A 60,948-nucleotide genomic window follows, 5' to 3' on the forward strand; every position below is an offset into this window, starting at 1 on the left:
AGGGAAGAGGGACAGAAATGCACACACATATACACACAAACGTACACACAGACATTCCTTGTGTGGTCTGGCACCCAGGCCCCTCCATGTCCTAGAAAAACTCATGAATAAGTGAAAATGTGGGGCCAAAGGACTGACAGAGCATGCAAAGCTGTGACCAGGAGACCAGGCTAGAGGGGAGGGAGGCAGCAAGCCAGGGCTGGACAGGACTAGACTGAAGGTCTGAGGTCTCAGTGGGGTCAGGGGGTCACTAAAAAAACTAAAGTTAGCATAGTGAAGAAAGTGTGCTGGAGAGCTAAAAGGGTGGTCAGGGGCTCAGTGCCAGGCCCACAATTACGAGGGTCTCCAGTCTTGGTAAGAGAGGGGTCTTCAGCCGAGAAGCACCATTCGACAGCCATGTGCACACAAGAGTAGCCTCTTGGTGCAGCTCTGGGGGCCCGGCCTCTCAGGGGACCCGGGAAGTGAGAATCCCTGGGGCACGGAAGACACACACAACCTCCAGGGGCTCCCCACACAGGGTGTGGCCAGAGCCAGCCAGGGGCTGGGCTGCACCCCCTCCGCAGCTGCAGGGCCCCCCAGGGCACCATCTGAGAAGAGAACCAACATTGTAAAGGCTTAAGATGGTCAGAAACCCAAAAGCACCGCCCCTCCGTGCCTCCACAGGTTATCTCATCAGCAGATGTCCAGCTCCGCAGACGACCGGCAGAGACCTGCGTGGTGGGAGATGCTCCAGAGGCACTGTGGATTCACGTTGAGATCACAGCCTCTGTTCCTCGGCAGAAGCTGCCCCAGGAAACAGAAGTGCCAGGAGATTCCCATCCTGTCCCTGCACCTGTGGGCATCTACACCTGTGAGCACCTGCAGGGAACCAGCAAGCTCAGGGGACCCCCTGCACCTCTGGGCAGGAAGAGGAGCAGGGCCTCTGAAGGACATAGGGACTGCCCTGCTAGGTTCTCTCCACATCCACTCACAGCCACGGCCGCACTTCTGGGCCCCAGCAAGAGGGTGCTGAATTCAACCGCCCACATTCGAAAGCATCAGCTGCAGAACTGGACCGCCACCAGCGAGAGGCTTGCAGACAAAGCGCCTCCACCAGCTGCTCCCAGGTGAAGTCTCCCCTCCATCCTCAAAGCACAGGGAGCCAGTGGGAAGCACAAAACCTCTGAGAGCTGGATAGCAGATCCCTCCCACCTGCCCACACTCCCCTGGTGGGAGGCTCTCTTTGCTGCTCTGACCTCTGACCTCCTGGAGCCTCAATCACTCCCTGTCTGTAAAATGGGCCTGGAGGACTTGCCATTTCTACGAGGCCGGGCAGGGTCTCTGGGAATTCCCTGAAATAAAACTGGAAACCCCAGAAGTAGCAGGACTCTTTACTCACAGAAAGCACATTACAGCAGACAGAGCTCAACCAGGAGAGCGCACAAGGCCCCTGCTCATAGAGGCTCATTGCTCACAGAGGGGCCCGTTACCGAGGCCCACACCAGCTGCGGCCACGGACAGCAGGTCGCAAGCTGTCCTGCGGCAGCTTGGAACCCCCAGTTCAATTCTGTCTTCCAGATTCTCTCTAGGTGGGCTCCCCATCAAGAGGACCCAAGGCCTGCAAAGCGAGGACCCACAAAAGCCCCCTCCCACACTCTTTACCGCCCCATCCCCAGCCAGATGGGAATAGGCACACCTTTTCAGAGCGGGGCCACTGCGGTAGGGCCAGGGCCCGGGGGTGGCGTCAGAGGGAGGTAGAGCCAGAATAGAGGCGGGGTCAGGGTGGGGGTGGGGTCAGGGCCGGGGGTGGAGTCAGAGAGGGAGGTGAAGTCAGAATAGGAGGTGGGGTCAGGGCTGGGGGTGGGGTCAGGGCCGGGGGTGGAGTCAGGGCCGGGGGTGGAGTCAGAGTGGGAGGTGGGGTCAGGGCCGGGGTGGAGTCAGAGTGGGAGGTGGAGCCAGAATAGGAGGTGGGGTCAAGGCTGGGGTGGGTCAGGGCTGGGGTGGGGTCAGGGCTGGGGGTGGGTGGTGTCAGAGTGGTAGGTGGGGTCAGGGCCGGGGGTGGAGTCAGAGAGGGAGGTGAAGTCAGAATAGGAGGTGGGGCCAGGGCTGGGCATGAAGTCAGAGTAGGAGGTGGGGCCAAGACCAGGGGTGGGACCAGGACTAGGGGTGGAGTCAGAGTGGGAGGTGGGGTCAGGGCCAGGGGTGGAGTCAGAGTGGGAGGTGGAGCCAGAATAGGAGGTGGGGTCAAGGCTGGGGTGGGTCAGGGCTGGGGTGGGGTCAGGGCTGGGGGTGGGTGGTGTCAGAGTGGTAGGTGGGGTCAGGGCCGGGGGTGGAGTCAGAGAGGGAGGTGAAGTCAGAATAGGAGGTGGGGCCAGGGCTGGGCATGAAGTCAGAGTAGGAGGTGGGGCCAAGACCAGGGGTGGGACCAGGACTAGGGGTGGAGTCAGAGCAGGAGGTGGGGCCAGGGCCAGGGGTGGGGTCAGAGTGGGAAATGGGGTCGGGGTAGAGTCAGTTGTGAGGCGGGGTCAAGGTCAGGCCAGGGCAGGGCCCTAAGGGACTTGGTACTGGGAACACCAGAGGCCCCAGCCCAGTCTGGGACAGCGCAGGCAAAGCAGCGGTGATCTGTGCCCAGCACACAAGCTTCAGCCGCAGGACGTTTTCTCTACCACCAGCTCAAGACCGCCGGGGCAGTGTTCGGGGGCAGCTGAAGCACCAGCTCAATCAGCCCTGCAGAACTTTCTTCCATCTCTCCGGGCATGGCCCCTCGGGCTCACCAGGCCCTCACAACACCTGGTCGGTGTGTTTGCTGCGCCACACCACCACACCAGTCATGGCGATGGTCAGCAGGACCGGCACGGTGATCAGCGGGATGAGAATTTCGTCTGGGGGATCCTCCCAGTCTTGCCTGTCCACCGAGCAGTTTTGGAAGAACTGCCTATGGACGCCGGCGATGAAGCTCTCAGTCAAGGGGTTGGGCCAGTAGCAACCCACCATGTTGGTCTCCACCTCCGTGCAGTTGGTGAAGCTCTCGTAGTACCTATGAAGGCAGAGGGTTTGACCATTCAGTTCCCCCACCCCTTCTCACTTTGGCCCTGACTTACAGGAAAGTGGGGGGGCAGTGCTATGTGGCCACCGGTTCTCAGCATGGCCCCAGGCCACATGGGAAGAGTAGCCTCCTGCTACAACCTCTCTTGGGCCTGCTGGTCTGGCGATATCCATCCCCCTGGCGTCCTTGCCCTGAGGTTCTCTCACGTGGTGGCCCCATACCCTGCAAGAAACTCTGAGGCCATGAGCTCCCCAAAATATACCCCATGCCCCCGTCTGCATCTCGTACATCATCCCTGCCCTCATCGTGGTCATCCACACTGTCACCTCCTCCCTACAAGGAAAGGAACTCCCAACACCCCAGGTCTGGACTCAGCCCCCAGGGTGCCAGTACCCCCAGGTCTTTCCAGAGGACACTCTGAACCTGGGCTCTTTCTCCAAGACCAAAGGCCACAGCCCCTTGGCCTGCAGGGCCCTTCTCACCTAGGACCACTATATGGGCCTCCCAGGGGAGGAGATCTCTCTGAGACCAAGGGCCAGCTGTCGCCCAGTCAAGTTAACCTGGCTTCATTTACCTGACTGGGTGCGGGGAGGTGGCGGGGGCCGGGGGGGGCGCGTCCCACCTGTGAGCTCAGCCCCAACCTGTCCTCCTCTCCGAAGTCACCTTCCTCAGCCCCCACCTGACTGGACACAAGGGACCCCCTCTGCCCAGGGTCTTCCTGTCTGTGTTGACCAAACCTGGAAAGGCACTTATCAAGCCACAAATGAGGAGCCACGTCCATCAAACAGGCAGGCTCCTGATGGTCTGTGCGACCAACCAAGGGTTACTACTAGCCGTCCCTAGAATTCAACCCAAAAGCCCACTGACCGAGGTTTACTGGCCTCTGGGGCTGCTGACCTAGACTGGCAGCCATTGTTCAAGATGCTCTGGTCAGAGGGCTGATTGAATATCTGCCTCAGTGTGCCAGCTCCGACCACTGCCCGCCTGGCAAAGTGCTTCACACAGGACAGGTATGGGGCAGGAAGGGGTTCCTGCCTCAGCTCCCCACGGGAACTAGGCTTTGCACCCACCCTCCTCCTTCTGGTACTGACCCAGGAAGGGTGGTCTGAGAGACAGGAAGGAACTGCTTCCTGCAAGGAGCTTCCTGTCCACAACCTCATCTCTGCCTGGAAAGGCAGTGGGAAACAGGGCAGCGGATCCACTCAGCCAGACCCTTCGCCATTCCTCCTGGTGGCCCCGGAGCAACCGGTTTCCCAGCCCAAATATTTGGCTGGTTGGTCAGGCACACATCTGCCCACACCCCTCTTATAACACAGGCAAGGAAGAGCCACACAAGGCAAAAGAGAGCAGGAAACAAAGGCTACAGCCTGGAATCCACGTGCAGAGCTGTGATGTGGTCCTTGGGATGGGTCTAGGCTCTGGGTCACCTCACTAACCAGGTAAGCAAACCGTCACCCCCAAGACCCACCCTTCCCACTGGGCCCCATCGGCGGCCTGCCACCCAACACCCTGCAGAGCCCCCACCTGCCCCAGAGCTCACTGCAGCTGAGACAAGGTACAAGGAGCTGAGGGAGCTGCTCTGTGGACAAGCTAGCAGGAGGTGGAGGGTGATTTGAGGCCCGTGTGACCCCCATGCACAGAAAACAGCACAAGATAGCAGCTTAGGGCTCAGGACGCGGAACCGATATCGTCCAACCTCAGCTTGGCCGAGCATCTTCCTGACTTTGCCCACATTGCCTAGCCTCCCTGAGCCTCAGTTTCTCCACCTGTAAATGGGGTTCATAATTCTCAGCCAATAAGGTAATGGACTTTATTAGGTGAAAGCTCCCACCTTGGTGAAAAGACCACATTAGGTGCCGTGAATACACTTCTGGTAAGTGCCTGGCACATAGTAGGTTCTCAGTGAGGTCATGGGTGAGTCCCAAAGACTAGGGCTTGGGCAGAGCTGAGACCTACAGGGCCATGTGCAGACTGCCCACGCTTGCTGCTTCTCAAGATCACTGGGAACTAACTGTATTGTGACAGAAAATGTTGTTACGATAAAAGACAGCAAAGGCCAGGCACTCAGGCACAAGGCAAGAGTTGCAGAAGTCAACACCCACATCCCAGCACCCTGCCCTTCCCAGGGCTGAGGAGGCAGATGAGGCAGGGATGCACACCTTTCCACACACAGGTCCCAGGTGCTGTTAACTCATCAGCCTGCATTCAAACTGGAGATAAGATTAAGGTCTTCTTCCCAAGGAAGCTGCCATTTGTGTGGCATCATGGAACCAGGGTCACAACAAGCTCTGTTCTTCCCAAGCGACTCTGGTCACCCCGGGGCCTTTCCAAGCCCTCTCTTCAGTCTGTCTCCCAGGGCACCCTCCCTCCAGCCCCTGGGGTGCTCTCACAATGAGCGAGAAAACAGCCATGGTCCAGAGGGGAAAGTTGGGCTGTGGAGCCCAGAAGCCAGGCAAACTGCCCCTGGCAGATTCCCTCTTCTGCCAGCAAACATTTCCCTAGTCCAGTAGACATCGGCCCCTCTCTCAACTCCAAGACCCCCTCCTGGCTGACCCCTCTACTGTCCTCTGGCCCTGGGGCTGGATGTCTGTTTGATCTCACTGAGGCTTTAGCAGGTGACAGAGGCCCAGGACAGGAAACTCACACCTCTTCCCTAAACCTCCACCCCTGTGTGTCCACTCCAGGCTTGGCGTTCAGATCAGGTTCCAAGGAAAATAAGAAGCCTGGCTAAGGCCTTCCTGAACCCCATGTCCCCTTTCCCAGCAGATACAGAAATTTTGTTCCATTTGGTTCAGTGAACAGCTATGTGTGGAGTCCATGAGGGGGCTGTGGATGTGCCCACAAGGAGCCACTGTCCTCTAGGGAGATGGCCATGGAAGCCCGCAGAACAGCCTCTGGGAACAGAGAACACAGGGGCCAGAGTCTTGCAGTGGAAACAGCTGATGCAGCTGACAGAAACCCAGGGGTCCCAGCAGGCATGGCCCGCAGGACATGAATGCAGCAGCCACCAGCAGTGTGCCAGGCAGAGACTTCTAAGTGGGAAGTGGGGGAAGGCAGACACAGGCCATCGGTGATTTCCGAGGAGGTGAAAGGTGTACCTAGGTGTACCTAGACACTTGATGCTGGGTGTGATCACAGGAGACGAAAAATATCTCAGAAGCTTCCAGAAAGTGGGGCCCTCTGTGGTGGGGCACTGCCCCCACCACACCAGGTAGAAACCAGTGGGACTCAGTTTCTCTGGGGTCCGATGATCCTGACTACCAACCCAGCCCTGGCTGGTGCTGTGAGGAAAACCCAAAATGACAAGTCCCCCCAGCACGGACCATGAAGAGAGGCAGGCACCCCAGGGCAGGGCACCAACCACAATCAGAAAGGGGAGTGGGGTGTCAGTGGTTCCCAGAGAAATGACCACCCTCAGAAGAGTGGGGGATGCACAACCTGGAGTGTCCAGTTTGGAGCAGCGAGTGTGGTCAGTGAGGGGCTGGGAGGCTTGGAATGAACCTCGGAACTTGGGGAGCACAGGCGCTGTGGGCAGGGCGCGGGCAGGGACACTCACACGATGAACTCCGAGAGGTTGCACCACTTCCAGACCTCTACCTTCTTCATCTTTTCGGCGAAGGTCTTGCTGCAGTGGGGCAGCATGGCCAACATACGCTTCTCATTGCAGCCACCCACCGGAGGAGACTCCCCTAGAGAGGAGAGAGTTGTGAGCATCACTAGGAAGGCTAGGTGCCATCATGACCCTAAAGGCACGTGCTGATGCCCCTCAAGGTCAGCTGGGGGTCTTCTGCCATCACCTTGGCCTCCATGTAACTCAAGAAGGTTGAAGCCAGTGCAGAAAGAGGAACCCATGTTGAGGTGTCACCGAGACAGGACCCAGAGGGGTCACAGAAAGAAGTCCTCTACTGAGGCATGAAAAGAAGCAGGCAAGGTGAAGGCAGCATGCAGAGAGATGGGGGTCTTGGGAGTGGAGAGGCTGAGGGAAGATGGGTTCCAGTGGGATAAAATATAGGAGAGGACTTCCCTGGTGGTCCAGTGGTTAAGACTCTACCTGCCAATGCAGGGGACATGGGTTCAATCTCTGGTCTGGGAAGGTCCACGTGCCATGGGGGCAAATAAGTCCGTACACCACAACTACTGAAGCCCAAGCACCTAGAGCCCATGGTCTGCAACAAGAGAAGCCACTTGAAAAATGGCAATGAGAAGCCCCCGTGTCACAGCTAGAGAGTAGCTCTCATTGCTCTCTGCAGCTAGAGAAAGCCTGCATGAAGCAACAAAGACCCAACATAGCCAAAAATGAATAAATAAAATATTTAAATAAAATAAATATATAGGAGAAAGTCACTGTGTCCTTGTGTAAGATGAAGTCTTCTCATATGACACTAAAAATACAAACAAAAGAAAAATATAGAAATTGAACTATATCAAATTTTTAGACTTTTGTGCTTCAAAAGATACCATCGAAAGAGTGAAGACATCCCAGAGAATGAAAGCAAATATATGAAAATCATATCTCTGATACAGGGTTTGTATCTAAAATATATAAAGAACTCCTATGACTATTAAACAAGAGCAATGACTCATTTAAGAATTGGCAAAAGGAGAATTCCCTGGTGGTCCAGTGGTTAGGACTCAGTGCCTTCCCTGTCAGGACCCGGGTTCAATCCCTGGTTGGGGAACTAAGATCCCACAAATCATGTGGCACAGCCAAGGGGGGGAAAAAAAGGAATGAAAGGTTTGGAAGGTTCTTGTTCTATGTATAAATTGATATAATATCACTTAGACTGTGATAAGTTAAAGATACATACTACAAATCCTAAGTCAACCACTACAGTAACCAAAAAATAATAATTACTGCCAATTAGTAAAGGGGAGGAAGAAGGAGAAAAAGTGGAAAAAAGTACAAAGTCTAAAAGAAGACAGAAAAAGAGAGAAGTGGGGGCAAGAACTGATGGTACCATGGTAGATTTAAAACTAACCATATAAATAAATTATCACATTGAAAGTAAATGGTCTTAGCACCTCAATAAAGAAATAAAAATTGTTAGGACATTCTTGGTGGTCCAGGGGTTAAGACTCCAAGCTTCCCCTGCAGGGGGCGCAGGTTCGACCCCTAGTCAGGGAGCTAAGATCCTACATGTCACATGGCATAGCCAAAATTCAAAAAATGAAACAAGGATTGTTAGATGAAATCAAAAGGCAAAATCCAATCACAGACTGTATGTACCTGACCTTAAAATGACTCAAACAGATTCAGAGCAAAAAGTGGGAAACAATATGCCATGCCACCACTAATCAAAAGAAAGGTGTAATGGCTACATTAATACTGGACAAAGTATATTTCAGAACCAAGAGTATCACCAGAGATGAGGCTTTCCATAATAATTAAAGACTCAATTCATTAACAGTAGTTGGGTGAAAGGGGAAGAAGTGACGTTGGAGGCTGGACCCAAAGGCAGACTAGTCCAGGTGTGCAGGCCTTCCCAGTGCATTTAAAGCCTACCAGAAGGCAGAGGTGGGTTTCCAAACTCCACACTCCCCCACTGAACCCGCCCTGAGCCTCAGAACCTTCACATCATGCAGTCCCAGGCAAGCAGCAGCCAAGCCAGAAGCTGACACCCCTCAAAGAGGAGCCTTGCCACCTCTGCAGGAAGGGAGAGAGAGCCCTTCTGAAGTTAACCACAGCCACTAGATGCCCAGCCCCAACCCCTTGGAGTCACTAGTTTGCTGCGTGACTCTGGACAGACCCTTCACCTTGCTGGGCCTATGTCTCCTCCTTTATAAAAGAGAGTGGTACTGATTCTGGATGTTTTCACTAGTTAATAGTCATGCATCTCTTTCAACTTGTCGCCATCTGGCCACAACTGCCCCACCCACACACCACTCTGCCTGGACCCCCAGCCACCCAGCCCCCTTCCCAGGCTGCGGCAGGTCTGGCTTATGTGCTCCCAGGCTGTCGATCCAGTTCTATTTTAACACAGCTCTCAATTCTGAAGTCCTTGATGGAAACAATCTATTGTAATACAATTCTTCCGAAGGCAGAACAAAGCCATTCCCCTCTAAGGCTGGTGCAGACCACCATACCAGAGCCCACCTGGAGATCTCTGGGGCTAGGGGCCTCCCTCCCAGCCCCTCTCAGCACTGAGTCTCTCAGGATGACCACATGAAGTGGAACAAGGGTGTCTGACTTGGCTGCGCGCCCACACTCCCTGAGGCCACAGCCTTGGCCCATGACAAGGGTGACTCTGAGATTGGGACCAAACATTCACATTTGTTTAAAAAAAAAAAAGCCCACCCCTGCGTGATTCCAATGTGCTGCCAGAGCTGCAAACAAGTAGGGAAAGCAATGCTTGCTCACAATGACGTGCACACAGGCACGGAGATCTTGTGCAATGAAGATTCTGAGCCAGTAGGCTTGCAGCACCAAGATGCTAATCTCTGACAAGTTCCAGGTGCTGAGAGGCCCTGCCCACACTCTGCAGAGTTAAGAGACAGACAATGGGAGAGCTGAGGAGTCAGAGGTGGTTGAAAAGCCCTGCATGTTCTCCATGACTCTATTCCCAGCCCAGATGCACTCACTCTCCTCTCTGAGCCTCAGTTTCCCCTTCTGGAAATGAACACTGGCCTGGCTGCCCCTTGCCAGGCTTCCCTCAGTTTCAGTACTGACCAATGTCCACTGAATGCCCTGTCCTAAGTGTGGTCCAACTCACTGAGCCCTGCAACAGCCCAACAAGACAAGGTCCCTGTGACCACTCGCTCAGTAACAGGGTGGGGGGCCAAACCCACATGCAGCCCTGGGTCCAGGCCGTGCAGGCCTAGAGTTAGTGGCTCTGGGGGGCACAGGCTCTCGGGCTGTGTGGAGGCAGCTGAGAAGGCCACCTGTGCTCCATTCCCCTCCGGCCACCCTGTTGCACAGGCATCTTTTCCTACAGCTCATTGACAGGCACCCCAACATAGGCTCCAGTCCACTTAATGTCCTCCACATCCAGCCATGTGCCCATTCCTGGGTCTGACTGACAGTCTCTGCAGGGTATCCTACTTGGGTCTCCTGAGTGCCGCCCTCCACCCACGGGCACGAGCCAGGCAGATCTCACACCGTGGTGTGCCCCTACTGATACTGCCTCTCCTCCCAGGTGCAGCCCAACTGGACCTGGCCATCTAGACCCTCTGGACCACCATCAAAATCCAACTGGACCTGGATCCATGGACCTGGATGATCTGGACTTTAATTTTCTGGGCCTGGACCCCTAGACCTGGAACATCTGGACATCCTCAGCCTAACCCAGCCACACCTGTCAGATCACTGAGACCCAGTTCAGTGCTTCCTCCTCCTCCATCTAATTCTCCTCCTTCCCCCTGCACATCCTCCCTCTTGGAACTCCTTCCTCCTCTCCCTTCATCCTTCCTCATAGACAAGAATCTCCATATATCCCAGAATTGCCACACACCAACATGGCAGGGGCCTGGCCATAGCAGGTTGAGGATGTGCCATCAAGGACCACATGACATCCTGAGGCGAGTTTCCTGAAATAACTTCTCCTGCCCGTGGGGGGAGTGGGCAGTGTGCTATGAGGATGCACAGGACAGGCACCATGGGACACCTGTCAAGTGACCTCCATGAGGGTATGGAGGGACAGTTAAGGAGAGCACCATTTCTGACACACAGGCTTAAGGAACTCCCAGCAAAACCCAACAATCCATCCAGTGTTATAAGAGTGAGGTAAAGTTTCTGGTACTGGAATGGGAGGTGGCGAGGTATCTGTCTAAAGTCCAGCACCAAGGAGAGAAGAGGATGTGGGGCTGGGCTCAGTGGTACCAAGACTGAGACTTGGAAATAAAACTTTCCTCTCTGGTGAGCTTGAGGTTTGCCTTTGAGAAGATAAGTGAGATTTACAAGTCCTTGGATGAAATACTTGGAAAGTCTTTAAATGCCAGAATTGACTGCCGTTTCAAAGAAAATAAGATAGTTGGTTTTGGAAAGTTCATGCTGTTTCTTCATTGAGTTTTAGAGATCAAGTCCTGAGCCTTTAGAATGGAAGCACTAACTCCAAGACCCTAGACTACCAGAGAACTAACCCTAGGGAGTATCAAATAGTGAGAACTCACACAAAGGAAACCACTTGAATACAAGACCCACATCACCCAACCACCAGTAGCACCCAGTGCAGGATGCCTCATCTAAACAAACAAAGCAAAAATACAAACCCAGTCATCAGCAGACAGGATTACCACTTCACTCAGCCTTGCCCATCAGAGGAAAAACAAACAAACGAAAACTCAGCACAAATCTCACCCTATACAAGCTCACACAAACCACTGGACCAACCTTAGGAGGGCAGAAACCAGAAGGAAGAACGAATTCAACCATGACGCCTGGGAAAAGGAGGCCTCAAACACAATAAATTTTTTTTTTAATAATGAAAAGGCAGAGAAATACTACACAAATGAAGGAACAAACTAGAAACACTGAAGTCCAAATAAATGAAGAGGAAATAGGCAAACTCCCTGAAAAAGAATTCAGAATAATGATAGTAAAGATGATCAAAAACCTTGAAAACAAAATGGAGGAAATGCAAGAATCAATTAACAAAGACCTAGAAGAATTAAAGAATAAATACACAAAGACAATACAATTACTGAAATTAAAAATACTCTAGAAGGAATTAATAGCAGAATATCTGAAGCAGAAGAACAAATCAGAGAGCTGGAAGATAAAATGGTGGAAATAACTTCTGCAGAGCAGAATAAAGTAAAAAGAATGAAAAGAACTGAGGCTAGTCTCAAAGATATCTGGGACAATATCAAAAGCACCAACATTCGAATTATAGGGGTCCCAGAAGAAGAAGAGAAAAAGAAAGGGTAAGAGAAATTTTTTTAAGAGATTATAGTTGAAAATTTCCCAACATGGAAAAGGAAATAGTCAATCAAGTCCAAGAGGCACAAAGAGTCCCATACAGGATAAACCCAAAGAGACACATGCCAAGACACATACTAATCAAGCTAACAAAGACTAAACACAAAGAAAGAATATTAAAACAGCAAGGAGGAAGCAACAAGTAACATACAAGGGAAATCCCATATGCTTAACAGCTGATCTTTCAGCAGAAACTCTGCAGGCCAGAAGGGAATGGCAGGATATATTTAAAGTACTGAAAGGGAAAATCTACAACCAAGATTACTGTACCTGGCAAGGATCTCATTTAAAATTGATGGAGAAATAAAAGCTTTTCAGACAAGCAACAGTGAAGAGAATTCAGTACCAACAAACCAGCTTTACAACAAATGTTAAAGGGACAACAAACTTCTTATATAGTCAAGAAATACAAGAGAAGAAAAAAGATCTACAAAATCAATCCCAAACAATTAAGAAAGCGGTGATAGGAACATATCTATCAATAATTACTTTAAATGTAAATAGATTAAATGATCCAACCAAAAGACACAGACTGGCTGAATGTATGCAAAAACAAGACCCATATATATGATGCCTACAAGAAACCCACTTCAGACCTAAAGACACATATAGACTGAAAGTGAAAGGATGGAAAAATATATTCCATGAAAATGGGAAGCAAAAGAAAGCTGAAGTAGCAATCCTTATATCAGACAAAATAGACCTTAAAATAAAGAATATTACAAGAGATAAGGAAGGACACTACATAATGATCAAGGGATCAATCCAAGAGGAAGACATAACAACTGTAAATATCTATGCACCCAACATAGGAGCACCTCAATAAGACAAACACCAACAGACATAAAAGGAGAAATTGACAATAACACAATAATAGTAGGAGACTTTAACACCCCCACTCACACCAATGGACAAATCATCAAAACAGAAAATTAATAAGGAAACACAAGTCTTAAATGATGCATTAGATGAGATGGATCTTATTGATAGCTTCAGGACATTCCATCCAAATGCAGAAGAATACACCTTCTTCTCAAGTGCACATGGAACATTCTCCAGGATAGACCACATTTTGGGTCACAAATCAAACCTCAGTAAATTTAATAAAATTGAAATCGTATTAAGAATCTGACCACAATGCTATGAGACTAGATATCAATTAAAAGAAAAAAACTGTAAGAAACACAAACACATGGAGATTAAACAACATGTTTCTAAATAACCAACAGGTTACTGAAGAAATCAAAAGATAAATCAAAAAACTCTAGAAATAAATGACAATTGAAACATGACAACTCAAAACCTATGGGATGCAGCAAAAGCAGTTCTAAGAGGGAAGTTTAGAGCAATATAATCCTACCTCAAGAAACACAGAAAACATCGACTAGACAATCTAACTTTACACCTAAAACAACTGGAAAAGGAAGAACAAAAAAACCCCAAACTTAGTAGAAGGAAAGAAGTCATAAAGATCTGATCAGAAATAAATGAAAAAGAAAGAAGCAATAGTAAATACCAATAAAACTAAAAGCTGGCTCTTTGAGAAGATAAACAAAATTGACAAACCTTTAGCCAGACCCATCAAGAAAAAAAGAGAGAAGAATCAAATCAACAAAATTAGAAATGAAAAAGGAGAGGTTACAATAGACAATGCAGAAATACAAAGGATTATAAGAGACTATTATGAACAACTATATGACAATAAAATGGATAACCTGGAAGAAATAAACAGATTCTTAGAAAAGTTCAATCTTCCAAGACTGAACCAGGAAGAAATAGAAATTATTAACAACCCAATTACAACCACTGAAATTGAAGCTGTGATCAAAAATCTCTCAAAAAACAAAAGCCCAGGACCAGATGGCTTCACAGGAGAATTCTATCAAACATTTAGAGATGAGCTAATACCTATCCTTGTAAAACTCTTTCAAAAAATTGCAGAGGAAGGAAAACTTCCAAACTCATTCTACGAGGCCACCATCACCCTGATACCAAAACCAGACAAAGACAACACAAAAAAAGAAAACTATGGGCCAATATCACTGATGAATGTAAATGCAAAAATCATCAACAAAATTTTAGCAAAGAGAATTCAGCAACACATCAAAAAGCTCATGCACCATGATCAAGTTGGGTTTATTCCAAGAATGCAAGGGTTCTTCAGTATATGAAAATCAATGTGATACACCATATTAACAAATTGAAAGATAAAAATCATATGATAATCATATGATAATAGATGCATAAAAAGCCTTTGACAAAATTCAGCACCCATTTATGATTAAAACTCTTCAAAAAAAGGGCATAGAAGGAATCTACCTCAACATAGTAAAGGCCATATATGATAAGCCTATAGCAAACATTATTCTCAATGGTGAAAAACTGAAAGCATTCCCCCTAAGATCAGGAACAAGACAAGGGTGTCCACTTTCACCACTATTATTCAACATAGTTCTGGAAGTCCTAGCTATAGCAATTGGAGAAGAAAGAGAAATAAAAGAAATCCAGATCAGAAAAGAAGAAGTAAAGCTCTCACTATTTGCAGATGACATGATACCGTACATAGAAAACCCTAAAGACAGTATCAGAAAATTACTAGAGCTAATCAGTGAATTTAGCAAAGTTACAGGATACAAAATCAATACACAGAAATCACTTGCATTTCTATATACTAATAATGAAAAATCAGAAAGAGAAATTAAGGAATCAATCCCATTCACCACTGCAACAAGAAGAATTAAATATCTAGGAATAAACTTACCTAAGGAGACAAAAGAACTATACACAGAAAATTATGACACTAGGGAAAGAAATCAAAGATAACATAAACAGATGGAGATATATTCCATGTTCCTGGGTAGGAAGAATCAATATTGTGAAAATGACTATACTACCAAATGCAATCTACCAGATTCAGTGCAATTCCTATCAAATTACCAATGGCATTTTTCACAGAAATAGAACAATAAATTTCACAATTCACATGGAAACACAAAGATCCCAAATGGCCAAAGCAGTCTTGAGAAAGAAGAATGGATCTGGAGGAATCAACCCTCCTGACTTCAGATTATACTACAAAGGTACAGTCATCAACACAGTATGGTACTGGCACAAAAACAGAAATATAGATCAACAGAACAAGATAGAAAGCCCAGAGATAAACCCATGCACCTATGGTTACCTGATTTCTAACAAAGGAGGCAAGAATATACAGCGGGGCAAAGACAGCCTCTTCAATAAATGACGCTGGGAAAACTGGACAGCTACATGTAAAAGAATGAAATCAGAACACTTCCTCACACCATACACAAAGATAAACTAAAAATGGATTAAAGACCTAAATGTAAGACCAGAAACTATAAAACTCTTAGAGGAAAACATAGGCAGAACACTCGATGACATAAATCAAAGCAAGATCCTCTATGACCCACCTCCTAGAGTAACAGAAATAAAAACAAAAGCAAACAAGTGGGACCTGATTAAACTTAAAAGCTTTTGCACAGCAAAGGAAACTACAAGCAAGGTGAAAAGACAACCCTCAGAATGGGAGAAAATAATAGCAAATGAAACAATTGACAAAGGATTAATTTCCAAAATATACAAGCAGCTGATACAACTCAATGCAAGAAAAACAAACAACCCAATCAAAAAGTGGGAAAAAGACCTAAACAGACACTTATCCAAAGAGGACATACAGATGGCTAACAAACACATGAAAAGATGCTCAACATCGCTCATTATTAGAGAAATGAGAATCAAAATCACAATGAGATATCACCTCACACCAGGCAGAATGGCCATCATCAAAAAGTCTACAAACAACAAATGCTGGAGAGGGTGTGGAGAAAAGGGAAGCTCTTGCACTGTTGGTGGAATATAAATTGATACAGCCACTATGAAAGACAGTATGGAGATTCCTTAAAAAAACTAGGAATAAAATCACCATATGACCCAGCAATCCCACTCCTAGGCATATACCCTGAGGAAACCAAAATTGAAAAAGGCACACGTATCCCATTGTTCATTGCAGCACTATTTACAATAGCTAGAACATGGAAGCAACCTAGATGTTCATCGACAGATGAATGAATAAAGAAGTTGTGGTACATATACACAATGGAATGTTACTCAGTCATAAAAAGGAATGCATTTGAGTCAGTTCGGATGAGGTGGATGAAGCTAGAATCTATTATACAGAGTGAAGTGAGTCAGAAAGAGAAAGATAAATATTGTATTCTAACACATATATACGGAATCTAGAAGAATGGTACTGAAGAACTTATTTACAGGGCAGCAGTGGAGAAGCAGACATAGAGAATGGACTTATGGACATGGGGAGAGGGGAGGAGAGGGTGAGATGTATGGAAAGAGTAACATGGAAACATACACTACCATATGTAAAATAGATAGCAAATGGGAATTTACTGTCTGGCTCAGGAAACTCAAACAGGGACTCTGCGTCAACCTAGAGGGGTGGGATGGGGAGGGAGATGGGAGGGAGGTTCAAAAGGGAGAGGATATATGTATACCTATGGCTGATTCATGTTTGACAGAAAACAACAAAATTGTATAAAGCAATTTTCCTTCAATAAAACTATAAATTAAAAATAAAAACAAAAAAAGAATGAGGTAAAGATGCAGATTCCTGACAACACCAAGAAGGTAGATGGCTGCCATCCACTCAAGCTACCAGCTGCATTAGTAAAGGTCTCAGGAATTAACTCGGAATAGAAAACCATTTCAGTGGTTCCATCAGCGAAACAAAGAAAAGGCAGGACTGTGTTTCTTTTGTCTAGGGGACTTTCATACTCTGGGAGATGATAAACAGCCAAACAGATGCATTTCCGAGAGAAAAGGCTTTTATGGCCAGTCACTTGGAAATGAAAAACAGGAGCTCTCATTCTCCTCCCGTGCAAGCAAGCAGCAAGCCGACCATGGCCTCGGTGGGCTCAGCAGTGATGGGCCATGGCCAGTACGGCTCTGGGACACTGCAGTTCTGGAAGGTTCTGCCCTCAGCCCTTGTGGTCTGGCGAGTTCCCTCCCCATCCTGGACCCCATATAGTGACGTCAGAGGATCTCCAAGGCACCTCTGAACCAAGCACCTCCTTGCAGCCACTGGGGTACCTGATATCCAGCACTGCTCCTGGGCCCGCTTGAGTGCACAGAATCCAATGTGACAGGAGATGGCTCGACAGCAAGACATTACTCCACCAGTAACAAAAACAGTGACAGAGCCATGCGCATACACAGACACACCAGCATAGGTACTCCGTCTGGTGGTGCTGTAAGTGAGCCCCCAGGGGCCAGAGATGCTAGCAAACTCAAGTGCTCACAGAATGTGTGCCAGGCGCTGGCAGGAGCTTCCCATACATGCAGTCCTCCACTCCACACTCCTAGGCCCCCACACAGGGCTATGGGGACTGAACTGACTGAATCCCACCGGCAGTCACGTGCATGCGTGCATGCTCAGCTGCTTCAGTCGTGTCTGACTCTCTGGGACCCCGTGGAATGCAGTCCTCCAGGCTCCTCTGTCCATGGGATTTCCCAAGCAAGAACACTGGAGTGGGTTGCCATGCCCTCCTCCAGGGGATCTTCCCAACTCAGGGATTGAACTCACATCTCTTGTAGCTCCTGCATTGCAGGCGGATTCTTTACTGCTAATTCACCAGGGAAGCCCAACTGGCAGTCACAACAGCCCTTTCTAGGTTGCTAGAGTGGGAAAACCTGAGACTAAGTGCCACTAAATGTTTTATGATCATGGGGATGAGCTGCTGCCAAGAGAGGCATCCCGGGAGTAATATCCAAACCCAACGGTTTGGTCAAGGGCAAGGCGTGAAACTGAGCCAGCAGGTCTTGGGTTAATTAGTAGAACTTCAAGCCAAAAGGAAAAAAAAAAGGTGGGGGGCAGGGGAAGGCTTTTTAAATGCAAGTAAGTTTAGGACCCCATGGACTGTAGCCCGCCAGGCTCCTCTGTCCATGAAATTCTCCAGACGAGAATACTGGAGTGGGTTGCCATTCTCTTCTCCAGGGGATCTTCCCAACCCAGGGATTGAACCCTGGTCTCCTGCACTTCAGGCAGACTCCTTACTGTCTGAGCCACCAGGAAGCCACATCATAATTGTGTCTTTATCTTTGGATAATATTACCAAAATTAATCTATAAATGACCAAAATTAATCTATGATCTCTATTTAACTGTCTTAAAGAAAAGTGAGCACTTACAAATCAAACATTTCTAAATACAACAAAAAACTAACCAAAACGAATTTCAGGTTCATGTGATCTGCAGAATATTAAGTATTAAATTAATATCCAGTATTAAGATTTGTTAATTAGTGCAGATATGTCTTCAGAGTCATCAGTACTACATATGATACTTCTCTTATACAAAGGTTTACTGAAAGTCAGTAAATTCATGTTATGTCTATTTAAAAAATTATCAACAAAAAAATTGATTTGCCATGATGATATTGTCATAAGTAGTAAAATACAGATAAATGGTATAGAAGTTTTTAGACGAACTCTTTAGAAATTATTATGTTTTAATTTTTTCAGATTCTCAGTAACCTGAAACTTTAGAGTTTTGCTAAATTAAGCTAAATGATAAAAATTCATTGAAGGTCTAGGTCATTTTTTTAAGATAAAATACTGGAACACTGATTGTAATACAAGTCTAGCAATCTTTTGTCTTCTTAGGAGAGAAAAAACTAAAGATGTTTGTACCACTTTAAACAGAGAAATTATGCTATAAAAATGTATGTTTTTAGAGGTTATAAAACATGTTTATAAGTTTGTCAATTAGAAAATGTTAGTATAACAAACAGTTCAATTACTTGCCTTTTGGGTTTTGCTAGAGATTGGGGTTTTTAAGGATGAAAATTATAATAAATATGTAATTAAAACTACTAAAAATAATAGTCAGTTGTGTCCAACTCTGTGCGACCCCATGGACTGTAGCCTGCCAGGCTCCTCCATCCATGGAATTCTTCAGGCAAGAATACTAAAGTCAGGTAGCCAGTGGCTAAGACTCTGCAGTCCCAGTGCAGGGGGCCCAGGTTCAAACCCTGGTCAGCAAACTAGATCCCATATGCTGAAACCAAGCATATACAGGCTAGAACAAAGATCCCACAGGCCACAACTAAGAGTTTTCGTGTCTGATGAAGATCAAAGATCAAAGATCCTGTGTCGCAACTAAGACCTGGCACAGCTATTTAGCTTTTTAAAAAAAAAGAATGGAGATAGTTTTGTTAAAGAGAAAAGAAAAACAATTTTGCCCCAGAGCTCATTGTTTCTAGATGGGGAAAAGATAAGGGACAAACTTACATGAATACAGAAGTCGGGGAGGTTTATGTAAAAGGAATCTTAAGAAAAGTTTTATGCATGGTCAAGATTGAATAAGATTAGATTGAAGTTAATAAAATAAATGAATTTTATTATCAAAAGTAAACTAATACAAGACTGGAGTTTGGTTTTCTTTTTTTTTTTTTTTTTTTGGAGTTTGGTTTTCTAACTCTGTTAAAAGAGCAATGTTTCCTGGAATATTGAGCTGTTTTTGATAAGAGATTTTAGGTCTTCTCTAGCTAACTTTGAGGTCTCCAAATGGCCCCAGAAGCATCTCTGACAGAAATATTAAACTAATCAAATTACTTGGTTTATTAAACTTCATGGAGAGCATTAAACGAAAAATTGACCTAGTAAAGTTGTCAGAGTATAACTACTCATGACATGTATCCTGCTTGCTTTAAGTCTACAGCCTGAAGTGCATGTACAACATTTGTGTGACATCTTGATATAACTGGTAAGATGTGTAACCTATAAAGGGCTTCCCAGGTGGTGCTAGTGGCAAAGAACTAGCAAGTTCTGTCAATGGAGAAGACATAAAAGACATGGGCTCAATCCCTGTGTGTGAAGATCCCCTGGAGTACAGCACAGTAACCCACTCCAATATTCTTGCCTGGAGAATCCCATGGACAGAGAGCCTGGCAGGCAACAGTCCGCAGGGTTGCAAAGAGTCAGACATGACTGAAGCAACTTAGCACACACATATAACCTGTAAAATGTCCCACTGTCAACATACCTTTGTAGTCCTTTGTTATGTCTGATTAGTTTTCCTCCAACATGGATAACTAGGCAAACATATAAATGAAAAGTAGGACTAGCACCAAGGCAGAGGATAGACGCAGGGCAAGCAGCAAACATGATCAAGGGACAAATATTTTTATCATCAATGCTTTCTACTGCAAGACTTGCAATCAAAAGGGGAAAATGATAGAAGAAATTTTCATGTATTAAGGTATGTGGAAGTCATTCTGACTTACATGATTTAACTCAAATTTTATGCTAACTTAAAACAGCTTGTTTGTGGCCTATTTCACACACACTGTAGGGCTTCCCTGGTGGTCCAGTGGCTAAGACTCCATGCTCCCAATGCAAGGGACCTGGGTTCCATCCCTCGTCAGGGAACTAGATCCCACAAGTTGAAACTAAAAGTTCACATGCCACAACTAAAAGACTGCAAGCTGCAACTAAGACCCAGCACTGCTGAATAAATAAATAAAAGAAATAAATATTCTTAAAAGAATTAATGACTGAAAGGTTGTAGACATGGAGTGACAAAAATAGCAGTTAGGCCTATGGCAGTCTCAGAATCTTTAGCTCTTCCCTGAAGAACTTAGATAACACCGTGCAATACACATTCCCGAGTTGTCTTACAGATACTAAAACCACCAGGGAGAAAGAGCTAACTGCCTAATGATCAAACTGCAGCCACAATATAAGCTGCTCCAATTTGAGCAGGGTTGTTCTGCACATAGCCCCCATCTGCACATCCTTGAAGCTTTCCCTTAAAAGCTCTTGCCCTGGGACTTCCCTGGCAGTTCAGTGGTTAAGACCTTGCTTTCCAGGGCAGGGGGTACAAGTTGGGTCCCTGGTCAGGGAGCTAAGATCCCACATGCTTTGAGGCCAAACAACCAAAACATAAAACAGAAGCAATATTGTAATAAATTCAATTAGTTCAGTTCAGTCTCTCAGTTGTATCCAACTCTTTGCGACCCCATGGACTACAGCATGCCAGGCTTCCCGGTCTATCACCAACTCCCAGGGCTTGCTCAAACTCATGTCCATAGCGTCAGTGATGCCATTCAACCATCTCATCCTCTGTTGTCCCCTTCTCCTCCTGCCTTCAATCTTCCCCAGCATCAGGGTCTTTTCTAATGAGTCAGCTCTTCACATCAGGTGGCCAAAGTACTGGAGCTTCAGCTTCAGTATCAGTCCTTCCAATGAATATTCAGGACTGATTTCCTTTAGGATTGACTGGTTTGATCTCCTTGCAGTCCAAGGGACTCTCAGGAGTCTTCTCCAACACCACAGTTCAAAAGTCTCAGTTCTTCTGCACTCAGCTTTCTTTATGGTCCAACTCTTACATCCATACAAGACTACTGGAAAAACCATAGCTTTGACTAGATGGACCTTTGTTGGCAAAGTAATGTCTCTGCTTTTTAATATGCTGTCTAGGTTGGTCAACAAATTCAATAAAGACTTTATAAATGGTCCACATTAAAAAAACATAAAATTATTATAAAAAAGTTGTAAAAGCTCTTGCCCTCTGGTTGGCAACTTGGAGTTGATTTGGGTAGGCAGCCATCTTCCTAGGTTTCTGGCTTCCTGAACAGAGCATTTTTTCCCCCACTAACCCTTGTGTCTTGAAAACTGATTTTTGAGCATTGAGCAGTCAAACCTGAGTTCAGTTTCAGCCCCGGTCAGTAACAGGCACAGAGGCAGAGCCCTGGCTGAGTGGACTACTGCTGGACCTCACGACCCCAGGGCCCTGCACAGCAGCACCTGCTTCTGAATTAGGGTTTGTAATTCTCAAAGCACCTTCCCTGATGGGCCCTTCAGAGCCTGTCCTCAATGGGCCTTATGATCACTAGGAACAGCCCCATTGCTAGCCCAGCTCCCTGTACCCACTTTGTACCGCCCAGAGGCAGCTCAGGGATGGCGGGGTGTCAGCATCCAGAGCAGCCCTGGGACCCTCCTTCAAGATGCAGCAGCCTCCGGGGCTGATATGGCCCCCGCCCCATGTATGACAACGCAGTACGTGCCCATGAGCAGGTCTGCCCTCTGTGCATCTCCTTGACTCAGTCAGGAGCCAGTTCCTGAGGTCCTCACTCTGATGCGGCCAGCACTGGACTGCATCTGCTGAGGGGCTGACCTGGACCCTGATCCTGGCTGGGGAGCCTGAGCCCAGGTTCTGTGGGCGAGGGACACCGGGTCCAATGAGACAAGATGAGGTGGCTCCCAGAACCACGCCAACATGAGCCCAAGGCTATTAACATGGAAGGTTTCTCCACAGGGCCTGCCTTTGGTCCTTCTCAATTCCATGCTGTAGGCGGGCGAGGAGAGGCTCAGTGTCCGTCATAATGAATCAGAGTCTTCTCCCATTACAAGAACCAAAATCTCCATCCAGACGTAGAAAACGGACTTGTGTACACAGCAGAGGAAGAAGAGGGGAGGATGAATTAAGAAAGTAGCACTGACATATATACAACAGATAATAAGTGGGAAGCTGCTCTGTAACAGAGGGAGCCCAGGCTGGTGCTCTGTGATGACCTGGAGGGGTGGAATGGGAAGGGGGAGAGGGAGGGGATATATATGTAATTATGATTGATTCACGTTGTTGTATGGCAGAAACCAGCACATTTTAAAGTAATTATCCTCCAATAAAAAATTAAAATTAAAAAAAAATCTTCATCCAAGGGCTTTGCATTTGAAGCTTGCTGAAATCCTGTATCAGTGTGCTCCTGATCTCCTGATTTCTGGAAGCCACCAATCACTCTTTCCTCTAACACAAAAATCCAGCCAACCCTAGGGCTCTAACCCCTGAACGTGAAATGAAGTTATACTTTATCCACCCCAGACATCACCAGTGGAAAGATAACCTGGAGTTCAAGATGCCAATGGGCCTAAGCAGCTTTTTCCAAATTCCAGGTCATGGAAGCTGACAGTGGCAATGCAAACAAGCCCAACTTTACATCTTACAGTCAGGGAAACTGAGGCCAGTGAGAACAAGAGAGCATCCCAAAGGACCCAGGGGACAGTGGTCCCCCAAGGCCAGGGCTTCCCCTTCTCAGAATTGGCCAGGCTCTCCCACGAAAGCCCTCCCAAAACATGGATACCCTCTCACTGGTTCTTGGATGATTTCCTTAGAAGGATTTTTCAAAACAAGCATTTCATTCAATCCATTCCCAGTTTGTGAGCAACGTGTCTTCCCAGGATCTGGGAGGGGAAACCTCAGAAAGCCGCCCTCTGCTCCCTCCAGCCAGTTGCTCCAGACACAGGGATACACACTCACACTGAAACACTGTCCTCGGAGGACAGACACAGGAGGGAAGATCTAGCACTCCCACTTCTGGTCGTCTCATCCACACCGCTGCGCCGGCTGTGCACGCAGGAGCCCCGGACGTGGAGCACACTGCCTCACAGGGAGGAGGGTGATGGACACGCCCGCCCATCCCCAGCCCCAGAACTGCGAGGCCGGGGACATCGCAGCAGGGAGGAGCGGGCTCTGGTTGAGCCCGCTGGCGAAGCACAGCCAGCAGGAGACCCCTCGCCTTCCTTCCAAGCCCGGTCCGTCACCATGAGCTGGAGCATCCTGGGGACAGTTCCTCCAGAGCCCGGCGCGCCGGGCTGGCCCAGGTCGGTGCTGAGGAGGAGGAGCAGCCAGGTGTAGAGGCAGGATGCCAAAGGCCGCGGGGATCCCACGACCCGCGAGGAGGTTGGGGCGCCCCGGCGCCGGACCCAGCGTCCCCTTACCGCAGAGCAGCAGCAGCAGCACTAGTGGGAAAAAGTAGGGGCACCGCAGCGCTCTTGTCCCCATGGCTGGCCAGCTGTCGCGCGCGGTCCAGCTGTGACGCAACGTCCAGCGGCGCGCGGTGCAGCTGCGTCTCGGCTGGGGGCGCCAGGGGACGGAGCCCAGGCGGGGAGGGGCCGCCGAGAGCCCGCCCCCAGCAGGTGCCTGCCCCTAGGCTGTGCTCTCCGCCCTCTGGGAAGCGCCTCCCTCCCCCCAGCAGGTACCTCCATCGGGTCGCGCTCCCCCGGGACGCGCTGCCCCTCAGGACGCTCCCATCCCTATGACGAGCCCCGCAAGGACGCGTCCTATCCCTCAGGACGTGTTCTCCCCTCACTGACCGGTCCTTCCCCCAGGACGCATCCCCTCCCCAGCGCAAGCCCCTTTCCTTCTGCCCTAAGGGTGCGGTCCTAGAAGACCTGACATCCAGCTGGGCTGGGGAGCAGGCTGGGAGGCGGGTGGGAGGCTGGCAGGGAGTGGGTGGGACCCGGCAGGTGCACCCACCCTCACCCCTGCTTACGAAGGAGCCCAGGAACGTGTCTGGAGGAAGATGGCTGTGTGACTCGCTGTCGTGGGAGACCAGGGAAGGAGCAAGTGGGTGCCGGGGCAGCCCCATGGGGAGAAAGTTGGCCATGGGTGGAGGCATCTCTGTGAGGAGGTGCCAGGTGGGGACTTCAGGGTGGATCCCCAAGTTCTCATGGGCCTCAGGCCCTAGGATACCTTCCTGGGGCTTCCCTCTGCCAAGAACCTTTGCACCCCTCTGGACCAGAGAGAGGGGGGCATGCACACATCTACACTGACACACACACCCCACTGCCCACGGCTAGAACCGAGGCCCTCTGGAGGCCTCAGGGGACAAAATGAGGGCCAAGAGAGTGACTGGGTACCCCTCAGGGCCTGCTTCGTGAAGTGTCATGGGCTCCCAGGGGAAGGAGCGAGGGCCTCAGGGTACTTCAACCACAGATCACCTCCCTTGGTTTGGTCACCTCTGTCCCCCTCAGCCCCTAGCACAGACCCTGGCCCCACGGACACCTGGTCACATTGTGATTGATAGAGACCCCCTGCCCTTTGAGGCCCATAGTCCACCCCCCCCGCCCCCCCCCCCGCCACCAGCAGTGCCTCATCTGAGGGGTCAGGAAAGCAGGATTAGGAAGGCCTAGGGATTAATTACTCTCAGCCTGTGCCTTTCCCACGTCAGAGGAATGGAGCAAGTGAACTCCCCACCTGGACAAGACTTCTGCCCTCTGAGCAGTATCAGGCAGGTAATGAGCCTGCCCTGAAGACAGATGGTGCTGGAGGATTCTAGTGCAAGCATCCAAAACAGAGGAGCCTAACTGACCTTTCCTGCATTACTGCTACTGCTGCTGCTGCTAAGTCGCTTCAGTCGTGTCCGACTCTGTGCGACCCCATAGACGGCAGCCCACCAGGCTCCCCCTTCCCTGGGATTCTCCAGGCAAGAATCCTGGAGTGGGCTGCCATTTCCTTCTCCAATGCATGAAAGTGAAAAATGAAAGTGAAGTCGCTCAGTCATGTCCGACTCTTAGCAACCCCATGGACTGCAGCCTACCAGGCTCCTCCATCCATGGGATTTTCCAGGCAAGAGTACTGGAGTGGGGTGCCATTGCCTTCTCCTCCTGCATTACAAAGCCCCCTTAATACAGGACCAAAGTTTTCTGTGCTTTTTCTAATTAGAACTGGAATTATTTCCAGGGAGACTTAAAGCTAGTTAAAATTGACCACTCTTCCTGCTTGCCTTCTGCCCAAGGTGGTGGGGGACACAGATGTAGGGGCTACCCCCAGTTCAGTGCTTCCCACCAGCCACCACTTCTCAGATGCCCCGCACCAAGGGAGACGAGCCAAGAGCACAGTCCTGGTGTCCACCAGTGTCCCCAGGAGACTGCAGACTCACTGAGGGCAACACCACTCCCCGGGAGAGGCTAGGTCAGACCCCGCAGGCAACTGCACGCAGCTAGCAGGCTGGAACGGGGGACGGGTCATCAGATGGGGGACAGACCAGACAGTACCCTGAAGCCCATTCCAGCCTGGGGCTGTGACTTGCTGACCAGTACTTACTTGCCCAGCATCCTGGGAGGCAGGGCCCTGGATGAAGCTGCTTCCCGGTCTGGGATGCCCTTCCCTCCCCCATCCTGCAGACTCAGGACCTCGCACCTCACCCCCACGGAGCTCCTCTGTGCCCCACGGCAAACTCCCGAGGCCCACAGTCCCCATTAGAGGGAGTCCATGAGAGACAGGGCCCTGGCTTCTGCTCCCTACGCCCCGTGCCACGGCCCTGAGAGAGCACGTGTCTTCTGGGCAAAGGGGGTTTCACGCAGGTAGTGAGAAGGGGGTTGGGGAAGGCCCAGAGGGGCCTTTCTGCTGTGGCCCCGCCCTGCTGCTTCTTCCCATTGGCCTCCTCCACCCCCTCACCCCCCACACTCCCATTCCAATGCAGAACTGTCTCCTCTGCCCCAAGTCAGCTGGTCCTCCCCACTCCAGAGAGATGGTTCAAAGGTCATCAGAGACTCTAGACTGCCCCCCACCATCCAATCCACTGGCATTAGCGGTTGCTGGGGCCTCTGGACGGCAGAAGAGGAGACATTGTGGAAATTCCAGGGCTAGGACTTGAGGCTGTGGCTCATTGCTACTCGAAGCTGCTGCCTGTTGGACAAGGAGCTGCCATGTGGGCGGCCCTGGGGTGAGAGCTCACCCCAACATTCCTCTGGCTTCCCCGAGGTCCTGGATGAGTCAGAGCCGATCACCCCAGGATAGTAGGAAGGACATGAGTGTGCTGTGTATACCACTAGGTCTGGGAGCAGGAGTGTGAGCGTGGGAACCTTCCCAGGCAAACAGGAGGGGCTGTCCCTGTGGAAAGATGAGCTTGAGAAGGGAACGTGGGGCAGTGGAGGCTGGGTAATGGGACACCCTGGGCAGGTGGGTGAGGGTCAGCGCTCATGACAATGGATGCTGACCGACCCTGGGGGCTGCCTGAGGATGACGCTGTTTGATCCACAAGCAATCTGCCCTTAAGGGGAGGACAGGATGTAGCCTGGATTCCTGAAAGGACAGAAGCCCCCACTCATAAGACAGCCAACTCCTCTGGGCCAAGCTGACGAGGTCTGGAAGGCCAGTGGCGGCCTGTAGGCCTCAGGGCAGAGAGGACAGGACAGGCCCAGGGGCTGTGTTGCTGTCTGGCTCCTTCCCTGAGCTCACAGGCTTCGCTTTTGGAAGAGTCAGTCACCCTGCCCACAGAGAGGACTCCACACCTGCCTGGCCCCCAGCTCATCCTCCAGGCCACCTCTTTGGCCTGGCCCTCCACCTCTGTCCTCCCCTGTCCTGCAGCCCCTCCTCAGGGGCAATCAGGGTCCTTTCTGCCAAGCCGCAGCCCAGTCTCTGAAATCCCCGCTAACTGTCTGCTCCTCCTTCTTCTCTGGCACCTCTCCTCTACCTCAGAATCCCAAACAGCATGGGACTCAGCCCAGGTGGTCAGCGGGCATCCAAAGAAGGGCTCCTCTAGCTCCTCCCAGGGCTGCCTCCGCCCTGGAAGGTGGCCTCCCTGCAACCCAACTCTCCATTGCCAAGCATGGAATCCCAGAGTTGCTCCTTGGATCTGGAAACACATCTGGGGTCTCCGCCAGCCCTCCTCTTGCTCCCCTGTTGTCCCAGATGCCCTTGGTTAAACACACACACCCTTGAGAACAGGTCAAATCAGCTCTTACAGGAATTTGCCCCAAGCTTGAAAACTTCCCCTTGAAATGACAAATCTGGTCCAAGTCCTGATGTTGGCCCCTCCATTCAACACTGCTGGCCTGGCCCCCTCCCCACATGGTGGCCCAGATCAGCAGCTCTGATCTGGGTCTCAGAGCAGGGAAGTATGGGATGTGAACAGACATAGGTCCAGCCAAGCTCCATTGTCTCCTCAACATATGACACTTAGGGAGCCTCGAATTTTCCATCTGAAACTGAGAAGAATAACCGCCTCGTCCTCAGATCAGAGGTGAGGACTGACGCCAAAGGAGCTTCTCTGGGCTGAGATCCACAGGCCCTGGGCGATGGAGGAATTGAAGATGGTAGAGACACCAGATGGCCAAGACAGTCCCAGTGTAGTCATCATGCCTGGCGGCCTTGTCCGACTCCTCCTTGCAGTCCCGCCACTCTCAGCAGGTGACTTCCTCACCGGGAAGGCAAGGCCATCAGGCTCCTCCTTCTGTAGCAGGCCCGCAGGACCCCTGAGGGTACTCTCCCCACCCCGCCTGGCCACCAGATGGGAGACGGAGCAGATGTGTTCATTAACCAGCGGCCCCTGCAGGCTGCTGGGACTGTGCCAGGTCTTCTGGGAAACACGGGGACTGGATGATCATGAGACCCCCCACCCTCCCACCCCTGACCTCACTGCAAGGCAGGCCCCTCCCCTGTGACTCTCAGTAGGCTCGGGGCCCCTAGAGTAAGTGGGGCCCTGAAGGAGGAACCCGAGGGGTCGGTCTTGCCCCTCTGTGAGTGGCCTGGGAGCCAGTGACACCCAGAGACCAGTTCAGAGGGTATCATGGGGTGGAGAGGACCCCCTGCCCCAAGAGGAGAGGACAGGGCCCACTGCTGCATCCCACAGGGGTCTGCTGGTCTATCCTGCTGGACCGCAGGGTTTGAAGCCCCAGAGAGGATGCAGCTGCCCCATCACCTGGGATTCAGGGTTGCTCGGTTACCACCCCCATGTATAATGTGCCCAGGCGGTGCATGACCCTGACCTGCCCCTTTCAAGGGTGCACCTCCCCTCCCCTGCCCCCGCAGGGGTCTGCTAACCAGGCGCCCCTACATATGCGTCCTCTGTTCCTTGGTAGGCCACCCCCGTCTCTGTATCAAGCTTTCCGGTGCTAATGGTAAAGAACCCCCCTGCCAGTTCTGGAGACATAAGAGGCTTGGGTTTGATCTCTGGATTGGGAAGATCCCCTGGAGGAGGGCATGGCAGCCCACACCAGTATACTTGCCTGGAAAATCTCATGGACAGAGGAGCCCAGTGGGCTACAATCCATAGGGTTGCAAAGAGTCAGACAGGACTGAAACAAGTTAGCACGCACCAGTGCCAATTACCATGTGGCTTCTCTCTCCTCATCCAGCCCTGATGGAGGCAGTATTACCAAGATATTTATTTGGTAATTTTTCTTGTAATGGTTTTCAGAGCAAGTTCTCTCGACAGTAAAGGAGCCTCTTTTCTAAGTGCAGGGTTTTGTGAGCAAATGCGATCAGAGAAACACGGCTCGGCTCCACGCATCTAAGTCTAGGAGCCAGCATGAGAGGAGCCGAAGCTTAGGGCAAGCGGAATGTGAAATTAACCTGCAAAGCCTTGGGAGACTAGGCTGCAATCTGCGTGGCGGGGCCGGGACGCGGGTGCCTGGCGCCCCCATCCGGTAAAACATTGTCCCTCCATCCTCAGTGAAGCTCGGGGCCTGAGACTTGCATGTAAGGAGTCAGAGGGTCTGTCTAGGAAGGGGCGGCAGGGAGACAACCCTCTGCGAGAGTGGGACTCTGCCCCTCCGCTGTTTCCCAGTGTCCAGATCTCAACTCTCTACGTAGTTGTTGTTGATGTTGTTGTAAAACACACACCACATAAAATCTACCACTCTAACCACTTTTCAATGCATGGTTCGGGGGCGGTAAGCAAACTCACATGCTGTGTAGCCATGAGGAGCATCCATCTCTAGAACTTAATTCTGCCTCCATTAAACACTAGCTCCTCTTGCCCCCTCCCCCAGCCCCTGGCACTCACCGTTTTACTTTCTGTCTCTATGAACCTGACCACCTCACAAGAGAATTCGCAACATCTGTCCTTCCTGTCTGGCTTATTTCACCTCACATAATGTTTTTCAGGTTCATCCACATTGCAACAGGTGTCAGAATTCCTTCCTTTTTGAGGCTAAATAATACTGTGTTTTGTGTATATACACATTTTGTTTATCTATCCATTGTCACCCATTTCCTCTTTAAGTGAACAAAACAAGTTAACTTTCATTTGATTTCATTTTTGTAAAATCTGTCAGAAAATGTTTTGAGGAAAACACACTTCAGAAGTTGAGAGCCATCGAGGAAGAAGGACCTTGGTCCTACCGCCTCAAGGAAGCTAATTCTGCCAGTGACATGACCAAACAAGGAAACGGAGCCTCCCCTGGAGTCTCCGGGAAGAGGGGGGCCCTGTGGCACCCCAACTGTAGCCCAGGGGACCTGAACTGAACTTCTGACCTACAGAACTGTGAGATGATATATGTGTGCTTTCAAGCTGCTGCATTTGTAGTCAATGTCATGGCAGCCCCAGAAACCCATACAGAGGTAGATCCTAATGCTGTAACTAAGAGTTCACATGTTGCAAAAGATACAAATACAGAGCTAAAACAAATACAGAGGACCCTAAAGCAAACGCAGAGCTCACGTCACCGCTTGGGCTCCCCAAAGGAGATCCCGACACCAGGAGCCAGCATGAACCCCAGGCAAGTGGTTACTGGGGAGGCACAGCGGAGTGGGGTACACTTGAGATGGGAGAAGCAGGAGAGGGTGCAGGGGAGGTGGAGGACGTCCAACCTCAGAGGAGTGTGGGCCCAGCCAAAAGGAGGAAGACCCCCCAGGCAACACAGGGAATGTCTGCTTTACTCTGTGTGAGATAGATCTGTTCTGCAGAGCTGGTGCTTTCCACAGGCCCCGCTGGCTGAGGGGAGAGCACAGCCGTCAGATACTGACAGGATCCTGGAAAGGATGGATGGAGTGTGAGAAAGTGAGGAGTCAAAGATGGCTGGGCCATCTAACCTAACCTAACCCTGATGGGCCAGTGGTTAGGGCTCCGAGCTACCACTGCAGAGGGCGCAGGTTCAATCGCTGTTTAGGGAACTAAAATTCCACATGCAGTGCAGCACAGCCAAAAGATCTTTTTAAAAGGAAGAACTTTACGTAAAAAATCCATCAGAGTATTATTAAAACTACAGCAAGATGTGGTTATATCTCTGGACTAGGTTCATCTGGGTTATTGCAAGAAGACATATAGTATCAGATAATTTTTTAAATTTATTTTCCTGTGCCAGGTCTCAGTAGTGGCATGCAGGTTCTTCCATCTTCACTGCAGCAGGCGGGATCTTTTGCGACATGTGAACTCTTAGTTGCGGCATATAGGATCTAGTTCCCTGGCCAGGGATCAAACCCAGCCCCCCTGCATTGGGAGCGTGGAATCTTAGCCACTGACCACCAGGGAAGTCCCAGTTGCAGATAATTCTGACCACATAAAATTTTACATCTTTCACAAGACAAAAGAATACCATAAAGTGAAAATAAAAACAATCTAATGAAGAAAGTATTTACAACACACAGAATACATATCCAAAAGGTAAGAGGAATACCTAAAAATCAGTAACAACTTGATGGAAAGTGGCTGGGCCACAGAGTAAGAATAAGCAGAGTACAAGAGGCAATGAAATGCAGGTAACATAAACTGTAGTCACCTTGCTAGTAGTGAGAGACACAAAATTAAAATGGAATTAAAACTCCCAGGGTGCTGGCCAGGCTCAAGGGACTAACCGGAGCTCAGAAGAGAGACGCGACTGCCTGGGGGTGGATCATTCAGAAACCCAAAGCAGAGCGCTCAGCCATGTGCCTTCAGGACCTCAACATTTAGAGGTTGAATTCAGGGCTTCCCAGGTGGCTCAGTGGTGAAGAATCTGCCTGCCAGTGCAGGAGATGTGGGTTTGATCCCCTGGAGAAGGAAATGGCAACCCATTCCAGTATTCTTGCCTGGGAAATCCCATTGACCAAGGAGCCTGGCGAGCTACAGTCCATGGGGTCGCATAGATTCAGACACGGTTAAGCAAGCAGGAGGTTAAGCCAGTGAGGCACCCAGAGGGTTCACCAAGGATGGGAGGAAAACCAGAAGCACCTGGTGTCACAGCGGGCACCAGAGGACCACACATCACAAGGGCCAGGAGGATGAGGGCTAGGGACACCACAGATGTGACCAGAACCTTGGCAGGAGTGGATTCAGAGGCTGCCAGGTCTGTTCTGCGCTGAGCCTGGTGGGGAGAGCCATATGTGTCCTCTCTAGCAGGAAGGGGCCTCTGCTCCTGTATAGGTTTCTCTGTGCTATTGCTGGACAGTTAGCATGCTGACTTTTCTTACTCTTAGAAACCACCATTTCCTTCACACTCAGCCTCTGGGGCCATCCTCTGGGTCTGCTCCCCTGACCTGATGTGCTCTGTCTCCACCTGGCTCAGCCCCCAATTTCATCCACCAAAATCCAGCTCCAGAGTTACCTTCTCTGAGCATCCATCCCTGGCTCCTTCCTCAACACCCCCACTTCTGGGCTTAGGATGCTCTGTGGTCACAACTGTGACATCTTGTGGCCCCAAGTCACTCCCTCCGCACTTAGGGAAATGCATTTTGCCACTGAGTGCCTGGAACAGACAGTCTTTGCTGAACTTAATGAAACTGCCAGGCGGCAAGACCCATGGAGAACACAGGTCTGCAGAGAGACAGAGCCCACATGCTGGTCCTTCCTCTGGTCTAGCTGCACGCTTCCCACCTCTGCAAGACGCATGGTTTCTTCTTTTGCTGTGCAAACAGCTTTTTAAATTTTTAATTAATGTAAAATAGTAGAACATGGAAGATGTCAAAAATTTTTTAAATTTGCTACAATCATTCTGAGTGCATGCTAAGTCACTTCAGTCGTGTCTAACTCTTTGCAACCCATGGACTGGTTCCCCAGGATGTGCCCACCAGATTCCTCTGTTAACTGGGATTCTCCAAGCAAGAATACTAGAGTGAGTTGCCATTTCCTCCTCTAGGGGCTCTTCCCCACCCAGGAATCAAACCTGCATCTCTTGCATTTCCTTCATTGGCAGGTGGGTTCTTTACCACTAGCACCACCTGCAGTAATTGTAAAATCCTTTTTTAAAAGTTAAAGAGTGACATCAGAAACATGACCGAGTGAAAAACTACCTTTGTCCTTCCCCTTCAGTCTACACCCAATAAAACATCCACAACTCAACAAAGATTCCTTGGCCCAAAACAACAGGACAGAGAAAATTCCACATAACAGTACATCTAAAGATGGGTGGATTGGAATAGGGAAGACAGAACTGTGGAAACAGTGGAGTGGGTGTGCGCAGTCGCGGCCTTCTGACCGCAGCAGCTGAGCCCACAACCACAGACAACCCAGGAGTGAGTATTCGCACACACAACTCAGGTCTCCAGCTGCACTTGGCCTGTGGCCACAGGTAACTGGGCAGCAGCGGCAGTGGGCCTGGGGCACCATCCTTCCAGATTCCGAGGTGCCCATGACACCCTCCTATCTGCAGTAGTGGAGTCCAGGAACCTAACACCACCACACACAGGAGAGGTGCGTGTGGACCCTGGCTCCCCTTCGGACATCCCACCCCCAACAGTGGAGCCTGTGTCTCAAGGGACCCCAGACACAAAGAAAGAGCCCACCACCGTAGGGATGACAGCAGCTCTGGCAGAAGCAAGGCAGCAATGACCCCAGAGACACAAGAAGCGACAATAAAGGCACAGAGGTGGACTTCATAGAGGGATGGTGACGTTGGAAAGTGCGCTGAAATAGAACCAGAGGCAGCTCGAGAAACCAAAAACACGTGAGATAGCGCCACCTACCGGAGGACAAGCAAAATGACTCGTAACTCCTCAAAGTGCCCCAGGACTGACCACAGTGCCTTCCAAAAGTCTTGAGGGCGTGGGAGTGCTCTGGGTAAAATGCGACCATACCACGCCTGCAGCCCGGCCGCAGGGACACGAGATTGTCTGCAAGAAGAAGGGGTGGTGGACAGTCTGTGTATATATGGAAGGATGTGGTACATACACAGGTGCTTACATAGGAAAAAAAAATGAAGGTGAACCAAAACATTAACAGAGAAGCACTGGGACACAGATCACCTGCGATTTTCTCCTTCTTTATGCTTTTCTGAATTGTCCAAGTTTTCTACAATATGCATATGTTATTATTCTAATTTAAATTTTTTTATATTAGCTTCTAAATCATCTCAGTTGAAATCTGTAGAATTTTTTAATTTCAGAGGTACCTTCATTACCTTAGCACATCATGTAATCCTCATGCCTATCCATGAGGAGAAACAGTGTCATTGTCTCCGTTTCATAGATGGGAGAACTGAGGAGCAATGAAGGGAAATGACCTCTCTGAGGTCACACAGCTAATGAGACCAGAGCCTGATTGCCAAGGACAGACTCCTCCCATGATGGGTTTGCCTGGGGGCCTTAAACCCTGAGCCTTCAAATCTTAGCCAAGACTTATTGTAGCCAGTGCTTTGTGTTGATTAAAAAAGACATTCTGAGATGTGATCTGCTAAGAGCCCTCACCGTCCCAAAAGTCCCAACCTAGACCATGAAGATAAGAGGAGGTCAAGGACAGGAATACCGTCTCATGTGCTATGAAGTGGGCGTCAAATGCTTTCACAACAAGTCAGTCCTCTAGGTATCATCCTCAGCCAAGAGAAAACAGTCAATAAAGAACATTACAGCATACTAACACATATATATGGAATTTAGAAAGATGGTAACGATAACCCTATATGCAAAACAGAAAAAGAGACACAGAAATACAGAACAGACTTTTGAACTCTGTGGGAGAAGGTGAGGGTGGGATGTTTCAAAAGAACAGCATCTATACTATCTATGGTGAAACAGATCACCAGCCCAGGTGGGATGCATGAGACCAGTGCTCGGGCCTGGTGCACTGGGAAGACCCAGAGGAATCGGGTGGAGAGGGAGGTGGGAGGGGGGATTGGGATGGGGAATACGTGTAAATCTATGGCTGATTCATATCAATGTATGACAAAACCCACTGAAATGTTGTGAAGTAATTAGCCTCCAACTAATAATAATAAAAAAAAAAAAGAATATAGAAGAGAAAACAGTTAATAATTCAAGGTCACTAGGGCTGCACCAATCCACTCAAACATTCAAACCTCCCTTTCAGCCACTCATAGGAAGGGCATTCAAACCACACTCTGTGGTTGCACTTCCCCACCCCTCCAGGCTGTGTGGGAAGAGTTTCAGATGGGGGCAGGGTGGGGCTGTGATAGGATCAGGTGAAAGCTCAGCTGGTGGGGAAGATCAGCATGGGCAACTCCCTGGAAAGGGGAGCCCAGCTGTAGCCGTCTCCTGCTCCCAGATGTCCACGAAGCACCCCTAGAATAAAGCATGCTGTCCCAGACACTGGGACACTTGGTAAGTGAGACAGAAGGGAGCCTGACCACAGGAGGCTTACACTGAGGAGGAGCAGAAAGTGAACAGAAAAACCAACAAATAACTAAGATCATCTCTAATCAGATGAGTGTGGTCAGGCAGTCATCAGAAGCCGAGCACTGGGAGAGCCTTCCCAGGGCAGCAGCCCTAGAGACGGGCAGGAGCAGGGGTGAGGGCTTTGGAGGACAAAAGGGAGGAGGCAGTGCTGGCTCCAGGCTTCAAGCTCTGGGAGTGGGGGAGGGATGTTCTTCCCCAATAGAAGAGATTCGGGCACCCAGGAGCTCTGAGAAGCCAGCAACTGGTCTGTGCCCATCGCAGCAGAGGCTGCTGTGCCTGCGAGGCAGAGAGGCTGGGGCAGTGGGGCTGAGGGTCAGGTGTACATGTGACCCCAAAAAAGGCAGAGCAGTAGGAGTAGGGTGGGGGGCAAGTGGCCCACCAAGAAGGGCTGGGGGGGTGGTGGAGACTGGAGGAGTTAGGGCTGAGGAGAGAAGGGAAGGGGGACGGAGGGGGACATTTTCACAGGAGGCCAGACTTGGCAGAGAGGGTGAGACAGAGGCAGCCAGAGAGAGAGGGAGAAAAATACAGAAAGAGGCCTTCCAACCCACAGAGGTCACTCATCTCACCCAAAAAGGAGACGCGCGACAGACTCCCAAACCCTTAGGAGAATGTAATGTCCCCAGGGAATGAAATAACGCCATTTGTAACAATATAAATGGACCTAGAGATTATCACATTAAGTGAATTAAGTCAAAGACAAATATCATATGATATCACTTATTTGTGGAATTCAAACAAACAGCACAAGTGAACCTATTTACAAAGCAGAAATTAGACTCACAGACATTGAAAGCAAACTTATGGTCACCATAGTGGATAGCACTGGGGGGAGATAAATTAGGAGTTTGGAATCAACATATACACACTACTATATATAAAAAAGATAAACAAGGACCTACTATATAACACAGGAAACTATACTCAATATCTTGTAATAAGCTATAAAGGAAATGAATCTTAAAAAGAATATGGATGTGAGTATAAATGAATCACTTTGCTCTACACTTAAAACTAACAAGTTCTGGGGAAGCTGTTCTCCAATAAAAGAAATTCAGGCACCCAGGAGCTCTGGGTGCCTTAGTCAGTTAAGTTCAGTCCTTCAGTCTTGTCCGACTCTTTGTGACCCCCTGGACTGCAGCACACCAGGCCTCCCTGTCCATCACCAACTCCCAGAGCTTACTCAAACTCATGTCCATGGAGTTCGTGATGCCATCCAACCATCTCATCCTCTGTCATCCCTTTCTCCCACCTTCAATCTTTCCCAGCATCAGCGTCATTTCAAATGAGTCTGTTCTTGGCATCAGATGGCCAAAGTATTGGAATTTCGGCTTCAGCATCGGTTCTTCCAATGATTATTCAGGACTGATTCTCTTTGGGATGGACTGGTTGGATCTCCTTGCAATCCAAGGGACTCTCAAGAGTCTTCTCCAATACCACAGTTCAAAAGCATCAATTCTTCATGCTCAGCTCTCTTTATAGTCCAACTGTCCCATCCATACATGACTACTGGAAAAACCATAGCTTTGACTAGACGCACCTTTGTTGGCAAAGTAATGTCTCTGCTTTTTAATATGCTGTCTAGGTTGGTCATGACTTTTCTTCCAAGGAGCAAGTGTCTTTTAATTTCATGGCTGCCGTCACCTCTGCAGTGATTTTGGAGCCCAAAAAATTAAAGTCTGTCACTGTTTCCATTGTTTCCCCATCTATCTGCCATGAGGTGATAGGACCGGATACCATGATCTTAGTTTTCTGAATGTTGAGTTTTAAGTCAACTTTTTCACTTTCCTCTCCTGGGTGCCTTACAACATTGTAAATTAACTATACTTCAGTTTTTGAAAATGTTTTTTTAAAAGTGTTCCCAGGTTTTCTAACTCCATACTCAGTGGAATACTTGATAAGTCATGGAGCCTGCATGAAGGCAGGGAGATGCGTGTGTCCTCCATGCCTGGCCACCCTACGTGCACACAGCATTCATGATGTCCCACAGGACCCCAGATGGAGATGAGAGGCCACCCTGGGTCCCAGGAGACCTCAGATGCTGAGAGAGGGCAGGGGCTTCTAAGAAACCCAAGAGACCAAGGAACCCCACCTTCTCTTTCTAACTAGCTTCTTCCCCATAGGACTCAACAGTTACTCAGAAAATGATGACAGAAGAGAAAAGAGAGAGACGGAAGGAGCTACTTCTCCTTCAGACTGGCAGACTCCCAGTCAGCCAGGTGGAATGTGGGCAGACTGTGGAAATATGATGTGAAATAATGAATACTCACAGCAGTGTTACTCACAATGGCCAAAAAGCAGAAACAGCCCAAGTGTCCATTGGTGGGGTGAAAGGTTACACAAAATGTGGTCCACCCACATAGTAGAATATCATTTAGCCACAAAAAGGAAGAAAGCACTGACACACACTACAATGTGGATGCATCTGGAAGATCTTTTGCTCACTGAAAGAGGCCGGACACAAAAGGATACAGCGTATATGATTCCATCTACACTAAATGTACAAAACAGGCAAATCCACAAGATAGAAAGCAGACTGGTGGTTGCCAGTTGCTGGGTTTGGGGGGAGGAGGGATAGGAAATAACAGCTAGGGAGTACAGTATTTCTTTTAGGAAAAATGAAATGGTCTAGAATTAAAGAGTTGGTTGCAAAACTCTGTTAATATATAAAAACCACTTAAAAAGGGTGAATTATATGACATGGGAAGTAAATCTCAGTGAAAAATAAAATGGTCTTCCCTGGACTTAAAGACAGGGAAGTAAAGAATCAGACAGTAAAGAATCTGCCGGCAATGCAGGAGACCCGGGTTCGATCCCTGGGTCAGGAAGATTCCCTGGAGAAGGGAAAAGCTTCCCACTCCAGTATTCTTGCCTGGAGAATTCCATTGACAGAGGAACCTGATGGGCTACATTCCATGGGGTTGCAAAGAGTTGGAAATGACTGAGCAACTAACACAAAATAAATAAGATAAAAATAGAGAATTTATATTTTTATAAAAATGAAAAATTTGATCCTCACTAGTACAAAAATATACCTAGAAATGAGTGGCCATAAAAGCAAACCAGACCTCCAGGTAGCATCTGGCCTCCTGCCTTTGGGCGTGGTCAGGACCATCACGAGTTAAAGTGGTTTTGTTGATGGAGAGTCCAGTCTGACAAAAGCAGTCAACCAGTTCATTGTGTCAGGAAAATAATAGTGCTTCCAAGGAAATGGATTCCTCAGAACAAGAGTGAATCTGAAAATAAAAGGAAATGTAAAAAAAATGTGAAGACAAAGCAGCTGAGTGAGTTTTGTGCAGAATGAACTACACATGCCCATTCCAGCCAGGGACATGAAGGGTGTGATTTTGGTGATTCCACATAAGAGTCAAATGCTCTTGTGTTCACCTTTAAACTGGCATTGCGCAATATAAAGAGGAGTAGTAATATTCACACTAATAATGTAAACATTTAATTTTGATTTAACTGGAGTGACATTTTTAATATTTATTTGACTGCCTTGGGTCTTAGCAGCAGCATGCAGATCTTTTTTGCTGTGCATGGACTCTAACTGTGGTACATGGGCTCAGTAGTTGCAGCATGCATGCTTAGTTGCTCCAAGGCATGTGGGATCCTAGTTCCTGGACCAAGGATAGAACCTGTGTCCCCTGCATTGCAAGGAAGATTCTTAACCACTGGGCAGCCAGAAAAGTCCCTAGAGTGACAATTTTTAAAACACTATTTTTAGAAACAAAAGAAAGACATGGAAAAGAGGAAAGCCTTCCCTTGTGGCTCAGCTGGTAAAGAATCCACCTGCAATGCAGGAGACCTGGGTTCAATCCCTGGATTGGGAAGATCTCCTGGAGAAGGGAAAGGCTACCCACTCCAGTATTCTGGCCTGGAGAATTGGATCATTGAAAAAGCATGAGAGTTCCAGAAAAACATCTATTTCTGCTTTATTAACTATGCCAAAGCCTTCAACTGTGTGGATCACAATAAACTGTGGAAAATTTTAAAAGAGACAGGAATACCAGACCACCTGACTTGCCTCTTCTGAAACCTATATGCAGGTCAGGAAGCAACAGTTAGAACGTTAGAACTGGACATGGAACAACAGACTGGTTCCAAATAGGAAAAGGAGTACATCAAAGCTGTATATTGTCACCCTGCTTATTTAATTTATATGCAGAGTATATCATGAGAAATGCTGTGCTGGAGGAAGTACAAGCTGGAATCAAGATTGCCGGGAGAAATATCAATAGCCTCAGATATGCAGATGACACCACCCTTATGGCAGAAAGTGAAGAAGAACTAAAGAGCCTCTTGATGAAAGTGAAAGAGGAGAGCAAAAAAGTTGGCTTAAAGCTCAGTAGTCAGAAAACTAAGATCATGACATCTGGTCCGATCACTTCATGGCAAATAGATGGGGAAACAGTGGAAACAATGGCTGACTTTATTTTTTCTGGGCTCCAAAATCACTGCAGATGGTGACTGCAGCCATGAAATTAAAATACGCTTACTCCTTGGAAGGAAAGTTGTGACCAACCTAGACAGCATATTAAAAAGCAGAGACATTACTTTGCCAACAAAGGTCCGCCTAGTCAAAGCTATGGTTTTTCCAGTAGTCATGTATGGACGTGCGAGTTGGACTGTGAAGAAAGCTGAGTGCCGAAGAATTGATGCTTTTGAACTGTGGTGTTGGAGAAGACTCTTGAGAGTCCCTTGGACTACAAGGAGATCCAACCAGTCCATCCTAAAGGAGATCAATCCTGGGTGTTCACTGGAAGGACTGATGTTGAAGCTGCAACTCTAATACTTTGGCCACCTGATGCGAAGAGCTGACTCATTTGAAAAAACCTGATGCTGGGAAAGATTGAGGGCAGGAGGAGAAGGGGATGACAGAGGATAAGATGGTTGGATGGCATCACTGACTCAATGGACATGGGTTTGGGTGGACTCCAAGAGTTGGTGATGGACAGGGAGGCCTGGCGTGCTGCGGTTCATGGGGTCACAAAGAGTCAGACACGACTAAGCAACTTTCACTTTATGTTTAGTATCCTTACCAACACTTTTTTCTTGCTTGTTGAACAAAGCACCCCACACAGGATGTGACCAGTCCTATGGTCAGGGAGGAAGGCTCCAGGGCTTGTAAATCTGTGACCGCAGGTCTCATAGACTATGTCCCAGGGAGTCAGAGGCCGGCAACACAATGTGAGGACACGGCCCCATGGCCTGAGTTCCTGGTGTCGTCAGCCTGGCCTCAGACCCAGTATCTGAGCAAGGAGGAGCCTGAATCCTCCCAGCCGTGGTGCAGAGGGAGAGATAGAGAATGGGGAGAGAAAGGCCAGCAGGGCCAGGCAGCAAGTGGCCCTGGCCTGGCCACCCCTCACTTCTCTGAACCTCAGAGCCCCCTCTGGCCTGTGCACTGCATTCTTCTCAGGCTGCAGGAGGGAAAGAGCTGAAAGGGAAACGTTTTGTGAGCTGCCAGTGTGGAGAGGCACCAGGAGGTAGCAAGTCACCAGTGGCCAGGACCTCAGACCCCCATCCCCGAAGATTGGCACTGGTCACTGCAGGAAGGGCCTGGGTGGAGGTCTGAGAACCCTGCTGAGGGGTTGTAGTGGCCAAGACAGTGTTACACAAGGCCCGGGGCAGGGAGAGCCATGGGGACCTGAGCTGCCTGTCTAAGGGGCAGGGTGTCCTGGACTAGAACGTCTGGAAATGTGAGCACCCAGGAAGCATTGAGGGGCTCTGTGTTAAAGGTCACGAGGCCATGGGCCAGGCAGAGGAGTGCAGCCTGGACCAGGGGTGGGCACTGACCATCAGCACTTGTGGTCACGCCAAGGCCACCTTTCCTGTCCAGGCCCTCAGGGCAGAAGGATGCAGGAAGTTTCCCCAGAGGAGGGGCGCATCACCTGGGTGTTCATCCTGCCCCACCCCAGCCCCGCTCTCAGGGCCCAGGAGGGGCCCTTCTGGGAAGAGCCCTTCCTGGTGTCCACCCTGCGAGGAAACAGCCCCGACACTGAACTTGCCCCTCCCTTTCTTGGATCCCCAACATTCTCCTCACAGAGCATGCAGCCTATAAACACAGGATCATATTTCTTCCTTCTGTCTGTCCTTCTTGCTGTAAAACATTCAGGAAAAGACAAAAAGACACCATGGGAGAAAGACAACGCCCTCCCAGACAACCCCGCCCCTGGGTTCCTTCTCCTTCTCCGTCACCTGTGGACCATGTGCTGGACTGGACCGGTCACTCCCTGTCCCTGAAGGGCCCCTCTGTGACCACAGAAAACAACACCGTGTTGTGTCATGGTGGATATTTCTTCTTCCTTCTGCCCTTCATTTTCTTAATTCTCACAGTAAAGTAATTAGCCTCCAACTAATAAAAATAAATGAAAAAAAAAAATTCTCACAGTAAGCATGCATTACTTTCAAAGTGGAAAAAAAAAAAAAAAATGGTACACCACATTAGGAATTCTTTTTTTATTTACAAATGTGGCCCAAGGCAGTGACTGCCCAGTCTAAGGTCTGTCCAAATCGGAAGCCCCTCGGCCCCACTGGGCCAGCGCCAGCCCCGCCATGGTCCTCCTCCCTCCACATCCTTTAAAGGTGCCCCAGGGCCACGAGCCGCCACCTGCCACCTGCCACCACGCAGTGTCTTCCCGCCCTGGCTCTGACACTACTCTCCCTGGCCCTGCCCTCAGCTTGCCAGGTAGGCTCAGGAGGGTCATCCTGCTCTCCCTCCACTGCAGGTGTGCCCCAAAACACTTCCAGACCTGGCAGTTTGGTGACTGAGACCAGAGGAAAGAATGGGGAAGGCTACCCTGGGGAGGGCCAGTAACGATGGAAAAACAGGGTGCTGCCCAGAAATGCCCGTGAGCTGGAGGCCTAGAACTGCAGGGCCGAGGCCATGTCCCAGGGTGAAATGTGACTGGGCACTTAACTGGTCCTGGAGAGAGCCTGTCCTGGCCCCGCAGAGGCTTAACTCTACCCCCTGCAGTGGGCCTGCAGCCTTGTTTCCTAGTTTTCACCGCTGACTTGTGCTTTTGTCAGCCGGAGCATATTTCTGGCAGTTTTTTCCTTCCTAGAAGCAGAGCATTGGAATGCTGGGGACTGGGCTCCCCGTGGGTTTTGTCTTTGCCCCACCTTGCTTTTTCCCTGAGGAGCCAAGGGGAGGTGGGAGGAGGGATCCAGCCACCCCCACCCTCACCCCTGGCCCATTCTGTGTGCAGGACAGGCTGTGTGCCCAGAGCTCAGCTCCTCGGAGAAAGATTCCTGCACTGCCTCCTGTGTCAACGATGAGAGCTGTCCCCAGGGAACCAAGTGCTGCGCCAGGAGTCTCTGCAGCCAGTCCTGTGTGGTCCCCTTCATGGGTAAGGCCTCCAACCCTGCGCCCCAGCGGAGCCCCATAAACTGGAGGAAGGGAGGGCCCAGCTTTGTCAAGGGTCCCCGCAGCCCTGCACTCCACAGCCCTCTCTCAGTGAACCTCCCAGTGGCCCCATGAACTCAGCCCGGCCGTAACAGGGCTTCACTAGCTGGACTGACCTGAGGCCCAGCTGAGGTTCCCCCTCCTCCTCCCAGCATCACCAGAGCCCTGCCCAGCGATGTATGATGTACCAGTGAGTGCTGTCTCCCTCCTAGCCTGGGCCCTGCAGGCTCCAGGCCACCAAGGGAGTGTGTGGTGGTGGGGGGCGGGGGGTGGGGAGTGTCTCCTGGTGACCAGCAGCTGGGCGGACCCAGCGAGCCAGTGAGCAGTGACTCCTGGCCCATCTCTCTGCCAGCACCTGTCCTGAAGGCTGGCCGCTGCCCCTAGGTGCAGGCCCCATTGACCCAAAGCTCTGCTTGGAGAGAAGTGAGTGCTCCAGGGACGACCAGTGTAGGGACAACCTGAAGTGCTGCTTCAGCTCGTGTGCCATGAGCTGTATGGTCCCCACCACGGGTGAGCATCCTGGGACACCGCCCTGAAGCTGGTGGACTTGGCTTCTCCCTGTGCCTCCCCTGACCTGGGGGCCTCCACAGGGCCCCAAGAGGAGTATGTGAAGAGGGCAAAGGCTCAGACGCCAATGACCAGGGTTGTACCAGCGGCAGGTTTCTGCAAATCCTTCAAGCCACTGGGTCACACAGGGGGTCTCAGACCAGCCAAGGGGGCTCAGAGGCACAGAGAGACATGCCTGGTGGTACTTGGTCCAGCTAGGCCCACCAGCAATGTCTGTGCCTATGCCACTTAGTCTGGGAAAGAGCTCTGGGTTAGGAGTCCAAAGACATGGTTCCCAAATAACAGTCCCACCAGCTGTGAGCTGCCTGCCTGCCCATGGATGATGGTGAGGGTCTGAGATGGTGGGTGTGGACGGCTCACTGGATTGCCCACAGCATCCTTCCCTCCCCTGCCCCCACCGTGGCCGTGTTCCTCCTCCTCTGAGGCCTCCATGTCCCCTGCGGAGGACCCTTCGCAGTGAGGGACAGCTCTGAGAGCCCCTGGCTGCCAGGAGTGACAGTCTGAGTCTGCTCAACTGGAACCTTCTCTCTTGGATCCAGACAGCACAAGATGCCTCCTACCTGCTGCTAATAAAACCCACACTCGGCCTCATGTCTCTCCGTCCTCTGTCTGTCCTTGGCACCTGCTGGGAGGGAGGAAGCACACAGGCCTTGCCTCCTGGAGCACCCCAGCAGGACTGGAAGCTCCTGGAAACAGGCAGTTCCACCTGGTGATGAGTGTGTGTGGAGGTAGAGCCAGGAGCTGGGAGCTGGGGCTCTGGGCTGGGAGGGACTTGTCCACCAGGCTCTTGGTCTGACCCCTTGCGGAAGTGTTTCTGGGCTCAGGTTGGGGAACAGGAACAGAACTTGCACGGAGGACTTGGGGTGTAGAGGTCACCAGACTTCACTAGCCTTGACTTGCTCAGGGGGCACATGGAGGGCAAAGGGTTACAGGCCATTCCCCAGGCAGCCTGGGTTTTTGGAGTTTATATATATATATACATTTGGCTGCACTGAGCCTTGGTTGCAGCATGCAGGATCTTAGTTCCCTGAGTAGGTATCAAACCCAGGGCACTGCATTGGGAGCACAAAGTCTTAAACAGGACTACAGAGAAGTCCCTGGCAGCCTGCTTTAGAACCTCCAGTGAAGTGTGTACACTCCACACCCGATGAGGGCCCGTAATTCATTTCAGTTCTAACAAACCCACCCAGAGGGGAATTCACTGGCAGTCCAGTGGTTAGGACTCCTCAATTTCACTGCCAACATCCCAGATCTGGGATCTAAAATCTCAGAAGCTGTGCGGGTCAGCCAAAAATAAAAAGGGAAAACCACCCAAGGCTCAAGTCAGGCCCCACAATTAAGGGCTCAGTTCCACAAGGCTGTAAATTCAGGGATTCCCCACCCCCCACAGAACAAATTGCTAGAACGCCAAGAGTCACCTCATTAGAGTAAACTCAGGTACAGAATAAATTGCTAGAAAGACCCACAGAACTCTGAAATGCTTATGTTTTAGTTCTGTTATAGAGGATACAGACCAGGAACAGTGAAAGGAAGAGACACATAAGGTGAGGAGGAGAGAGGGTACAGGAGCCTCTGTCTATTAAAAATAATGTCTATTATTTTTAATATGTTCATTCTCATAATGTGTATTAAAAACATTATGAGAAAATCACCAGCAAGCAGTGATTAACTCAATCCCCAGTCCTTGAATCCCACAGTTGTTTCCTCTGGCCACCAGCCCCATTCCCAAGCTACCTAGGCACCCCCACGCCAAGAGTCACCTCATTAGAGTAAACTCAGGTACAAAAGCGCTTCCCTGGTGGCTCAGTGGTAAAGAATCCGTCTGCCAATGAAGGAGACACAGGAGACTCGGGTTCAATCCCTGGGTTGGGAAGGTGCCCTGGAAGAGGAAACGGCAACCCACTCCAGCATTCTTGCTTGGAAAATCCCATGGACAGAGGAGCCCGGCAGGCTACAGTCCATGGGGTCGCAAAAAGTTGGACACGACTGAGCACGCACGCACACAGATACAGAAAGGGGACTCTTTACAAACAACAAAAGACTTTATCTCTTTCACTCAGGAAATTTGAAGAATTTTTGAAACCATGTGCCAGGGCCAAAGACCAGATTTAGTTTCTGCGTGTGCAGCCCAGTTTTTGGCACCTCCCCATGAGCCCCTTTCTGTCTGTCCAGCCAGAGTAAATACCTAGACCAGCTTGCCACATCAGGTGGCTCAAAGTACAGCCAGTTTAGGGCAGTTCCCAAAGCGCGGTCCCAAAAACGCAGCACCATTACCTGGGGTGTCGGACAGCTCCACCCAGACCTACTGGGTCAGAAGGGCCAGTGGGGCCTTCCACCAGCTCTGGGAAGTCAAGACAGGCGAGGCTGCAGGGCTTCCTGATTTCCAGGAATCTTACCAAAATGCAGACTCCAATTCCAGAAGTCTGGAATTCTGTGTTTCCACTCCCAAGGGAAGTAAAAAAGAAGTCTGGTCTTCCCAAGTCTGGGGCGCATTGGAGACCAGGTGGTGGGAGGACTGCGCAGGAGGCCACGTTGGAAGGTTGGGTAACGCACAGCCAGGAGCACAGCTCGGGAGAGGAGGGGAGACCCTCTCTGAGGAGGTGTATAGAGGATGCACAGAGGGAGGCCTGAGTGCTGGGCAGTTACAGGGCCACTCCACCACGTGAGAAAGGGGACTGCAGGTTCTGGGGGAGCCACGCCCACCACGCAAAGGGGCTCAGAGTGCAGTTACACTGCGCCTCCTGGAAGCCCCGTCCAGGAGCTGGAGGACAGGGGCACACACTCCCCCACCCCTGCCTGTGCTGGGCAGGTGCTGGAAGAGCTTCTGAGAAGAGAGGTGAGCCTCTCTGACGGATACTGCGCCCAACCTAGACAGTCCCTAGTCCACCCTGACTTGTGTTTAGACTGAAAGTGAAAGTCGCTCAGTCATGTCCGACTCTTTGTGACCCCCATGGACTATATAGTTCATGGAATTCTCCAGGCTAGAATACTGAAGTGGGTAGCCTTTCCCTTCTCCAGGGGATCTTCCTAACCCAGGGATCAAACTCAGGTCTCCCACATTAAACTAGCCTCTCATCTCCATGCTGGGGACTCCTCCCCTGTAGAGAACACTCATCACACCCCAGTCATTTCATTAACCACAGCTTCTATAACCTTGATACTTTAACACCTGCCCTACAGGCATATACTGGACACCTCCATGACATGCTGGCTCCCTCCTGCCTCCCCCACCTCCCTCCTTGGGTGTGCAAATTAACCAATCCAGAGACCACCACCTCCTTTATGGAGGTCTTATACTCCAGGTCACTTTCCCAGTGCAAGGTCAGGGACCAGATGACTAGGGGCAGCCCCCACACCCCAGTGCACACTGACATTATTCACACAAGCCAGTCCTAAGCCTGCTCATCCTGATTCTCCCGCTCCTCCTAAGGAAACCACAGTAAAGGCTCCTGCCAATTTCTCCCCTCTCCTGGACTCCACCCCCCATCTCCTGGCAGACCCTCACTTCCCGCTGTGGTCCTTCGTGGAGTGATGTATCTCCTTCTCTTGGGAACTGTAATAAACTATCTTCACTGGGAATCATCTCAGATTTTCTATTAACACACTATATTTTAATACAGTCACTTTGGGAGCTGAACATCCTTCCCAGAGGGAACCAGAGGCTGTGAGGGGATTCTCTCCCCATCCACCACCTCTCAAGGATTGCTCACAGCAGCGCACCCCAGAGCTCCCTACTAGGCTGATCCCCTGGCCCTCCCACAGTTTCACCACCCCTACCTTGCCTAGAGAGGCTGTCCCCTGCTACACGGGTCCTCAGTGCCAACAGCCCCGAGCAGGAGCCCAGGGGGAAGCCAGGAGAGAATGTGAGAAGGGCCCTGTTAGTGCAGCTCGGCACCTGGCCCACAGGCGGCCACCCCTAGACCCCATGCTGCATATTGTACTGTGCACCTCTCCACCCCGCACCGGGAGGGCTCTCAGGACTTGCTGGTGGACAAGGTGGAAGGCTGTGTGAGGTAGGAGAACGGGCAAGGGGTGGGGGGGATGGAAAGTTAGAATGAACATGGTGGAAGGAAGGGCAAAAGGGAAGGTTGGACAAGTCATTCCATGGGGTGTGGGGCCATGGCAGCTGGCAGTGCTCAGGATTCACAAGGGCAGAAGGCTCATCACCCTACCGTCCTCCTCAACCAGGCTCCCAAAATGTTGGCAACTCTGGAAATGCCTCTGCAAAATCTCATCAGCCCAAGAGGGAAGACCTAAAAAGATGACAGCAGTAGTTACCCAACAAAATGGCCTGATGGCAAGGTTATTCTACTATTGTTCCAATCTGTTCTACTCATGTGCTAGAGTTCCTTCTTTTCAGCCCACTATTCTTTTTTTCTTAATATAACAGCTTTAATGAGGTAAAATTCACCTAACATAAAATTCATTCTTTAATGTGAACTCAGTGACTTGTTATATATCCAGTTAATTCAATTCCAAATTATTTTCACTCCAAAAAGAAATCCCCTTAGTCCCCTTTTTACATCACCACCACTCCCCAACCACCACCCAGATCACCACCTCCACCATCTCCCCAACCCCTGGAAATCATTCATCTACTTTTGAGTCTATGGACTTGCCTCTTCAGAACATTACATATAAATGAAGATATAATATATAGTCTCATCTGACTGGCTTCTGTTGACTGAAAAAAAAATGCACAGCCTAAAAGATGAGAATTCTGTTTTATTTGGTGGACTTTCTGAGGATTTCAAGACTCGGGGAGCAGACTCTCAGATTGCTCTGAGGATGACTCTGAAGAGGTAAAAGAGGAGTCAGGAATATAGGAGTTTTGTAACAAAATCTAGTCAGAACATCAAAAGGTTACTGTTAATTAAAGAAAACCTGGCATCTCAAGTTAATTAGTTTAGTGCTAGATTCTATGTATGGGAAGATGCAAGAGTCTGGGCTCATTGAAATCACTCCTTTGATATGCACCTTAATTATTTAGGGCCAGTATCCTGGTCTTTCCCATTCTGAGTTCCCTTAGGGTGCATCATTGGGGGGTGGCTATAGCAGCTGAGGGCCAGGCAGCCCAGGGCAGCCCATTTGTCTCCAACTTGAGTTCCTTGAGCATGGGGGGTGGGGTGGGAGGCACACAGCTGTAGTGGCTTGATGGCTGCAGAATCCTTTTTTCACTGATACAGCAGGGAACATTCTTCATTCACACTTCTTTCACATAACATAATGTTTTAAAGTTTCATCTACATTAATTTTGGCTGACTAATATTCTATGAATATACCGTATTTTGTTCACTCATCCATTGGTCATCATATGGGCTGTTTATACTTTTTGGGTTTTATGAGTAATACTTGCATGAACATTTGCATACAGGTTTTGGTGTTGACATTTTCCATTTCCTACATACTAAGGAGTCACACAGTAATTGTTTTGAGGAAATGCCAAACTGCTTTTCCAAAGCTGCACCACTTATACACCCACCAACAATGGATACATATTCCAATTTCTCCATACCTTCACCAAAACTTGTTATTTTCTGGGTTTTTAACTTCAGCCATCCTACATAGATATGAAGCGGCTGTGATTTTCATTTGCATTTCCTAATCTTTTCATTTGTTTATGGATACTCGTGTATTTTCTTTGGAGAAATGTCAATTCAAATTTTTTGGCCATATTTAAACTGGGTTATTGCATTTTATTGTTATGAGTTTTTTGATTCGACATATTTGAGATTCATGTATGTCCTTATGTGAATCAGATTTTCATTTCTTTTTTCTAATTAGTATTCTTTGTTTTTTTTAGAGAAGTTTTAACTTCATAGCAAAATTGAGTGAAAAGTACAGGAGTTCCCATATAACCCTCAAACACACACACACACATACCCTCCTGAGTGATACATGTATTATTATCAATGAATCTATCTACATCGACACATTATTATCATTCAAAGACCACAGTTTACATTAGGGGTCACTTTTATTGTTGAACTCTATGGGTTAGACAAGTATGTAACACGTATCCACCATTATTGTATCATACAATTTGGAGGGCCCTAAAAATCTGTGCTCCACCTATTTATCCCTCCTTCCCCTCAACCGCTGACCTTTTTACTGTCTCCATAATTCTGCCTTTCCCAGAATGTCTTATAGTTGGGATCATACAGTACACAGCCTTTTCAGATTGGCTTCTTCAACTCAGTAACTTTCATGTTAAGTTTCCTCCATTTCTTTTCATGGTTTAATAGCTCATTTCTTTTTAACACTGAAAAATATTCACTGTCTGAATTTATCACAGTTTATTTAGGATATATTTTTTAAAAATAGTTATTTGCACCAGGTCTTGGTTGCAGCATGTGCAATATAGTCCCGTGACCAGGGATCAAACTGGGGCCCCCTGCATTGGGAAGGCAGAATCTTAGCCACTGGACCACCAAAGAGGTCCTTGAAGGACATCTTGATTGCTTCCAAGTTTGGACAATTATGAATAAATTTGCTATAAACATCTATGTGCAGGTTTTGTGTAGATATAAGTATTCAACTCCTTTGGGTAAATAACAAGGAGCACAGTTGCTGGATTGTATTAGTCTATTAGGGCCACTGTAACAAAAATACCATACATTCTGTGGACAAGAAATTGTTTCTCATAGTTCTGGAGGCTGTAGGTTCAAGATTAGGCATCAGCACAGTTGGGTGAGTGCTCTCTTCTGTATTGTAGACTTACTGTGTTCTCCTGGGCTTCCCCAATGGCTCAGCAGTAAAGAATCCATTGGCAATGTGGGAGAAGTGGGTTCAGTCCCTAGGCCAGGAAGATCCCCTCAGGAGGAAATGACAACCTACTCCAATATTCTTGCCTGGAAAATCTCAAGGACAGAGGAGCTTGGAGGGCTACAGTCCATAGGGTTGAAGAGAGTCAGACATAACTGAGTACCTGTGCATCTACATTCACACACACACACACAATGTTCTCCATGGTGACACACAAACACACAAACACACACACACACAATGTTCTCCATGGTCACACACACACACAATGTTCTCCATGGTCACACACACACACACAAACAATGTTCTCCAAGGTCACACACACACACAATGTTCTCCATGGTCACACACACACACACACACACACACACACACACACACTGTTCTCCATGGTCACACACACACACACAATGTTCTCCATGGTCACACACACACACACAATGTTCTCCATGGTCACACACACACACACAATGTTCTCCATGGTCATACACACACACACAATGTTCTCCATGGTCTCACACACACACACAATGTTCTCCATGGTCACACACACGCACACAATGTTCTCCATGGTCACACACACACACAATGTTCTCCATGGTCACACACACACACACAATGTTCTCCATGGTCACACACACACACACAATGTTCTCCATGGTCACACACACACATACACACAATGTTCTCCATGTCACACACACACATACACACAATGTTCTCCATGGTCACACACACACATACACACAATGTTCTCCATGGTCACACACACACACAATGTTCTCCATGGTCACACACACACACACAATGTTCTCCATGGTCACACACACACACACAATGTTCTCCATGGTCACACACACACACACAATGTTCTCCATGGTCATACACACACACACAATGTTCTCCATGGTCTCACACACACACACAATGTTCTCCATGGTCACACACACGCACACAATGTTCTCCATGGTCACACACACACACAATGTTCTCCATGGTCACACACACACACACAATGTTCTCCATGGTCACACACACACACACAATGTTCTCCATGGTCACACACACACATACACACAATGTTCTCCATGTCACACATACACATACACACAATGTTCTCCATGGTCACACACACACATACACACAATGTTCTCCATGGTCACACACACACACAATGTTCTCCATGGTCACACACACACACAATGTTCTCCATGGTCACACACACACACACACACACACACACACACAAACACACAATGTTCTCCATGGTCACACACACACACAATGTTCTCCATGGTCACACACACACACACACACACACACAATGTTCTCCATGGTCACACACACACACAATGTTCTCCATGGTCACACACACACACAATGTTCTCCATGGTCACACACACACACACACACACACACACACACACACACACAATGTTCTCCATGGTCACACACACACACACACACAATGTTCTCCATGGTCACACACACACACAATGTTCTCCATGGTCACACACACACACACACACAATGTTCTCCATGGTCACACACACACACAATGTTCTCCATGTCACACACACACACACACACAATGTTCTCCATGGTCACACACACACACAATGTTCTCCATGGTCACACACACACACACACACAATGTTCTCCATGGTCACACACACACACAATGTTCTCCATGGTCACACACACACACACACAATGTTCTCCATGGTCACACACACACACACACAATGTTCTCCATGGTCACACACACACACAATGTTCTCCATGGTCACACACACACACACACACACACAATGTTCTCCATGGTCACACACATACACAATGTTCTCCATGGTCACACACACACACACACACACACACACACAATGTTCTCCATGGTCACACACACACACACAATGTTCTCCATGGTCACACACACACACACACACACAAACAATGTTCTCCATGGTCACACACACACACACACACACAAACAATGTTCTCCATGGTCACACACACACACAATGTTCTCCATGGTCACACACACACACACACACACACAATGTTCTCCATGGTCACACACACACACACACACAATGTTCTCCATGGTCACACACACACAATGTTCTCCATGGTCACACACACACACACACAATGTCTCCATGGTCACACACACACACAATGTTCTCCATGGTCACACACACACACACACACACAATGTTCTCCATGGTCACACACACACACAATGTTCTCCATGGTCTCACACACACACACACACACACACACAATGTTCTCCATGGTCACACACACACACAATGTTCTCCATGGTCACACACACACACACACACACAATGTTCTCCATGGTCACACACACACACACACACAATGTTCTCCATGGTCACACACACACAATGTTCTCCATGATCACACACACACACAATGTTCTCCATGGTCACACACACACACAATGTTCTCCATGGTCACACACACACACACAATGTTCTCCATGGTCACACACACACACACACACACACACAATGTTCTCCATGGTCACACACACACAGAATGTTCTCCATGGTCACACACACACACACACACACACAATGTTCTCCATGGTCACACACACACACACAATGTTCTCCATGGTCACACACACACAAAATGTTCTCCATGGTCACACACACACACACACACACACACACACACAATGTTCTCCATGGTCACACACACACACAATGTTCTCCATGGTCACACCCACACACACACACACACTCAATGTTCTCCATGGTCACACACACACACACAATGTTCTCCATGGTCACACACACACACAATGTTCTCCATGGTCACACACACACACACACACACAATGTTCTCCATGGTCACACACACACACAATATTCTCCATGGTCACACACACACACACACACACACACACAATGTTCTCCATGGTCACACACACACACACACACACACACACACACAATGTTCTCCATGGTCACACACACACACAATGTTCTCCATGGTCACACACACACACACACACAATGTTCTCCATGGTCACACACAGACACAATGTTCTCCATGTCACACACACACACACACACAATGTTCTCCATGGTCACACACACACACAATGTTCTCCATGGTCACACACACACACACACACAATGTTCTCCATGATCACACACACACACAATGTTCTCCATGGTCACACACACACACACACACAATGTTCTCCATGGTCACACACACACACACACAATGTACTCCATGGTCACACACACACACACACAATGTACTCCATGGTCACACACACACACAATGTTCTCCATGGTCACACACACACACACAATGTTCTCCATGGTCACACACACACACACACACAATGTTCTCCATGGTCACACACACACACACACAATGTACTCCATGGTCACACACACACACAATGTTCTCCATGGTCACACACACACACACAATGTTCTCCATGGTCACACACACACACAATGTTCTCCATGGTCACACACACACACAATGTTCTCCATGGTCACACACACACACACACACACACACACAATGTTCTCCATGGTCACACACACACACAATGTTCTCCATGGTCACACACACACACACACACACACACACAATGTTCTCCATGGTTACACACACACACAATGTTCTCCATGGTCACACACACACACACACACACACAATGTTCTCCATGGTCTCACACACACACACAATGTTCTCCATGGTCACACACACACACACACAATGTTCTCCATTGTCACACACACACACAATGTTCTCCATGGTCACACACACACACACACACACACACAATGTTCTCCATGGTCACACACCCACACACACACAATGTTCTCCATGGTCACACACACACACACACACACACAATGTTCTCCATGGTCACACACACACACACACACAATGTTCTCCATGGTCACACACACAAACACACACAATGTTCTCCATGGTCACACACACACACACACACACAATGTTCTCCATGGTGTCACACACACACACACACACACAATGTTCTCCATGGAGTCACACACACACACACACACACACACAATGTTCTCCATGGTCACACACATACACACACACACACAATGTTCTCCATGGTCACACACACACACACACACAATGTTCTCCATGGTCACACACACACACACACACACACAATGTTCTCCATGGTCACACACACACACACAATGTTCTCCATGGTCACACACACACACACACACACACACACACACAATGTTCTCCATGGTCACACACACACACAATGTTCTCCATGGTCACACACACACACACACACACACACACACACAATGTTCTCCATGGTCACACACACACACACACACACACAATGTTCTCCATGGTCACACACACACACACACAATGTTCTCCATGGTCACACACACACACACACACACACACAATGTTCTCCATGGTCACACACACACACACACACAATGTTCTCCATGGTCACACACACACACAATGTTCTCCATGGTCACACACAGACACACACACACACACAATGTTCTCCATGTTCACACACACACACACAATGTTCTCCATGGTCACACACACACACAATGTTCTCCATGGGCACACACACACACACACACAATGTTCTCCATGGTCACACACACACACACAATGTTCTCCATGGTCACACACACACACACACACACACACACACACAATGTTCTCCATGGTCACACACACACACACAATGTTCTCCATGGTCACACACACACACACACACACACAATGTTCTCCATGGTCACACACACACACAATGTTCTCCATGGTCACACACACACACACACACAATGTTCTCCATGGTCACACACACACACAATGTTCTCCATGGTCACACACACACATACACACAATGTTCTCCATGGTCACACACACACACAATGTTCTCCATGGTCACACACACACACACACACAATGTTCTCCATGGTCACACACACACACAATGTTCTCCATGTCACACACACACACACACACACACAATGTTCTCCATGGTCACACACACACACACACACACAATGTTCTCCATGGTCTCACACACACACACACACACACACACAATGTTCTCCATGGTCACACACACACACACACACACACAATGTTCTCCATGGTCACACACACACACACACACAATGTTCTCCATGGTCACACACACACACACACACACACACACACAATGTTCTCCATGGTCACACACACACACACACAATGTTCTCCATGGTCACACACACACACACAGACACACACACAATGTTCTCCATGGTCACACACACACACAATGTTCTCCATGGTCTCACACACACACACACACACAATGTTCTCCATGGTCACACACACACACACACACACACAATGTTCTCCATGGTCACACACACACACACACACACACAATGTTCTCCATGGTCACACACACACACACACACAATGTTCTCCATGGTCACACACACACACACACACACACAATGTTCTCCATGGTCACACACACAATGTTCTCCATGGTCACACACACACACACACACACACACACACAATGTTCTCCATGGTCACACACACACACACACACACACACACACACAATGTTCTCCATGGTCACACACACAATGTTCTCCATGGTCACACACACACACACACACACACACACACAATGTTCTCCATGGTCACACACACACACACACACACACAATGTTCTCCATGGTCACACACACACACACACACACACAATGTTCTCCAGGTCACACACACACACACACAATGTTCTCCATGGTCACACACACACACACAATGTTCTCCATGGTCACACACACACACACACACACAATGTTCTCCATGGTCACACACACACACACACAATGTTCTCCATGGTCACACACATACACAATGTTCTCCATGGTCACACACACACACACACACACACACACAATGTTCTCCATGGTCACACACACACACACAATGTTCTCCATGGTCACACACACACACACACACACAAACAATGTTCTCCATGGTCACACACACACACACACAATGTTCTCCATGGTCACACACACACACAATGTTCTCCATGGTCACACACACACACACACACACAATGTTCTCCATGGTCACACACACACACACACACAATGTTCTCCATGGTCACACACACACAATGTTCTCCATGGTCACACACACACACACACAATGTCTCCATGGTCACACACACACACACACACACAATGTTCTCCATGGTCACACACACACAATGTTCTCCATGATCACACACACACACAATGTTCTCCATGGTCACACACACACACAATGTTCTCCATGGTCACACACACACACACAATGTTCTCCATGGTCACACACACACACACACACACACACAATGTTCTCCATGGTCACACACACACAGAATGTTCTCCATGGTCACACACACACACACACACACACAATGTTCTCCATGGTCACACACACACACACAATGTTCTCCATGGTCACACACACACAAAATGTTCTCCATGGTCACGCACACACACACACACAATGTTCTCCATGGTCACACACACACACAATGTTCTCCATGGTCACACACACACACACACACAATGTTCTCCATGATCACACACACACACAATGTCTCCATGGTCACACACACACACAATGTTCTCCATGGTCACACACACACACACACACACAATGTTCTCCATGGTCACACACACACAATGTTCTCCATGATCACACACACACACAATGTTCTCCATGGTCACACACACACACAATGTTCTCCATGGTCACACACACACACACAATGTTCTCCATGGTCACACACACACACACACACAATGTTCTCCATGGTCACACACACACAGAATGTTCTCCATGGTCACACACACACACACACACACACAATGTTCTCCATGGTCACACACACACACACAATGTTCTCCATGGTCACACACACACAAAATGTTCTCCATGGTCACACACACACACACACACACACACACACACACACACACACAATGTTCTCCATGGTCACACACACACACAATGTTCTCCATGGTCACACACACACACACACACACACACTCAATGTTCTCCATGGTCACACACACACACACAATGTTCTCCATGGTCACACACACACACAATGTTCTCCATGGTCACACACACACACACACACACAATGTTCTCCATGGTCACACACACACACAATGTTCTCCATGTTCACACACACACACACACACACACACACACAATGTTCTCCATGGTCACACACACACACACACACACACACACAATGTTCTCCATGGTCACACACACACACAATGTTCTCCATGGTCACACACACACACACACACAATGTTCTCCATGGTCACACACAGACACAATGTTCTCCATGTCACACACACACACACACACAATGTTCTCCATGGTCACACACACACACAATGTTCTCCATGGTCACACACACACACACACACAATGTTCTCCATGATCACACACACACACAATGTTCTCCATGGTCACACACACACACACACACAATGTTCTCCATGGTCACACACACACACACACACACACAATGTACTCCATGGTCACACACACACACACAATGTTCTCCTTGGTCACACACACACACACAATGTTCTCCATGGTCACACACACACACAATGTTCTCCATGGTCACACACACACACACACACACACACACACAATGTTCTCCATGGTCACACACACACACAATGTTCTCCATGGTCACACACACACACACACACACACACAATGTTCTCCATGGTCACACACACACACACAATGTTCTCCATGGTCACACACACACACACACACACACAATGTTCTCCATGGTCACACACACACACAATATTCTCCATGGTCACACACACACACACACACACACACACACACACAATGTTCTCCATGGTCACACACACACACAATGTTCTCCATGGTCACACACACACACACACACAATGTTCTCCATGGTCACACACACACACAATGTTCTCCATGGTCACACACACACATACACACAATGTTCTCCATGGTCACACACACACACAATGTTCTCCATGGTCACACACACACACACACACAATGTTCTCCATGGTCACACACACACACAATGTTCTCCATGTCACACACACACACACACACACACAATGTTCTCCATGGTCACACACACACACACACACAATGTTCTCCATGGTCACACACACACAATGTTCTCCATGGTCACACACACACACACACAATGTCTCCATGGTCACACACACACACAATGTTCTCCATGGTCACACACACACACACACACACACAATGTTCTCCATGGTCACACACACACACAATGTTCTCCATGGTCTCACACACACACACACACACACACACAATGTTCTCCATGGTCACACACACACACAATGTTCTCCATGGTCACACACACACACACACACACAATGTTCTCCATGGTCACACACACACACACACACAATGTTCTCCATGGTCACACACACACAATGTTCTCCATGATCACACACACACACAATGTTCTCCATGGTCACACACACACACAATGTTCTCCATGGTCACACACACACACACAATGTTCTCCATGGTCACACACACACACACACACACACACAATGTTCTCCATGGTCACACACACACAGAATGTTCTCCATGGTCACACACACACACCCACACACACAATGTTCTCCATGGTCACACACACACAAAATGTTCTCCATGGTCACACACACACACACACACACACAATGTTCTCCATGGTCACACACACACACAATGTTCTCCATGGTCACACCCACACACACACACACACTCAATGTTCTCCATGGTCACACACACACAGAATGTTCTCCATGGTCACACACACACACACACACACACAATGTTCTCCATGGTCACACACACACAGAATGTTCTCCATGGTCACACACACACACACACACAATGTTCTCCATGGTCACACACACACACAATGTTCTCCATGTCACACACACACACACACACACACAATGTTCTCCATGGTCACACACACACAATGTTCTCCATGATCACACACACACACAATGTTCTCCATGGTCACACACACACACAATGTTCTCCATGGTCACACACACACACACAATGTTCTCCATGGTCACACACACACACACACACACACACAATGTTCTCCATGGTCACACACACACAGAATGTTCTCCATGGTCACACACACACACACACACACACAATGTTCTCCATGGTCACACACACACACACAATGTTCTCCATGGTCACACACACACAAAATGTTCTCCATGGTCACACACACACACACACACAATGTTCTCCATGGTCACACACACACACAATGTTCTCCATGGTCACACACACACACACACACAATGTTCTCCATGATCACACACACACACAATGTCTCCATGGTCACACACACACACAATGTTCTCCATGGTCACACACACACACACACACACAATGTTCTCCATGGTCACACACACACAATGTTCTCCATGATCACACACACACACAATGTTCTCCATGGTCACACACACACACAATGTTCTCCATGGTCACACACACACACACAATGTTCTCCATGGTCACACACACACACACACACACACACACACACACACAATGTTCTCCATGGTCACACACACACGGAATGTTCTCCATGGTCACACACACACACACACACACACAATGTTCTCCATGGTCACACACACACACACAATGTTCTCCATGGTCACACACACACAAAATGTTCTCCATGGTCACACACACACACACACACACACACACACACACACAATGTTCTCCATGGTCACACACACACACAATGTTCTCCATGGTCACACACACACACACACTCAATGTTCTCCATGGTCACACACACACACACAATGTTCTCCATGGTCACACACACACACAATGTTCTCCATGGTCACACACACACACACACACACAATGTTCTCCATGGTCACACACACACACAATGTTCTCCATGTTCACACACACACACACACACACACACACACAATGTTCTCCATGGTCACACACACACACACACACACACACACACAATGTTCTCCATGGTCACACACACACACAATGTTCTCCATGGTCACACACACACACACACACAATGTTCTCCACGGTCACACACAGACACAATGTTCTCCATGTCACACACACACACACACACAATGTTCTCCATGGTCACACACACACACAATGTTCTCCATGGTCACACACACACACACACACAATGTTCTCCATGATCACACACACACACAATGTTCTCCATGGTCACACACACACACACACACAATGTTCTCCATGGTCACACACACACACACACACACACAATGTACTCCATGGTCACACACACACACACAATGTTCTCCATGGTCACACACACACACACAATGTTCTCCATGGTCACACACACACACAATGTTCTCCATGGTCACACACACACACACACACACACACACACACACACACACAATGTTCTCCATGGTCACACACACACACAATGTTCTCCATGGTCACACACACACACACACACACACACAATGTTCTCCATGGTCACACACACACACACAATGTTCTCCATGGTCACACACACACACACACACACAATGTTCTCCATGGTCACACACACACACAATATTCTCCATGGTCACACACACACACACACACACACACACACACACAATGTTCTCCATGGTCACACACACACACAATGTTCTCCATGGTCACACACACACACACACACACACACACTCAATGTTCTCCATGGTCACACACACACACACAATGTTCTCCATGGTCACACACACACACACACACACACACAATGTTCTCCATGGTCACACACACACACAATGTTCTCCATGGTCACACACAGACACACACACACACACAATGTTCTCCATGTTCACACACACACACACACAATGTTCTCCATGGTCACACACACACACACACACACACACACAATGTTCTCCATGGTCACACACACACACAATGTTCTCCATG

At 48.8% G+C, this 60,948-nt stretch overlaps 2 protein-coding genes across 2 annotated transcripts; one reads left to right on the top strand and one right to left on the bottom strand.

Annotated features, from left to right (window-relative positions):
- Positions 1-1,354: 1,354 nt before the first annotated feature.
- Positions 1,355-23,885, bottom strand: RAMP3 (receptor activity modifying protein 3). The gene is made up of 3 exons (XM_061166378.1): positions 23,750-23,885; positions 6,582-6,714; positions 1,355-3,016 (listed from the first exon to the last, which is right to left on the bottom strand). The coding sequence occupies exons 1-3, from the start codon at positions 23,811-23,813 to the stop codon at positions 2,761-2,763; spliced, it is 453 nt and encodes a 150-aa protein (XP_061022361.1). The 5' UTR covers positions 23,814-23,885; the 3' UTR covers positions 1,355-2,760.
- Positions 23,886-41,633: 17,748 nt separating this feature from the next.
- Positions 41,634-43,019, top strand: LOC133073037 (whey acidic protein-like). Its single transcript, XM_061166538.1, is given in 4 exon segments — positions 41,634-41,766; positions 42,287-42,427; positions 42,836-42,880; positions 42,883-43,019. Coding segments are annotated over 4 exon segments (456 nt in total).
- Positions 43,020-60,948: the final 17,929 nt, after the last annotated feature.

Source organism: Dama dama, chromosome 18, assembly GCF_033118175.1.
Source record: "Dama dama isolate Ldn47 chromosome 18, ASM3311817v1, whole genome shotgun sequence".
Taxonomy (NCBI): Eukaryota; Metazoa; Chordata; class Mammalia; order Artiodactyla; family Cervidae; genus Dama; species Dama dama.

Bases quoted from the DNA above. Each gene is read 5' to 3' on its own strand.
- RAMP3 (XM_061166378.1), bottom strand. From the start codon at position 23,813: ATGGGGACAAGAGCGCTGCGGTGCCCCTACTTTTTCCCACTAGTGCTG. The intron at 6,715-23,749 runs GTAAGGGGACGC...TCTCCTCTCTAG, and splicing joins GCTGCTGCTGCTGCTCTGCG to GGGAGTCTCCTCCGGTGGGT. The intron at 3,017-6,581 runs GTGAGTGTCCCT...CTGCCTTCATAG, and splicing joins AACCTCTCGGAGTTCATCGT to GTACTACGAGAGCTTCACCA.